The 72,089-nt window shown below is 44.6% G+C and overlaps 1 protein-coding gene across 3 annotated transcripts; it reads left to right on the plus strand.

Moving 5' to 3' along the window:
* The first annotated feature begins 11,125 nt into the window (after nucleotides 1-11,125).
* On the plus strand, nucleotides 11,126-45,672 carry HS3ST1 (heparan sulfate-glucosamine 3-sulfotransferase 1). Of its 3 annotated transcripts, none has more exons than XM_061145507.1 (2): nucleotides 11,126-11,266; nucleotides 43,363-45,672. In XM_061145507.1, the coding sequence occupies exon 2, from the start codon at nucleotides 43,475-43,477 to the stop codon at nucleotides 44,411-44,413; it is 939 nt and encodes a 312-aa protein (XP_061001490.1). In that variant the 5' UTR covers nucleotides 11,126-11,266; nucleotides 43,363-43,474; the 3' UTR covers nucleotides 44,414-45,672. The 3 variants fall into 3 exon arrangements, with proteins under 3 accessions (XP_061001490.1, XP_061001492.1, XP_061001491.1); XM_061145509.1 differs by lacking the exon at nucleotides 11,126-11,266 and adding an exon at nucleotides 11,817-11,835; XM_061145508.1 differs by lacking the exon at nucleotides 11,126-11,266 and adding an exon at nucleotides 14,325-14,344.
* Nucleotides 45,673-72,089: the final 26,417 nt, after the last annotated feature.

The raw sequence follows: 72,089 nt of genomic DNA on the forward strand, positions 1-72,089 counted from the left end.
GCAGGAAAGCAGAATCACAGTAACTTGCCCCAAACATATAAAGATTTTCTACAAATCAGTAAACACAAGACAATAGAAAAATGGGCAAAAGACACGAATAGGTATTTTATAAAAGAGGAACAAATTAGGGGTATGGGATTAACAGATACAACCTACTACATATAAAATAAGCAACAGGGTTATGTTGCACAACACAGGAAATCATAGCAACCATCATATCATAGCCTATAATCAAGTGTAACTGCAAAAATATTGAATCACTACGCAGAAACCCCACTCCTAAGTTTACAACAAACATAAACGTTTACATTTCCACACCGAAAAGACACACGCAGGAATGTTCACAGACGCATGATTTGGGAAAGTCCTAAACTGGAAACATCCCGAACATCATCAACAGCAGACTAAGAATCTTCCAATACTCATACAATATTCAGCAGTAACAAAGAATTCCATCTCCAAGCAATGGCATGGATGAATTGTATAAACAAGGTAGAAAAAAAGGTCTGGGACTTAGAACTGTGATGCCTGCTGGTATTTAAATCACATTCCAGTTTGCAAATTTAACATCTAATTTTAAAATTCAGGAGAGGGGGTGACTTTGGGGAAGGATAGGAGGGAGGATGTTTGACGAGGAAGAGGCCTGAAAGTGTCGTGGAGGTAAAGACCTACTCCTCCATCTAAACCCATTCCTGGCTCAAGAACTGGGTGAGAGTGAGTTGCTTGACGAGTTGCCTTTCTTCACACTTCCATGCATCACCAGACAAGAATGTATTTGTTCATTTTCTCTATAAAGTAAATATTGAAGTATGACTAAAACGGATTTTTTAAAAATCAGAGACCAGGCCCTGGTTTGCACCCTTTCCTAAGAAATCAGAAATCCAAATACACAACAATGTTATGTTTAGTAAAGTTAAACATAAACAACTTTAAATGCTATAGACTTAGAAATACTCAAGTACAACAAACTGGTGATTTCAATTTCGTTTTTCATTCCAGTTATTATCCACCCAGTCTTAATCCAGGAATTGCCTTCAGGTAGTGATATTATTGTTTTCTCTTTTTCTCTATCTAATTTTCTGTGATTTTTTTTCCAAATTAGCTATAATGAACAAGCATTACTTTATAACAAAACAAATGCCAAAGTAAACTTTAAAATTTTGCTTAACCCTTAATACTGGGATGTGGAAGTTTGAAAACACTATGTGGTCCTTGCTTGTGCATCGCTGGTGGCCTGTATGCCTTTCTCTCCTCTGACCTGTTCAGTAAACTCTGTAGAGAATTTTGCTATTTGAAACTTCTACTGAAACCAAGCATTATGTGACATGGATGTGGCCCAGATCCCACCTCATTGTGAAGGATTCTGTTCCCTGATCAGCTGATCTTTTTCCCTGAATCCATCAAACACTTTGAGGGTAGGGCTTTCCTGGTGGCTCAGTTGGTAAAGAATCTGTCTGTAATGCAGGACACATGGGTTTGATCCCTGGGTGGGGAAGATCCCCTGGAGAAAGGAATGGCAACCCACTCCAGTATTCTTGCCTGGAAAATCCTATGGACAGAAGAGTTTGGCTGGCTACAGTCTATGGGATCGCAAAAGGTCGGACACAACTGAGTGACTAACACACTTTCACACGCATAAGGGTTTCCCAGGTGGTGCAGTGGTAAAGAAACCACCTGCCAATACAGGAGACTCCAGTCTCGGGTTCCATCCCTGGGTCAGTAAGATTCTGTGGAGGAGGAAATGGCAGTTCACTCCAGTATTCTTGCCTGGGAAATCTCATGGACAGGGGAACCTGGTGGGTTATAGCCCATGGGGTCGCAAGAAGTTGGACATGACTGATCATGCATGAAGCAGCTGTCACATGCCTAGAACTTAGTGGTATCCATCTCTTGACTGATTAAATGATTTACTAATGAAGTACCTCAAAATTTGATTCCACAGTTTTGGCTTTCTTTATCCTCTATTATAACATATAACTACAAAGGTAATGTGGAAATTACAAGAAAAAAATTTATAATACATCATGTAGGGGTGCCATTTCAAAGGTTCTAAGGAATAGCATTGCATTTCACTGACTTTAGGATTGTTTTTTACATTTTAATATTTATGAAACTGAGATAATACCACAGTTGATAGCATCTCACCATTGTGGTCGACCAAGAAGTTGTCGTGAGGCTGATGTCGCTGCCTGTTCGTGGACGGACATGCCTGTTGCCACATTCAGTGTGTGCTCTGTACCAGGCGCTGTCCGTGTAATAAGAAGAGAAGGGGGCCATTTTCAGAATTTTAGACAAGAAGAAGCTAAGGCTAAATAACTCAGGTGACATCACAGAGCTCATTCTGCAGATCTAGGATCGGAACCCTGGCAACCTGGATCTGGAATCTGCCCTCTTGAATGTTTATTTTGGAAGAATTCACTTCATGTTCTCTTTCCAAGAATGAGTAGGGTCTAAAAGGCATAAACTGTGAATCCAACAGACTTACATTAACCCCAGGAAATGACCTTGGCCATGGTAACAATTAGAGCACAGGATGGTAAATAATGAGTGCTAATTATGGGCAGTTCTGGAGTTCAGCTCAATGAAACTATGAAGCATGCCATGTAGGGCCACCCAAGACGTACGGGCCATGGTGGAGAGTTCTAACAAAACATGGTCTACTGGAGAAGGGAATGGCAAACCACTTCAGTATTCTTGCCTTGAGAACCCCATGAACAGTAAGTTAACTAGGACAAGGGAAAAAAGAGTTCATCAGGTGGGAGATTTTAAATCAACTTCTGTAAGTGGCACCCCTATTCCGTGCCCATGCCATAAAGACGAAGATGGATATCAGCTAAATAAGTCCCTTATTACTAAGGGAAATGAGGTTGCAGAAACTTCCCATGTGAGAGCTAAGAGGGATGCAGAGCTGAACCCCAGAACTGGGCAATAACCCAGGGAAGAAGAGACAGCCCCGGGCCAGAAGAGACCTCTCTCCCACAGAGGAGGACCCCAAAGAGGCAGCTGAGCAGTCGAGCAGGTCGGACACTTCCCACAGGCATCTTGCTTCCAAGAGGAAGAAAGCCAGAGCTAACGGATGATCTGAAGACATACTTCCCAGTCCGCTCACAAGTAAGTTCATTCACTGGGCTTCCCAGGTGGCTCAGTGGTAAAGAATCTGCCTGCCAATGCAGGAGATGTGGGTTCAGTTCCTGGGTTGGAAAGATCCCTTGGAGGAGGAAATGGCAACCTGCTCCAGTACTCTTGCCTGGAAAATCCCATGGACAGAGAAGCCTGGTGGGCTACAGTCCATGGGGTTGCAGAGAGTCAGACATGACTGAGTAACTGAACACACACATACACCGACACACAAGTCCATCCACCTCCCTACGCAGGCAGAGTGTCTCTACCAATCAGAACAGCTTCTAGGTAGAGTGAACCCAGAAAGGCAGGCTGACTCCAGATAAGGAACAAGAGCTGGGAAGGGCATTCAACCCTCCAAAGGATGTTTGGATGCCTTCCTGATTTTCAGCTCTAAAGACGACATGGAGTGCTATCTCCACTCCACTCCTGTATCTCCAGGGCCCACCCTTGTGCCTGGCACAGACTAAGAACTAAAAACTGCATGGTGCTGGAATAAATGAAGGAATGACCACAGACATCAGAGCTGAGATCTGAAGCCCTGCATGAAATCAAGGGCGACAGTGTGAGATAAAATTTGCCAGCAATACATCTGTATCATAAATGTATGCAGGGCGAGAAAAACAATTACACTGAGAACTGAGCTTTTAAGCCTAGAGTTAGTTTACTAAATGCAATTATAACAGTACCATGAATATGGGATTTAAATACCTTATGGATAATTCCTAGAATGTAAGTATGTTTTCAAGGCCTGAAAAGAACCCCTGATCTCTTCTTCCTTTGGAAGAGATAGACCATAAACCCCACTGGATTCTTCTTTCTTTGATGAAGTGAATACATGAAATTAAGTAAAGAAACAGAGATTATATCATGAGACAGGGGGAAAAAAACACAGAAGGACTTGATGTTCACCTGATCCTAAATCCAGCATTGCTGGTTGTATGCCCTTTAGGAACTTCCTTAACTGTTCTATGCCTGGGTGCAAAATGAGGATAAGAGATATTCAGATCTTCTAGCACAAAGCTTATCAATAAACGCCATGATTTTTACTTACCTTTTCACACCTCCACCTTATTTCCCATGCTGTCTAATACATTTTCCCAACTTTGTACAAGTTAGCCATTTTTAACATGGAATTCAAGCATGGTTTCATCTAGTCAAAGTTACTCAGTCGTATCCGACTCTTTGTGACCCCATGGACTATATAGTCCATGGAATTCTCCAGGCCAGAATACTGGAGTGGGTAGCGTTTCCCTTACTCAGGGGATCTTCCCAACCCAGGGATCGAACTCCGGTCTCCCGCATTGCAGGTGAATCCTTCACCAGGTTTCATTGAGTCTCTATCCTAATCCATCTTTGGTCCACTTGTTTTGACATCTTCTGTGTCCCGGATGTCAGACCTGTTTCCACGCTGAGGTCTCTCATGGTCACAGGATAGACACAAAAAGGAATTGAGGTATCATATTTGCAAGCTAGCCATTTTAACATTTTATAATAAATATTGTTACCAATATATTGAGATATGTCAACTTGATCATTTTAAATATCAAATGCCTTTGTTTTTTCCTTTTAGAGCTAAGTTGTCTGAGCTTCAAAGTGTTCTATAAAATACACGTTACTACCATAAAGGAGAAAAAAAATGTATATATATATATAGATATAGCTAGCTCTTTCTGAGTGTCATTACAAACTCTTTTATAAGAAAAGTATTATAAAAGTCAGAAAGAGAACTCGTGAGCACCTTTCAAGACTTTTCTCATAGTTTTGATTCTATTTTAAATCTGGAATCAAAACAAGGCTCAGAAGTGAGAAGGCATCCCTGCCGGTTTTCAGGGACAATAAGGCCACACTCTGGAGGACTTCAGCAGGGACTCCGAGAGGAGAGAGCTGCTAGAAATAGCAAGTGATGCTTGAAGCTGCGAGTTCAGGGTAGAATGTAAGGGCGTGAGAATCACATCCCAAATGTTCCATCGACCTTCCTAGTACACAGGGAACCTGAGCACATGAGAATCATCAGGCTGAATTGTAATTTCTTCTGTTCTGCACATCTGTGAGCCCCTTTGGGTTAGGGCTTATACTTTATTCCTCTCTATACGTCTCCACCCAGGTACTTACCACTGAGCTGCTATCTAGGACGTACCCAGTGTTTCCACTGAACTGACAGGGCTAGAGAGAGAAGTAAAGATCCATTTTTTTTTTTCCTGAAGAGTTTGAACCTCTCAGGATCCTTGAATAAGGCCTAAAAGAGAGAATCAGCAAGACCTGCTTGTCAAAGCATCATCAGCTTTGGTCCCTGCAAACCTGAAATCAAAGAGAGTGCCACAATTTCCCATGGCCTGGAAGGTTTTCTGGCACTCAGCAGGGTCTAACAATTTGAACACGGGGGCCACTTCAGGACTGCAATATTGCAATTTTTGCAGCACTGATGTGTGTAATTTGGGGCAAAGCTTGACACAGGACCAGAAATAAAAGCAGCATGTTTTCTATAGTTGTTTATCCAACATAACAAATGGACCTTAAAGTATGAGCCTGGAATTGTGGTTATCACACACACTCTGTGTGATCAGTCTCTCTGTCGTGTCTGACTCTTGGCAACCCCATGGACTGTAGCCCTCCAGGCTCCTCTGTCCATGGCATTTTCCAGGCAAGAATACTGGAGTGGGTTGCCATTTCCAGGGATTCTTCCTGACTCAGGGATCGAACCCATGTCTCCACCTCCTGCATTGGCAGGCAGATTCTTTACCACTGCACCTCCTGATCAGAATCAATTAAGCGTTCATCCCCAAAAATATCACCACCAACACAGGGCCAACCACTCCATTAGAAGTCTTGAGAGCCCAAGGTACTTTCAGGGCCTTTCAAAAATATTTTAATTTCTTTTAAACTCCCAAGAAATACTGATTTGGGGGCCTCAGAAAGTATTTAAATAAATAAAAAGTAATATCAATATATTCTTTACTGGAGAAGGAAATGACAAGCCCTTCTAGTGTTCTTGCCTGGAGGATTCCATGGACAAGGGAGCTCAGAGGACTATACAGTCCATGGGGTCATGGGGAGTCAGATCATGACTGATCAACTGAACATTCACACACATGCTTCTTTATGCCGACGTAGACATGCCATATAATTTTAATATTTAATTAACTACATAAGCAATATGGGAGAAGGATAGGTCCTACAAAGGCAAAAGTTAGAACTGAAACTTGTAACCACATGTGTCGTGAGTGTGTCCAGTGTTACGAAGGGGATGAAAGTCCTGTTTTCAGAAAAACATCCAACAGTCTATTAATTGCAGAGGCGTGAGTCATTTTCAAGGACACATAGATAAGGCTGGGCGTTGGACAGGCTGGTGGGGAAGGCAGGTGACAGGTGTGCTGACTGGGAGGAATCACAGTCCTACATATTTTCGGGATGTGACCATCATTTTTCTATTCTCACAAGCCTTCTGCTCCAGCTAATTAGCAAGTCAAAAGAAATGGAAACAATTCTAGACCTCAGCACAATCAAATTAGAGGAGTTATTTGAGGATACCGTTTTCACACAGTGTAATCACACTCTCTTTGTTTTGGTCAAATGAGCGAAAACTATCTTTCAAACCAAACGCCCTCTCCTCTGCCAACCAGCTCCGTGCACAGTGGCATTTCATATCTGCTCTCATCCATTATACACGTGATCTTTTCTATGACGACAGAGATGCACAGTCTACAATTAAACGACACCCATCCAGCTTTCTCTACAACAAGGACCTTTTAAAAATACACTGACTTTTAAGGTGATTCAGCACCAAAAGCCATTAGTGCATCATCTAAATCAAGACTTGGAAAGTTTACTAAAATTGGATTTTTAACCTGATCCCAATTTCCTCTGCTTATAAAGAATCCCATTGGACTCCTTAATATTCATGCTATTAACCTGCAAGTTTCAAACAGCCATTAAGGGAGGAAAGGCTGAGGCTGTACAGGGGAGCCTTACAGATAAAATCAGATTGAGCTCAAGAAGGTAGAGTGACTCTGCGCCCTCGACGTCTTCCGAGGAAGCAAGCCCTCACTTTCTCCCTGTCTCTAATTCTCCTTCTCCTGACCTCTCTCTTCCATCATACATTTGAGGAAAAGTAGAAAACCAGAGGTAACAAAAGCAAACATAAACTATTCCAGTACAGAAGGCACTGGGCTAGGAATCTTTTTCATGGCAAATAGATGGGAAAAAAATGGAAACTGGCAGATCTAATTTTCTTGGGCTCCAAAATCACTGTCGATGGTGACTGCAGCCATGAAATTAAAAGATGCTTGCCCCTTGGAAGAAAAGCTATGACAATCCTCAATAACTTATTAAAAAAAAAACAGAGATATCACTTTGCCAACAAAGATCCATATAGTCAAAGTTATGATTTTTCAAGTAGACATGTATGGATGTGAGAGTTGGACCACAAAGAAGGCTAAACACCAAAGAACTGATGCTTTGGAACTATGGTGCTGGAGAAGACTCTTGAGAGTGCCTTAGACTGCAAGGAGATCAAGCTAGTCAATCCAAAAGGAAGTGTTAATCGCTCAGTCACGTCCAATTCTTTGTGACCCCATGGACTGTAGCCCACCAGGTTCCTCTGTCCGTGGAATTCTGCAGGCAAGGATACTGAAGCAGGTAGACATTCCCTTCTCCAGGGGATCATCCTAACCCAGGGATCAAACCTGGATCTCCCACATTGCAGGCAGATTCCTTACCATCTGAGCCATCAAGGAAGTCAGGAAGTCAACCCTGAATATTCATTGGATGGGCTGATGCCAAAGCTGAAACTCCAATCCTTTGGCCACTTGATGCGAACAGCCAGCTGATTGGAAAAGACTCCGATGCTGGGAAAGGCTGAGGGCAAGAGGAGAAGGGGGCGAAAGAGGATAAGATGGTTGGATGACATCACCAACTCAATGGACATGAGTTTGAGCAAACTCTGGGAGATAGTGAAGGACAGGGAAGCCTAGCATGCTGCAGTCCATGGGGTTGCAAAGAGTCAGACACGACTTAGTGAGTGAACAACAATTACAGCAACAAAGATGCTAAATAAGAACAAAATAACCAGTGAATACTTTCTTATTTACCTAAGCATAAGAATATTGATCACTGATCAATGAATGCTGGCCAAAATAAAAAAAGAGAGAGAAGCTAAAACACCCATCCTTGCCAGTGGCCATATCTGTCTGGAGTCATTTTGGGCAAGTGAAGCTTGTAACAGTCTCAGGGCTGCAGGCCTGAGGTTCTAGTTCCCTTTTAGGGCTTGCAGCGGGGAACTAAGTAGATCAGTTAACCCGACTTTGGCTCCCAGGGTGCAAATGGAATCACTGCCAGTCTCACTTTGCATCTCACAAATGAGTTGTGAAATCCAGACTGTGGGCCCAAAAGCACTTTGAACTCTTAAGGAAAAGCAATCATACCAACTTAGGACATCAAAGTGGCTCCCTATTTTGAAGAACTTGTGATCTGTGCTGGGCTTAGCTGCTGGTAGGAGCTTAAGGACTCCAGTACTTGGCAAGGGTATATCTGAAACTACCATTTGACCTGCGCAGCCTCATCATACATGATTTTATGAGGCTTCATCGAATGAGGCAGGAAAAGTACATTTTTTTTTAAAAGCTAATGCAAATTTGAATGTTAAGCCTTTTCAAAGAGGGGCTTTAAACTGACTTTGTTTTTTTCTGGGTTTACTGAGAAGTACTTGACATACATAACTTTAAGGCATACAGCCTGCTGGTTTGATTTACATCTATTGTGATATGATTATGACAATGAGTTCAGCTAACAAACACCTTCTCACGTAAACCCAATAAAATGGAAGAAAAGAAGAAAAGAAAAAAGTCTCTTTGTGATGAGAACTCTTGGGATTTACTCTATTAGCAACTTTCCTATATACCATACAACAGTGTCAGCTGTAGTCATTGTGTTGTACATTATACCTCTGATATTTCTGTGTCTTTTAACTGGAAGTTGTACTTTTGGACTACCTTCCTCCACACCCAGCCCCCAACCACAAGTTTGATTAAAGTGACTTTTTAAAATACATATGTGTGTGTGCACGTGTGCGCGTGTGTGTGTGTGTGTGCATGCGCATGCGTGTGTGGGTACGTGCTGCGTGTGTATGTGTGTGCATATGTGTGTGCGTGTGTGTGTGCATGTGTGTTCAGTGGCTCAGTCGTGTTTGACTCTCTGCAGTCCCATGGACTGCAGCCCACCAGGCTCTTCTGTCCATAGAATTTTCCAGGCAAGACTATTGGAGTGGGTTGCCATTTCCTTGGGCTTCCCAGGTGGCACTGGTGGTAAAGAACCCACCGACCAATGCAGGAGATGTAAGACAGGACTGCTGGATCCCTGATCCAGGAAGATTCCCTCCAGGAGGAAATGGCAACCCACTCCAGTATTCTTGCCTGGAGAATCCCCATGGACAGAGGAGCCTGGTGGGTTACAGTCCGTGGGGTCACAAAGAGTGGAACATGACAGAAGCAACTTAACACAAAGGTACTCCAAATGTATTCTAAAAGTTCAAAAATATTATGTCAATATTAGTTTGGCTCAAAGAAGCGATCAGGATCATTAAAACTCCTATAAACTTATTTTCCAAAATAAGGCTTGGCCTTGGCCTCCCAGATGCTCCTGGTTTTATTAGACAGCCAGAAAAGGCTGATCATCGTTTTGCTTTCTAAAAGGGCAGTGGGTAACACTACGTGAGAAAGAGGTCAATTTCCTATAGGATTTATTACTTAGGTGAATGTGTATTTTTAATCTGAGCAAAGTTAATGAGCTTTTTTTATACTTGAAGGCCAAATTTGATTTCTTCCAAACATTTATTTTCCAATACTTAAGATATGGAAGAGCGGCTGAAATTTCATCTAGAATAAATTACTTTGGCACTCATCTGGCACGTTTTCTTTTTCTTTTATTTAATTTCTTAACGTACTGGCTGATCTGCCTTTTAGGACCACTGGTTTGGGCTCGGATAGACAGGCAGCCTAGCTTCTCCAAGGGGATTCCAACCCCGGGTCCCTGGAAACCTTACATCTGAAATTAGACTGAAGGCCGGTCTAGTTTGACACAAAACTTCCCAGGTATAGGAACCCGGAGAAAGCGGGCAGGCGGACCGGCTTAATTTCAGAGCTGACGTTTGCAATCCCGATGCACTAGCGAAGGCAGAGCTAAAAGCTCTGCGCTCGCCGGGTGAATCCGCATCCGCTCAGGGGACGCGAAACCGAAGAGGGAGGGAGCATTCAATGGCGACACCGAGCGCTGGGGAGCCGGCTCCTCGCGCGGATCCTCGCTCCGGCTGCCCGGCCGCCGGCGTCCGGGTCCGGCTGCGGTGAGCGTGGATGGCTCCCCTCGCTTCCTGGGCGGCGCAGGGAGCAACCGATGCCTAAGGTGGGCACCTGCCCGGACGGAGATCGGCCCCGCTGACGCACGTGGGAGGACCCGGCGAGGCCGGGGAGTGGGGGAAGACGTGGGCTCGAGGTTAGGACCTCGCCTTCCCTAACAAGAGTGACGGTGGAGCCAGGATGTCCCAGGTTCGCAGGGACGGCAGTCACCCAACCCACAACCGGCCCCACCCTCCCGGGAGGGAGTGCTGGTCCCCTCCCCAAGTCCCATCCCCACCCCCAGCTTCCCAGGGCTGAAACCCCGGGAACTGCCGCGCCAGGGAAGGGGCGGGACTGACTCCTGCGGTACCTGTCGGCGGGATTTCCCGAACCCTGCCCCGGCCGCCTCGGGAGCGGTGTGGCGAGCCGGACTCCGAGCCGACCCAACCCCGGGGCAGCACCGGAGCGGACCGGGCAGCAGTGGGCGCTCGCGATCCTCCTCGACCTGACACGCTATCCCTGCGGGCCCGGCCTCCTCTGTCCCCTCCTCCCGCTCCCGCTCCTCCCCCTGCTCCTCCCCTCGGCGGCGGTGATAACCTCGCCTCCCCGCCTGCAAAGTCCCCGGCGCGAGGGCAGCCGCGAACCGCCGTCACCGCCGGGTCTCCGCGGGCGCTTGCGCCCGTGTCTCGCCCGCCGGCCCGGGTCGTCCTGAAAAAACTCGCTCCGCCGGCCGCCGGGGCTCCACGGCGCTGCCCATGGCCAAGCCCGGGAGCCGACTTCGGGCGCCGGACCGGCTGGACTACCGCGACGAGGCTCAGGTGAGTGCGGCGCGCGCTCGTGGCGGCGGGGGTCGTTAGTGTGGGGAGCGGCAGGACCCGGGCCCGTCGAGGTGCCCCGACCTGGCATCCTGGAGTTCAGGGCCAGAGCAGAGCCCAAGGTGACTGGAGGCTGGTGCAAGTGGAGTGCACGTAGGTGGGGGAAAGGAGAGCTCAGAGCTTTCCCCATCCTGCTAGCCTCCTGACTTGGTCCCTCAGCTAGGCAAGTCTTCAGGGACTGGTTTTTTCCAAGCAGGTTTCTGACTTGGTGGATTTTCTTTTCGTTTCTTTTTTTCCCCTTACCCCCTAGAAGAGTCAGGAGGTTTGCTTCTGCCCGACGCGTCTCTCTAGGACCGACCGTGAGGGGCAGTAGGAGCGCAAAGCGCCGCGGAGCCTGGGTACCACTCTGGCTGGGAACTGGGGCGGGGATAACAGCAAAAAGTCCGTCCTGAGGGAGCATCCAGGGTGGGGAAACCTCAGTGCGGTTAGCTTTGGGAACGAAGTAGAGATGGGACATCTTCCGAGGGGCGGGGAAAGCTCAGGAGGAGAGAGATGGAAGCGGCAGACAGACGGTAAGTAGCCTCCCTCACCCCCCATGCCAAAGATACACGGTTCTGGTTTTTCGTGCTACTTTTGACTTTCTTTTTTTCCCCTGCGTCTGTTTCTATTTCGAGCACCTTGGGTGGTGACAGCAAATGAAGGTGAGGGGAGGAGGGGCGCCAACCCGCGGGGGAAGCGCGTAGACCCGGACTCAGAGCCCGGGCACACTCGCGGAGCCTGAAGTCTGCAGGTGCTCCCTCCCGGCCAGGCGGCCGATCGCGCGCGACTCGCGCTTCTGACCCCAGTTTGTCCCCGACGCCGACAAGAAAAGGAAAAAAAAAAAAAAAATGAGATGGAGAGGCGAGAGGGAGCGAGAGCTGGGATGCAGGGCGCGGGGCTGGGGGTGGGGGAGTGGGGTGCGGAGACTGTGAGGTGTGCTCTGCTCCGCGGCAGTTTGCGAGCTCCGCGAGTCTTCCATCTCCTCCCCTCGGCGAGGCGAGCATCCACGCTTCTTCGCGCACCCAGGCCCCTCTCTGTGGAGGGGATCGCACCCCTCTTCCTCCGCCCTCCACTTTGGAGGACCAGTCGGATCCTTGCTTAGACTTGCGTGAGTCTCGCTCCTCCCTCCCCCCCGGCGCGGTCCGCTGGCTATTTTTATCCACTACTTGTACAGAGATGCTTTCGGGGGGGGATTCTGGGGAGGCGACTCCAAATCTGGTGTCTAATCGCTGCGCTCCCAGAAGCGGTACCCTTCTAGCAGAGAGCAGCCGCGAGGAGCTGCCGAGGTATGAAGACGGAGCTCTGGTGAAACCCCGGTTTCACCTGCCCGGCTTCTCCGCCTGCCGCTAGGTGCGGGCGCGGATCCCCGAGGGTCCCATAGCGCCTGGGCGCCGGTGCTTGCTGGCTTTTGTGGCCGCAACCCGTTTACACTCAGGATCCTTTGGGTCCTACTTGGGCGTTATTGCTCTGCAGCCACATCTTAGCTTTTTGTTGAAATGCAATTGCCCACTACTCTTCAAGGGTTAATTTCAGGAATTTTATGTTAAAAAAAAAAGAAAGAAAGAAAGAAAGAAAGCACAGGGCGATAACCCAACTTCTGCCTCCTTGCATTTCTAAACCCCATCCTTTGGCGTTCAGAATTATTCTTCCTTTCTGCTTCCTCGGTACTGATTGGGTGCGACTCGAATAAGCCTGACCAAGTGAAATTCCAGGAGATGAACGCTTCAGCTGCAGATCCCTGCGTTACTCTTTGTATTTCTAGCGCTTAGATTTTTCCCCCTTTCCTCCCATAGGCTTGCAGAAATAACATATTGAAATGGCCCATTGTGTTACATAAGGTTTTCTCCAGCGCTCAGCAGAGCAAAATCAACTTCTTTTGGAGCGTTTCAGGGCTTCAGCGGGTCCCTCTAACTCAGCCGAGAGTTTGCCTGGGATCAACAACTTCGTGACTAAGCACTCTTAAGTCCAAACAGTTCATTACTATGACAGCATCCACTGAGGATCCTTTACTGAGGCGTCCTGAGCCTTGCTTTGGGGGCTTCTGATACAGGCTAAAGCTGCCCGCTGTACTGTGCCTTGTAGCTTTAAGATGGGAGATTCTTTGCTTGGGAAAGTGGTGAGAAGGTAATACCTTGAACTTTATGGGGGAGAACAGGAAAAGCCCATGGTTCTTAGCTGTGTTGTTGGTGTACCTTCTGTGAAATTTCAAGTCTTCCACGTTGTTGTTCAGAAACCCTTTACTTGTATTCTCCCATGTAATTGGGGATGTACTTTTGTTCTGAAAAGAAGACCGTTCTCTGACTGGAAATGTCCAGAGAGCTCCTTGAAGGGAAATGCAATGTGGAAGCTTTCTTTATCTTGAATTAAAATTTGATGATGGCTAGAAAGAGGCTGGGGAGAGGCTGATGTAACGTGCTTGATTGGTACACAGTGGCTTTTCCAGAACAGAGCCATCTACCCAGGGTGGTCCAAACCCACAGTGAGTCCTGAGTCACATTCTGGCTATAGAAGTCAGTTTGGAGAAAGGGATAGTAAAAGGTACTGACATCCTGGTGGAACTGAGTGTATTCAGGATCAGGGCTGAGAATTCAGGCTCCAGGGCCCGCTTCTATGCCAGGGTTCTTGTGTAAGATACAGTCTTGGAGGAGTAAAGGCAAGTAGCAACTTTGGTGAGTAGCAGCAGTCTTCTAGCTGCTCTGTGGGAAATGAAGTGACTTTCTGGCTGTTGCTGAAAGCTGTAACTTTCCAGCTGGTATTGGAAAAGATCTGTGTTTTTCCCCATCACTTTGATGTAAGTATCTTCCTTCAACCCCACTAATGGCCCAGTGCTTCCCAGTCAGACCAACCTTTCCCAGTGGGGAATGGCAAGACTGCTAGTGGGATTTGGAACCAGCTTCTTGCCTCAGGACCCTAAGCACATTCTTTTTCCTCTCTGAGCCTCAGATTCATCCCCTAAAAAATCGAGCTCGGAAGATTATTATGAGAAAGTGGGAAGATATATGTGGAGAGCATTTGGGCAGTTGTAAAGCACTGGTGACCAAGGTACTGGGTTACTTAATTTCCTTTTGCTGCAAATTTCATTTGGTCTATTTTAATGCTAATTTTCAATTTAGTTTGTGAATGTCTCTGTGAATTACATATTCTAAACATTCAGTGAGGGAGAGGATTTCATATAATGGGCCAATATCTTCTGATTATTCCACCTGAAATTCACCAGCATCAGGGCTCACTGCTTCTGAGAACCTTTAGTTTCTTATTTGTAGAATCAGAGTTAAAGTTTTTTGGTGCTTTTTTTTTTTTTTTAGCTTAATGCATTTTGTATATCAGAAGGAAATGTATGTTTCAGGAAGGGCCTTGGTATTGATTAACCAAAAGAGGAAGAATGTTGCAGATGAGTGTTAGCAGTTGGGGAAAAGGGATACGTGATCAGTTTTAGAAGATGACCTGGGTCTCCATTATCTACATCTGTCATCTAGCATAAAGCACTGTCTCTCTGTTGCATTTTTGGTGTTCAAAATTTGTCCCCAGGTGCTAGCTAAGTGGCTTAATAGATGCTCCAATAGTATTTTCAAAATAAGTGAATGAATGCTTGAACTGAATCTTCACAGCAAGCTCATGCAGTACACAGGCAGATGGCAACATTTCTATTTTAAAGATTTGGAATCTGCCAATTAGAAAAGTTAATTAATTTTCTAAAGCTACAAAGGATTCCAGATTGGAGTTGAGGTCTGCCTGTTCTCGTTCCATTCCGCTGTACAGCCTGTGTTGCCCTCTCTCCCATCACCACTTAAAATCCTCCTAATCCATAGTGGACTTTTGCATTCTGTAAGGTTTCCAGCAATCAAACACCCTTCTTCTTCAGGGAGGTACCAGCCTTCCCTCAGGTTGGCTTAGCAGTGAAGAATCCATCTGCCAATGCAGGTGACGTGGGTTCATTTCCTAGGTGGGGAAGATCTCCTGGAGAAGGAAATAACCCACTCCAGGATTCTTAGGAAAATCCCATGGATGGAGGAGCCTGGCATGCTCCTGGGGTCCCAGAGAGTTGGACAGGACTTAGCCACTAAACAACGGCAACAACAACCTCCCCTCGTGGAGGGACTTTTCCATGGGGCGGGGGGCTCTTTCTCTGTGTCCATATCTCTGAGCTCTGAACTGGGGCTCAGCCTGGTGAGCCCACCTGAGGCTTGGAATCTCAAAGGACTGACTGAAGGACAAAAGAACAATTGAGCATTTATTTATCAGTGTGAGTCATGAATCAAGAGGCGTCAGCTGCAGCCACAGTGTCTTAGAATGTCCCAGGGATGCTATTCCAGTGGCATAATCCTGATGCTCCCAGGTTCTCTTCATTCCTTCTCATTTCCAAGACTGGCTTTCCAGCTTCTCATGAATTCCTTGAGGTAACTCATAGTCTTCAAGTAAATTCCTTCTCTCTCGGATTCAGTTGTAACCAGCTGATGTCAGCCTCTTAGAATCCATCTTTAGGCCTGCCTCTGGCATGAAGCTTTCTCAGCTTCCTCTACCCTTAGGGAATTAAGTTTCATAGCTTTTTCAGGCCTTAGAGTAATATTTAGTGGGCCATAGTATGTCAACAGTTATGTGATACCACCAGAGTTCTAGAAAAATGAATACATTATTCTTCTGAGAAATAGCCTGAACATAACAAAAATAGGTCCCAGTGGGCATATTTTCTTTTCTTTTTTTTTTTCTCCATGTTGTGTGTTTTTTTGGTAACTTTCCAGCAGGGGTCGCTCATTCAAATGTCTTTAGCAACCAGGCAAGTAAATAAGCCTGAGTGAAACAGGCCTTGGGACAGGCTGGGTAAAGGGGATGTCTTGGTTCTGACCCAGCACACAAGCTGGGACCTCAGGCTCTGTCTTGCCGAGTATGATTTTATTTTCCAAGATAGGCTGTAAGTTTACAATTTTATGTAGAATCGACTGACTTTTTAAGTTGCTCACTGTGTCCAACCCTTTGTGACCCCATGGAGTGTAGCCCGCCAGGCTCCTTTATCCATGGGGTTTTTCAGGCAAAGAATACTGGAGTGGGTTACCATTTCTTTCTCCAGGGGATCATCCCGACCCAGGGATGGAACCCACATCTCCTGCATTGGCAGGTGGATTCTTTATCGCTGAGCCACCAGGAAAGCCCCTGACTTTTCATTGTGTCTGTGTGTGTGATTAGTCGTATCAGATTCTTTGTGACCTCGTGGACTGACGTCTGCCAGGATCCTCTGTCCGTGGAATTTTCCATGGACAGGAATGCTGGTGTGGACTGAAATTTCCTACTCCAGGGGATCTTCCTGACCCAGGGATCAAACTCCAGTCTCCTATCAGCAGCTAATTCCGTATTTTTAAAATGATATGATGTGGACCAAAGAAAGCACGTCTGTAGGCAGACCTCCTTCCTCATCTGTACCTGCATCCCACAGGCCTCCAGTTTATGGCCTCTGGGTTCCAGGCAGAGAAAAGAAATTGGTGGAACTAAAGAGGCTCAGTATAATCAGTTATTCATAAGCTTGAGGCAAGAATGCATCAGGAGTGTCGTGTAAACCGTGTTCCTGTGAGTTAAATTTTGCATTTACAGAATTTCTGTTTGCGGTGTTACTTTTTCCTTGTCCTGTAAGCTGCTACGCCAATCACATTTATGCCCCTAACACGTTTATTGAGTTCCAGTCGTGTCCCAAGTGGTGTTCTTCTCACTGGTGATGCAATAGGGGGTAAAACAGATGGAAATCTCTGCTCTTCTGCTTGTCCTCAGTGGGGGAGACAGGGAAAAGCAAGATGGGGACGGACAGTCCATCTTAGGTCAGACTCTTAGGTGCTAAGATTAAAGATAAATTAGGGGAAATGTCAGGATACTAGGGTAATGCCTTTGGCAAGGGGCCAGGAAACTCCAGGTTCAGTCTCTGATCTAACATAACAGAAGTCAGGTCTGCCATAAAGGAAAAAAGGGTTTGAGGATTTGGGAGTTTGGACCTAGTATTATATTCCGGGAGTTGCTATTGTGGGTAAACCCCTAAAAGCAGACTCTTCTCTTAGTTTTAATGAGGTCACCTCTTGAGCCCATTCATTGAGTGTCCAGCAGGTAGGTGCTAGAATCCATTAACAGACAAAATTTCCAGTCCTCCAGGAAATTGCAGGCCAGTGTGGAAGACATGAACAAATGGTCACAAAAGAGGAGGTTGCTAAAATGAGTGATGAGGGTGAGAAGGGAGTTGTAACCACTGAGTTTTGACACTCAGAATGCTGACATTCAGCATCTTTTTGACTTTTTTTTTAAAGATTTGTTTACTTTTTAACATGGACTGTTTTTAAAGTCTTTATTGAATTTCTTGCAATATTGCTTCTATTATATGTTTTGGCCTGTTGCCTGTAAGGCATGTGGGATCTTAACTCCCTGACCAGGGATTGAACCCCAGTCCCCAGCATTGGAAGGCAAAGTCTTAACCACTAGTCTGCCAGCCCCCCATAGCGTCTTTTTAATGGACCATCTGAGATGTACCAGGAACAGTTTAGATCTGTGCTTTTCAATCTATTTGAACCCCGGACCCCATCGTCAATAAAAATTTTTTGAAGCTTTTTTTTTTTAAAAACCTGGCGGTGACATTTTGTATTCTTAACCAAATTTCATTTTGTATCAAGAAAATGGAGTCTTTAAAAAATCTGTTCTAAGTGTGAAATGTACTTAGGCCCTTTGAGACTCCAGTACATCTCCCTCTCCAGTCGACTTCTGCCATTGATGGCGACTGTTGTTGCCAGGGTAGTTGCACAGAAGTGGGAAAAAAAAAAATATGTTTTTGTTCTTGAGGAACTTACAGTTTAGTATGGCAGTCAGATAAATGCCCAGTTTTTTTGCATATGAATCAAGAAATGCATCCTGTTTGGGCCTTTGCTTGTGGCATCAGGTAGGCCTGCCTTTGAGGACAGCTTCTTTCCAATAACTCTGTGTATTGCTTTCATGGCAATCCTCCTTCCCACAGCATAATTTTGCAGCCATAATGTTTATCTGGAGTCATCCTGTTACTTCATTGGTTCCCGTGCTCCCCACCGTTCACGCCTCCATCAGAATATACACCCGGTCTGAGCAGGCATCTGGAGCCTCAGGTTTGTTTCTGCCACCAGTTTGCAGAACAGTGTGTCTGGTTCCAAGTAGTTGCTCAGAAAAGAAACAAGAGGCAATATTTCTGCCGGGGGGAACTGGGAAAGGCTTCATGGGGGAAAGAAATATTTAAGGAAAGAGAGGCTTGCGGAGAAAAGCCAATGAATGGTGATGATGCAAGATAATCAAAATATGGCCCCAAGCCATCCCATTTGTCCATTTTAGAGATTCTCAATGTGGTCAGCCCAGGTGAATAGCTGGCATGTTAAACACAAACCCTTCCCTGAATAGATTCTGGCAGCACAAAAGCACTCTGGCATGAAAATGATTTAAAAAGAATGAAAAAATGGGGAAAAAAATAGGAGAAAAGAATGAAAATGATAACTCTTAACTTCCATCTAGAACTTTCATACCCACTGTCTCCTTTTTCTCTTGTACCTAGTCCTTCAAGGGAGACAGGGATCTCTTAGCATTTTTATTTTATATTTAAGGAAACCAAGATTCAGAAAAGTGATTTTTCTTAGATCCTCAAAATGATGGCAGCAGACCCCGGATCCAGGGCCACAATTCTCCACTTGCAGCGAGCAGATGGCTCAAGGTGGAAACTGGTTAAATCCGTGGGGGGCTGAGTAGCCCACATTTTCTGTAAGCAAAGGCATGTATTTAGGTTTCAAACATTCACATCTCCTTTGATTTGTTGAGAACTTCCACTTCAGCACTTTCTGAGATGCATTGTGTGTCTTGTTGAATTTCCCCTAGAATTCCTACAGATTAGGTACACGCTGCAGTAGGGTTGTTTTTGTGTAAATATCTTCACTCTTTAAGGAGAGTAAATCAGAGTCCTATATCAGCAGTTAACATACAGTGGGAGAAAGGTGATTGCAGATGCAGCTAAAATGAAAAGCCTTGCTCTTCTAGCTGTGCTCAGAGAAATACACACTTGAGTGGCATGGAGTGAAAGCAGGCCGGCATGGTGCCACCTCCGAAAAACTCAATTGAGCTTGATATAAATTCCATCTTCAGCCAGATATTTCCCAGTGTCCCTGAGAGGAAGGCCGGAGAAGGTGTCAATTACAAGTTTCTGGAATTAGATGTAGGAGTTGTTCTCGAAGAGTGTGGCTTTTGAAATCGTGTCTGTTTGAATTTCTGATCTGCTCCTTACTGATGGTATCACCCCGAGAAATAGACAGCTTTTCGGGGTCTCAGATTTTTCAGTATTCTAATGAGGATTAAAGGAGATTGCCCTTGTCAAATGCCTAGCCTAATGCTCAAGAAAATGCATATTCTTCTTATGCAGGGTTGCCTGATTTCACAAGTGAAAATACAGGATGATCAGTGAAATTTGAACTTTGAATAAAGAACATATACTCTTTTAGTATAGGTATATCCCAGATACTTCATATTAAGACATGATTGATTGTTTTTCTGGAATTTTAATTTAACTGGAAGTCCTATTATTAAGCATCTCTAATCTTGCAGTGACAGTTGTAGGTGATGCCTTTGATGATACTTCTAGAGCTGTAGGCAGTGAGAGAGGGAAGAAAACAGTCATTTGGAGGTGAAATAATTTAGCCACCGTATGATCCAAGGAGAGAAGGAAGGGCTCTTTTCTCTGATGAGCTTAGCAACAGATCAAACCGAGGCAAACTTACTTGTTGTCGAAAAGAAACAGAAGAATTATGGACAAGTCAGATCTCTGCCATCTATGCAGCAGATTATTCCCAGCACTCTTTGGGAAGAAGGCATTTCAACCCTTGAGGCCACCAGGGGAGCAGCCAGTCCACCAACGCAGCACATTATTCAACACAAACATTGCTCTGAGCTCATTACTGCAGGACGGGAGTTGGAGCCATGAGATGCGCACAAGGGCTCCACTGAGTACACTGAAGGGGAGCTTTGTGCTTTGAAAACTCACGCTTGCAATTGCTCCCTCCTCGGATGAATCCAAAGCTAATAAAACAGTGAGAGGACCTTTCAGACTGGCTCCTCCCAAGCAGATGACCTCAGGTTATGAACCGAGTCCGAGATCTCCCCAGGACTGCTGGACTATGTTGTTCTGAGGATGGTCATGGAAATGTGTTTCCATTTCAGGTAATAACCTGGTGGGAACTCAATGAGCAATACTTTGATTGCCAGTGAACTTTTCCCAAGCAGAGTTTAATGCTTTCTTCTATAGTAAGATATTTCTTATGCCAAAATGATGTTTCTGTTGCATATGAAATCACTAACTCTTCGTTTAACTTGAGCTGCTTACTAGCAGTATGTTTATATGCAATATGGACTAGAAATAAAGCAAAGTGGCTTGGCGGGTTGCATGTAGACTGAGTCAGCCAGAGACATCTGGTTAGATCCACTTTGCTACTCCTTGGCCGTGCAACAGGAGATGAGTTATCTCCCATCTCTAAGCCTCAGTCTCCACATCTTCAAAATGGGCATAATTAAAATTATAGCAGATAATTGTTCAGTGCACATTAAACTAAATAAGTAATGTCAAACATTTACACAATGCCTGACTCAATCAGCATTAAAAAAAAAAAAAAAAAGATGCTGTTAATAAGATAACAAAAGAAAGCAGTGTAGACTTCTAGAGTGCAAACTCAGTGTTATTTCACAGAGAGCCTGGATCTCATAACTCAACGTTCTTGGGAGACTGTCTGAGTCTTTTGCCTTTTGTTTCTTTAGTCTTAATTTATATAGTGTGAGCAAATATTATTTCATTTTCTGGGCCAAAAGCTTAGAAGCAGCAATGCAGAAAGGGTACAGCAGGAAGGGAAGGAGGAAGAACCCAGGAAAGAAGGAGGGAAGAGAAGGGAGGAGAAGCCAGGACAGAAGAGGATTATGAGCAGACAGGATTCGGAGCCCAGGGAAATGCAGTGTGGCCTCTTGCAGCAGGAAGTCCCTGGTTAAATCCTATCCAGATACAGTCATTTAAGTAAATATCACTCCCTCTCCCTGTCCCAAGGCTTCTCAGGTTCTGGGCTTAATACCTATGACCTTGAGGGAAGGACGTACAAATGGTACTGGTGGAACTGGAAAGAATGTGGAATGTGATGGAACTAGAGAAGCTGAGGCCTCTCTCCCTGCTCCGAGTCAGCACGAAGTCCCCGATGACAACTGAACGCAAGGGAATCCAGTGCCATCTGGTGGAGACATCGGCCACCATGCCCCTCGTGGTCCTCCGAATGATGCCAGGGGTGGGTCTGTTACTTTGGGCTTGATTTTATTTCCATTCATTACACAGGAGCTCTTTTTACTTTAACTATTTTTTCTTGAGGTATAGCCCATTAACTGGAGAAGGCAATGGCACCCCACTCCAGTACTCTTGCCTGGAGAATCCCAGGGACGGAGGAGCCTGGTGGGCTACAGTCCGTGGGGTCACAAAGAGTCAGACACGACTGAGCAACAGCAACAACCTGGACCTTTTGCTGCTGGAAACATTGGATAATCTATGTAAAATACCCATTGGAGAGTCTGGTACTGAGTACGTGTGTTAAGGCAGCACTTAGCAGTGATTATGAGCTTTTCTTGCTGGTAAGCCTGATCTTGTGTGAAAAGCAGATTAAGAATGTTACTGAGGCTCTAGCAGTGTATCCCTACCCAGACCACCTTGTCCTACACTCATCTGTCCAGGTGGGGAGAAACCCAGGACGACCCCGACAGCTGCCCTTACCCTCTGCCCTCACGTAGGAAGGGAGCAAGGTTGAGGGACTCTTAATCAGGGAAGGAAATCTTTCTCAAAAGCCTGCAGATTTCCCTGTGAAACAGAGAAATTTGAAAGTTAGTCACTCAGTCGTGTCCAACTCTTTGTGACCCCAGGAACTATACCCACCAGGCTCCTCTGTCCATGGGATTCTCCAGGCAAGGATACTGGATTGATCCCAGGTCTCCATATTGCAGGCATACTCTTTACCAACTGAGCCACCAGGAAAGCCAGATTTCCCTTTGGTCCCCTTATCCAAAAGTTTGGTCACATGCACACAGGCCAGAACTACAGAAGGAGAAACTAAGGCACAGCCATTTGAATCTGTGGAGGAGCCAATTAATCAAATAATAAGCCAATTAATCTTGGCCATCCAAAATTGATCCCTCTTGCCTTTGAGCAACTATAGGAGAGGTAATAGAGACACAGGTTCAATCCCTGGGTCGGGAAGATCCCCTGGAGGAGGGCATGGCAACCCACTCCAGTATTCTTGCCTGGAGAATCCCCACGGACTGAGGAATTTGGCAGACCACAGTCCATAGAGTCGCAAGGAGTTGGACATGACTGAAGTGACTTAGCATGCACACGCCTTTGGGCAGAACAATTACGTTTATGTTTGGATCCTGCAATTGGTGATGGAGCTGCTCCGCTCTATAACATCTTTGATTGCTGTCTTCAGCTGAAATGTAAATCTTGTATTTTTCTGGTTTTGCTTTTCTTTCTCCCCTCAGCTTCATAACTTTTACAGCTGTTTGCAATCTACAGTATTTCTCTGTGTTAATTTCTCTAGCTCTGACCCACTGTGAAGAACACAGATATAATCTGGTCCCGGCCCTGTCCGCTGGTGCACAATGTCCCATGGAGTCCATGGTATACGGCATTGGTGTTTGAGTACAGGACACTTAAACGCAGATGAGCTCTGGGCCCAACTATATTGGAACATCACAGTATCCCTTTGGGCAAGGTTATCATTTCTGCAAACCTCACATACTCTTCATGATTTTTTCATACACTTATTTAATGTTTAATCTGTTCCAGTAGATTAAATCACAGGAGGATGGAGGCTTTGTCTGGACCCCTCAACCCCTAGGTCAATCCTGAACCAGGATGTGGTAGGCAGTTGTCACCCAAGAAATAACTATTGACCAAAAAAACTAAGGACCCCAACATACTCTGTTTTATTGATTTGTCAGGATTAAAGGCAGTGGTGTATAGAGAACATTTAATGTTCATGATGTTATTTAGTAGCTAAGTCACATCTGATTCTTTTGCAACCCCATTGGGACTCTAGTGCTCCAGGCTCCTCTGTCCATGGGATTCTCCAGGCAAGCCTACTGAAGCAGGCTGCCATTTCCTTTGCCAGGGGATCTTCTCAACCCAGGGATCGAATCCTCATCTCCCTTGTCTCCTGCATTGGCGGGTGGATTCTTTACCACTGAACCACCAGGGAAGCCTTAATGCCCGTCGTGGGTGCTCCACACCTAGCTATTAATAATGCAAGCGATGATGCAATTCCAAGTACCGCAGCCTGGCGTTCCCAGGCTACTCTTCCAAGCCTTGTCCCTCACCGTCCTCTGTTCTGACACCCACCTTGTGGTCTGCCCACAGGACTGCCCGCTGTTTCCCCAGACGAATCAGGGACATGGACATCCCCACCCTTTGTCAGCCCCCTCCCCTTTCTTCTTAGCTCCAACTCTCTGTCTTTCCCTCAGATCTGTCTTGGATGCTCTCCGCCTCCCATCCCCAATAAATAATAATGCCTGTGGCAGCATCCTGCTATCTTTAGGCTCAGGGTAGGGTTGCACAACCCCCCCCCCCCCCATCTGAAGGTCAGATGGCTTTGGGACTTGCTGCGGGCAGTGAAAGTGACAGGAAGCGCTATGTCACTTCCTAGAGCTAGAAGGGCCAGCTGAGGTTCTATGCACATTCTTCCCACTCTGGCCCCAGATGGCTGGCGCTGTCTTTCTAGGTCTCTGCGACCGTCGAGTGGGCAGAGGCCTGCCACCAACCCGAGTGGGACAAGAAGCTGAGGGTTGGAGGTGCTGAGATGCAAGGTCTATTCTCCGTGCTCCTGGCTTCTCTGGCGCCGTGACGGTGCTGTAATTGACCTGGGCTTGGCTGCTTCCCGCAGGAAACGGCTGCCACGGGAGAGCAGGATAAACCTCTGTTCTCAGCTCTGCACCCGCTCATGCCTGGTCCCAGATCTCAGTGCAGGATTGCGCAACAGAAGGTGGATCTATGTGGGGAGAAGGCAGGAAAAAAAAGCCTCCCGTCGCAGCTGCTGGAAGTGAAAGTACTGTTACCATAAACAGAAACAGGAGTCTTTGAGAGAAGCCTGAGGTTTTCGTCCAGATTTGTGAGCTCAGATGGGCAGCTGTCGGCAGTGGTCCCTCAGGGAATGAAAGTGACCTGAGTAAATGGTCTCTGGGTAACATCAGTTCCAGCTGGCGCTCTGTTCTCTCCTGAGCTCTCTGGCTGCAGGAAGCCCTCTGTGCACCAGCCTTCCCCCAGCCTGGCAGCCTCTGTTCCAGGGACAGCTTTGCATTATTTAGTCTTGAAAGTGGGCTTCCCCGGTAGTTCAGCTGGTAAAGAATCCATCTGCCAGTGTAGGAGACACAAGAGATGTGGTTTCGATCCCTGGGTCAGGAAGATCCCCTAGAGGAGGAAATAGCAACACACTCCAGTCTTCTTGCCTGGGAAATCCCTCGGACAGAGGAATCTGGAGGGCTACAGTCCGTAATGTGACAAAGAGTTGGACATAACTGGGCACACATGCACACACACACAATCTTGAAAGTCAAGCCTGCCTTGACCTCGCTCTTCTCCCAGCCACGCTTCCTGGCTGCACAGATTCCAGCAGAAGCTGCAGAAGAGCTCAGGGTTGGCCTGGAGCCACTTGGAGGATTCCAGTTACACAAGCCACCGGACCCTGCTGATTGAAACAATCTCACGTTCAGAATTGCCTTCACCTGCTGCCTTTTCTTACTTGAAGAGTTCTTTATGGTCCTCTGCAAAGATGGTGCCAAGGCTAATTATCTCATAATCGTTGTCCTTTAAAAACATTAGATTAAGAGCCACTTTGTGCTTTTCGTTCTGCTATTTTCCTTTGTCGTCTCTCTCTCCATGAATGGCTCTCAATGCTCAAAATTTTCTGCTTTCCCTAAAGAATCCTTTTCCTTACATGTCAGTTTTGGAATGTTGTGATTCCTTTCTTTACTTAGGACCATTATTTAAGCAGACTAGGTGTTATAAAAATCTGAATTTTAATTGCTATTATTGTCCTTTTCCTTCTCTTTTCAAGATGATGTCATCATGCTACTGTTACTCTTTTATTTTTTTATTTTTATTTTTTTTCACATGATTATTTATTAAGAAAAAAGAGATGAGCAAAAATATTAAAATTAACAAGAGATTTTCATAAGATAATTCAATAAAAGATTAAAAACTTTACTGTGTTTCTCTAGCATTAGGAACCTATTTATACATGAATGTAGAAAATATTTATAAAAATGATAAAAATTGAACTCCTTTGTCTTGAGGGTGTATCAGGTGAGCCAAAGTGTTCTCCTCAATGTATCATTTAAATCGTACAGTCACTCAACATTGTAGGAACCACCCCCTTTTTTGCATATGTGGGTGCTTAGTCGTGTCCAACTCTTTGCAACCCCAGGGACTGCAACCTGCCAGGCTCCTCTATCCATGGGATTTTCCAGGCAAGAATACTGGAGTGAGTTGCCAGTTCCTTCCCCAGAGGATCTTCAGGATCCAGGGATCGAACCCACATCTCCTGTGTTGGCAGGTGGGTTCTTTACCACTGAGCCACACCGGGGGAGCCCCCACTTTCTTTAGATGGGAAAAATAAGACCCAGAGAGATGTGTGACTTTTTCATGATCAAACAACTAAGCCAGGATTTAAACCCCAGCAGATATCAACTCACTTGCTTTGATCTTCCCACACCATTCTATTTATTTCTCTGTTTATGTGCTTTACCCTGGATGTCATTTAAAAGCATATTGAACTTGGTTTTTGTCCTCACCAGACTTCTGAGTGTTCCCTAGGTGTTTTTTCCATGAAGTATGTTCCAAACTTCCTCTTCCTGGCTTTCTTTAATTTGCTAAAATAGTGTTCATCCCAGATCTTCCTCCAACTAATTGGGCCAGAAGTGTCTATTTCCACATCCATCTTCCTCCTTCCACAAAGGTCCTCTGGGGGCTGTGGAGGGACCAGTCTCCTTCTTGTATCCCTGACCAGTGTCCAGAAGGGACCTGTGCTCTGGAGACCTGGTGTCCATGTCCTGAGCAAACGATGTAGTCTCCTGGGTGGTATCTGAGAAAAGAAGGAGGGTAATGTGTGTAAGAAGAAATCTTGAAATTTGCTTTAGTGATTCACATTATTAAATGTCTTTCTTCCTGTGACTCTAAGTACCTGAAAGACACTTATGGACAGCCAAACCAGAAATGTCAGCATAATCGCCAATACCTCATTTAATTGGAACCATTGAGCTTTGGCTGAGCCCTTCACTTGCCCCAACATATGAGACATCAAATGCTGAAGAGCTGGTGCTTTCGAATTGGTGTTGGAGAAGACTCTTGAGAGTCCTTTGGACTGCAAGGAGATCCAACCAGTCCATCCTAAAGGAAATCAGCCCTGAATATTCATTGGAAGAACTGATGCTAAAGCTGAAGCTCCAATACTGTGGCCACCTGATGCAAAGAGCTGACTCATTGGAAAACACCTTGATGCTGGGAAAGATTGAAGGCAGGAGGAGAAGGGGACGACAGAGGATGAGATGGCTGGATGGCATCCCCGACTTGATGGACTTGAGTTTAAGTGAGCTCCAGGAGATGGTGAAGGACAGGGAAGCCTGGAATGCTGCAGTCCATGGGGTGGCAAAGAGTCAGACACAACTGAGCGACTGAACAGCGAATGCTGGTTTGAGTCTGATCTGAAGCACAAAGCCACACCAGCACAAGTTCACACCAGCTGATGGGGAAATGAAGGTGGTTGTCAACGTGGGATATCTGTGTGGCTCAGTGACCAAGGAGACTGTAGTGATTTATTCTTTGACATCTTTGAAAACGTCCCTTGGAAAGGCATCGTCATAGAAACATCACACAGGCAAGACCTCAAGGCGTGTGTCAGCTTCCTTAGTGCCTTGATTGCCTTGAGAGGATGTGAAAGTTGCAGAAAGTCTTAAAAACTTGGTCTATCATCAGAGCTCTAACACACAAACACACATGCATACACATACATACAGATTTTATGTAGCAAATTCCTTTCTGAAGGAACTGGAATAGGGAATCCCATGGATAAGCCTTCATGTCGTGTGTGCGTACTCATTTTTCCAGGCAGGAATTCTGAGGCTGGTTGTCATTTTCTACTCCAGGGGATATTCCCAACCAGGGATCAAACCCATATCTCTTGTATCTCCTGCATTGGCAGGTGATTTTTTTTTTTTTTTTTTTAACCACCGACACCACCTAGGAAGCCTGAACCCTATTGAAGTCCCGTCAAATCGAGTTGACACCATCAAAGAAGGAGCAATGGAGAAACTCACACACAGACTCCTGTCTCATCTCTCCCTCTCCCAACACCTTTGCTTTTTCCTTCTTGTTCACTAAGACTTGGAGGAAGAAATTCTGCCTATTATTGGGACGTGATAACTCATTCCCACTCCATTCTCCCACCTTTGATTTTGACAAATAGAACAAACTATTTCTAAATGCAACTTTGTTACAATTCTTCTTGTCTCTTGACACATTAATATGACCAAAATAATGTGATGTGTGATGTATGTATACCCATCATTCCGTTGTCTGTGAATCTTTATGCTAGTAAGCAGTGTATTCATGGCCATCTCTCATCCCTAACCATAGTGCAGTTATCACGTATGTTGCCTCCTCTCTCTCATCCACACCCCCAACACACCCTGTACCCCTGCATGTACCTGAGTTATTGGAGGGAAGGAACAAGGATGCAAGCTGTGTCTCTTAATTCCCCAGTGCCTGAGACACGGCAAGTCCGTTTAGGTCTTGGCTGGATTCTGGGTATGTTGGGCTGGCTGATAATTGGGTTTTGCACTTCCTACTATTCTTTAAAGGTTGCATCTTCATTGGTTTAGGAAGAGACTGAATGTTACGTGTGGTCAGGACCAAGAAGCAGGACCCGTCTGGCAGCCCTCAGTCCTTTTCTGTCGTCTTAAGGAATTCTGCTCACTCCCAAACTTCCATCCCAAAGGTACCCAAGCAAAAGTCCTGAACTCAACTGCCTCCATCCAGCCCAGAACGTGCTGAGGCTCACCCTTTGGAGTTGACTGTGGGGAAGGCTTATCCCATCACACACAACCCCTCAGCCCCCACCCCAGCCGGAAGGGCTTGTTTTACTTTGCATAGATTGCTTTCATTGAGCTTTTATATAATGCTATTTTCCTTCATCTTTTTTTCCCCCCTGGGGTGATGAAGCCTCCTTCAGAGAGGGTTCCCCTATCTTGCATATTCACCTCTTAATCAGGTCCTGGGTTTGATTAATATTTGTTGATTGAATGCTGAATATGATCTGAATAGAACCAGAGCAGCAGGTAGTTTGGGAGACCCTACACTTGTCTAAACAGGAGACATAAGAGACATGGGTTCAATCCCTGGGTTGGGAATATCCTCTGGAGTAGGAAATGGCAACCCACTGCAATATTCTTGCCTGGGAAATTCCATGGACAGAGGAGCCTGGCAGGTTACAGAGTCGCAAAGAGTAGGACATGACTGAAGTGACTTAACACACACACACCCTCAACGGGACAGTCTTTCCTGCTAGAAGCTATATTATTTTCCTGACTATCAAAAAGACCTCAGAAATGCAGAAATTTAATGTATTTTTCTACCTTTAGCCCATGAAATGGAAGGCTGATACCAAGTGACAAAACGTCATTAAGATTTATTTTTAACAGTGATTGTTTTGTTTAGAATCTTGGATAATAGTGTCTTGCTTTGACAGATAAGAATGTTTCTTAATTCTGTAAAGCCTTCATATTGTAGATGGATATAAGAGGGCAGATGTTCTGAGAATTTATGGTCCAATTGTTTTCTTTTGTAAAAGAGGCTTAAGAGTATTTCTGGGTCTTGGCCAAGGTCACACAGAAGTCAGGACAGAACTTGGGACTAGACCCCAGCTCAACACCCTGCTCACTCTTGTGTGTGGGTCCTTTCAAGCCAAGATGACTTTGTGGCGATGCATTTTATGTGCCTGAAATGATCGGTGTTAGAGAAATTGATTGCCTAGATTAAACATGGAAAACAGAGTTCCGCCAAGGGCTGATGATCACGTTTGGTGAGGGTTTTCTACATGCCAGGGCCTCTTCTTAGCACTTCATGTATGTGGTAATATCTCCTTTAAGCCTCACAACAATCCTACAGTATTAATACTGCCATCATCCATGCGTGTTATGTACAAGAACAGAGCCCACGGAGGTCACGTGACCTTGGTCACAGTGGGAGTGAGGGATGGAGCTGGGGTTCAAACCCACACTCCTAACCACCAGCTGGCGCCTCTGAGCTCGCCATTCCTGAAGACTCCTGAATGTCTCAGATGCCAGATTATTTCAGATACATTATTTAAGGAATAATAAACTGAAAATATTTTTAAACTATAAACCACTTTGCAACAGCATTCAGAAAGAATACATGATCAGGCTGATGATGGTTGAACTTACTGTATAGTACTGTAGTTAATCTGAAGACACTGAAATTATTACAAGCGATAACAAGAGATCACAGAGAAGGTTGTGTCGAGTGCAAGATCTAGGTGTAGTTCTTCTGGGCAGATTAAACAGCATTTAAAGATTCCAGGATGACTGAGATAATAAGGCAGATGCTTTCTGTTTAAATTTATTATGGATAAGTTCAAGCTCGACTTGGAGGCAAATGAGACACTAACTCATTTTGTAAAACCTGAAGCTTTAAGAGTAAGGAAATATTTAATTTGAATAGTATTTAATTTTTTTTTTTTTTAAGTAAAGGATGAACAGAAATCACAGTTCTGTGTGTATGTGTGGGGGGAGGGAGAAACCAGCCGTTACTTTATTCAGTGCTGTTACAGTAACAGCAACAACTCAATTCAGAAGAGGAAAAAAAAAAAAATATATATATATATATAGACAATGTAAAACTGAAACTAGCTATGGTACCTTGCTTTAATTCTGCCCATGCCTGTTTCCCCCTCAGCAACTTGCAGTGAGGGGTATTTCAGTCCTTGCTCCACCCTGGTGTCTTTCAAGGTCAGTATTGAGCTCACACGCAAACGTCTGTTTTTAAATGATCACGTTAAACCAAGAACACGCGTATCCAAGAGGAAAGACAAAAACAAGCTCTTGGACCAAAAGTGAGCAGTAGTTTCCAAGATTTTCCATTAACGTGTCCCAACTTGGAGTCTGTGAGTGGTGTTTCTGGGACTTAGGCTTGGGACGTTTTCCTTTGTTCCATTGCCAGGACTCTTTTCCTTCCCTGTGCTTCTGAATCTCAACCTGTGGCCCCCAAAGGCTCCTGCAGTCTGGTATCATCTGCCACTCTCCCCCAAAGACCTAACCTCCACCGCCAACCCCAGCACGGACTGAGTCCCTGCCCCCTGCCCAGCCCTGATTCCGCTACAAACTCTTTCTGGGCTGATTGTCCCTGGGGACTTGCTGCTAAGCAGACCCCAAGCCTCCTCCTGGATTATTTCTGGCCTTGCTGTTGATTCCTTTTAGTGGAATGACGCCAGGCCCTCCTTGTCTTCTTCTTGTGTGGCTTCTCTCCCCGGCACTCTGATACAGCGGTGCCTGATCCCTGCTCACCCTGGACACAGTAATAGGTTTCCTTCCATGGGTATCTTCTACACTACAGGGTGCTCTGAAGTCAGTGACTGGGTCATTTCTGTGTCCCCAGGAATTCCCTCCTCCAGGGGATCCCATTTTGTTGGAACTCTTCACTGTGACCCGTCTGTCTTGGGTGGCCCTGCATGGCATGGCTCATAGCTTCATTGAGTTACACAAGCCCCTTCACCATGCCAAGGCTGTGCTCCTTGAAGGGGATGGAAACATCATAGGTGCCTTGTAAAAGTGTGGAGTGATTGCCTGTTGGCAAGTATAGACCTGAGGCATCAGTCTTTGCAGACTTGCCTTCTAATCTTTCTTTTTTTTTTTTTTTAATTTCATCTTCACTTCTTTGGGCATCCATAAAAATCAGGAGTTTTCATACAAGTATTCACAGTAGAGTCTCAAAAAATCCAAAGATCAGACGACACTGGTCCCTCTTCCCCAACAACATCGGCCAGAATTATGGCTTGTTCTTTACACAGCCCACGGACACACGGGGCTGCTTGCTGCTGTCCCCCGCCCCAGCCACCCAGCTTCCGAGGGTCATGTCACCTGCCTGGGTCCAGGAGACCATGGTGTGCCACCCCTGGGAAGACTCACCCAGTGGAAACAGTCCCAGGCAGACTCTTTCTTCTTTCTCCTAAGGGCTGTGTATCAGTCCTGGTGGCTCAGATGGTAAAGAATCCGCCTGCAATGCGGGAGACCTGGGTTCAGTCCCTGGGTTGGGAAGATCTCCTGGAGGAGGGCATGGCGACCCACTCCAGTATTTTTGTCTGGAGAATCCCATGGACAGAGGAGCCTGGTGGGCTATAGTCCATGGGGTCGCAAAGAGTCAGACACGACTGAGCGACTAAGCAAGCAAGCAAAAGCATGCTCAGGTGGCAGAGACAGAGCACGAATCTCTCTTCCTCTTTTCCCAGGGACACTCATCTCATTACGGGTCTTATCCTCAGGACTTTATCTAACTCTAATTACTTCCCCAAGGCCCCATCTCCAAATATCCACCACACCAGGGACAAGGGCTTCAACGTGTGAAATTTGAGAGGCAACCAAATTCAATCTATCCAGCCTGGCTCAAGAAATGAGAGAAATTCACCCTCCACCTTTGCCTACCCAAGGGAAGAATTTACTTTGACTTGTATATTTATTTCCAGTGGCAACTATTCTAGGGCTCTGTGACCCCGAATAAAAGAAGCACAGGTTCCCGTGTGTTTGGGGTTCGGGGCATGGGCAGCAGCAGACCTTGCTTTCTGATTCATTTCAGCCCCTGCACCCTTGGCCTTGGGGCTCCGGTTCTCTGCGACCTGTGTCCTCATCGACAGGGATGCAGACGGGACAGGGGTTTCTTTGGCCTCTGATGCTCTGTGTCTTTCCTGTCCGTTTCCAGGGAAATGAATTGCACGGGTGCTGGCCATGAGTGGGGTGATGAGGACTGTCCCGCCTCGTCCAGGGACGTTCTCAGAGTCAGATGGCATCTGTCAGGAGGTTGGCTCACACCTGGAGCAGGAGCTGAGCCGTGCGTATCCGAGCGCACCGAGGCGGTTGAGATCCTGTCTCCCGTCTGCTGGCATGGCCCCCTTTTCCACTCAGCTGTGCTGAGTAATAAGAGAGGCCCCGTCCGCCCTCCCATCACGGAGCTCAGCCTGTGCCAGTGTTTCTGCTGCTAATGAAGGATTTATTTAGGTCACCACTGCCTTCTGTGCACGGCACCGCAGATTAACCATGAGGGGGGAGGGGCTCCTCTTCATCCCCGTGCACACACCTGGCCGCCCTTCACTCAGGCAGGGGGCCCTTTCTGGAGGCCCCTCTGCGCCCCTCCCCAGACAGAGAGCCCGGATCGCCCCTGTGTGTCACTGTCCTTTCTCCTGCAAGCCTCTGTCTGGTTGAGTCACTGCAGTGCTTTGGATCATGAACAAATGCGTTTGACTAATTATCATCCTTGATTCCCATTTATATCACACAGCCTCCTTTTTTTTTTTTTTAGAGACAAAAATAGCTGCCACGATTGAAGGGCTTGCCATCGGCCAGGCAATATGGCAACATCGTAAGCACCCTCATAGGCTTCTGTTTAATCCCCACAATCAGTGTAGGTTGGCCAAGGCATTCGATCGAAGGTCTGGGTTTTCAGTGCTCTCTCGTGGATTTTAAATTAGAGAGCTGAGACTTGCGCCTGGGTTTTTGGCTCTAAATCCTCTGAATTCCAGCATCGGCCCTCCGCCCCCCTCCACAGATAACACCACCTCTGTGACCAGACCGATCCCTCTCTATTTTGTCTGCTGCAATTGTTTCCAACCCTGGATTTAAAAACAAACTACCCTAACAACCATAGGAAACCAAATCCAAAGGCAGCCTTCCCAGCCCAAGGCCAGGACCATCAGGCTCCCAATCTGAATGGATGCAGTTGTTCCAAGCTCAGGGAGTTCTTGAGTTCTTGCCATTCCAAAGGCTGTGGGTGGGCAGACCGGTTCTCCAGGCAACTGGTTAGAAACGCAGACTCCCAGGCCTCTGCCCAGAACTCTTGGATTAGAATCTGCATTTTGAACTACATCCCCAGGGAATCGATGTGCACTTGTAAGTCTGGAAAAAGCTTTATGCCTGGCGATAGTGATTGAGCAGCCAGAGCTCTTGGCGGGGGTGTGGGGAGCTTTAGTCGCCTCCCACTAGCAACCCCTTGTCCAGATCCTTCAACCTAATCTCTCACCTAATTTGGAAAAGTATGTCCTGTGGGTTGACTTCAGGCTACCTATGGGGCAGTTGGCATTGGATCAGGGAATTCTCAGAAGCTTGGATATAACACGGTGATTGAAATCCACTGGCCTCAAATCCTTACCCCACCATGCTGCCCTCCCTGGCTGACCCAGGCACCTCCTTCCTTCAATTCCGGGGAGTTGCATTCATTATCCAGGTAACCTTCTGTATATAAGGAACCTCCTGTGTCATGGAGGTCATGGAGCCTATAAAGTGGAGGAGGGAGTGTTGGAAGAGTCCTGGTCTTTTTCAAGAGGAAAATAGGGCTTGTCACCCCTCCTTTACCCAGGCAGTCAGTGTGGCCCAGAGGAACTTTTTTCTTTAAATTGGAATGTGGTTGCTTTACAATGCTGTGTTAATTTCTGCGGTACAGCAGAATGAATCAGCTATTCATATACATATCCCCCCCCTTTTGTGAATTTGCTTCCCAGTTAGGTCACCACAGAGCACTGAGTGGTATTCCGTATGCTATACTATAGGTTCTCCTTAGTTATCTATTTTATACATGGTACCAATGTGTATAAAATAGATATACATCAACGTACATATGTCTATTCCAATCTCCCGATTCATCCCAATCCCCCCTTGGTATCTATATGTTCTCTGCATCTGTGTCTTTATTTTTGCTTTGTAAATAAGATTGTCTATACCAATTTTTTTTCCAATTCTACATATATGCATTAATATTCTGTACTTGTTTTTCTCACTCTGACTTACTTCTCTCTGTAGTAACATTATGGGAACCGACCTTGGGTCTTTTGTACCCTGAATTCTTTTCTACCCCCAACTTACCTCACAGCAATTACCATGAGTAAATCCAAGCCAAAGTCAATGTCAGCAGCTGTTGACGAGTGTCATGTGTAGGCAGTTTCAAGAAAATAAATATTTATGGGAATACTGAGATCGTGCTGTCCTTCTGTAGACTGACAGGAAGGAGCTAAATCTGTTTCCTCTCTTGGTTTCCAAAATGACCTGCCAAGGATGGAAGGTTGACCCCACTGCCACAGGCTCTTAAGTTAGCCATGCAGAGGTAAAGGTCTCCTAAAGGCAAACAAAAAATCATATACCATTGATTGCTCATCAATGGTTGAATACAGAAAGGACAGTTCTGATCAAACCGTCTTTACTCGGGTATTAGTGTATTCCAGAAAGTTAAATCACTTAACACCCCAGCATGCATGGACAGAGGCAATTCTTGGAGAGTAACACAGGAGCTCTCATCCTTCCTGCTGTGTTATCGGGCTTGGAGCAAGCTCACCCCTCTGCCTGGAATGTGCTTGCCGCAGCCCAAGGAAGGCATCTCCACTCAGAGGCAAAGCAGCACACTTCTTGATCCCGTGACCTTTTTGTTCTAGTTCAGTTGCTCAGTTGTGTCCGACTCTTTGTGACCCCAGGGACTGCAGCATGCCAGGTTTCTCTGTCCTTCACTGTCTCCCGGAATTCACCCTAACTCATGTCCATTGAGTCGGTGATGCCATCCAACCATCTCATCCTCTGTCGTCCCCTTCTCCTGCCTTCAATCTTTCCCAGCATCAGGGGTTTTTTCCCAGTGAATCGGCTCTTCCCATCAGGTGGCCAAAGTATTGGAGCTTCAGCTTCAGCATCAGTTCTTCCAATGAATATTCAGGACTGATTTCCTTTAGGATTAACTGGTTTGATCTTCTTGTTGTCCAAGTGACTCTCAAGAAACTTCTCCTGCACCGCAGTATGAAAGCATCAGTTCTTCAGTGCTCAGCCTTCTTTATTTGACAAGGTCTTTTAACCCTGGTGGCTCAGAGGTTAAAGCATCTTCCTGCAATGCAGGAGACCTGGGTTCGATCCCTGGGTCAGGAAGATCCCCTGGAGAAAGAAATGGCAATCCACTCCAGTATTCTTGCCTGGAGAATCCCATGGACAGAGAAGCCTGGTGGGCTACAGTCCATGGGGTTGCAAAGAGTCGGACACGAACGAGAGACTTCACTTCACTTTAACCTTAATAGCATGTTTCTGTGTCTGCCTTGGGGAGAAAGCCAGGCCATTAGCATTCGTCGTATGCCCTGTAAATGCTAGACATTGCCCTGTCTCTTTGGCATGGGTAATCTTTTGGAATCATGATAGCATCCCTAGGAAGTAGATTTTAGCCCATTTTGCAGAATGGCACACTGAGGCCCAAAGAAATGAGAAACTAACCTGAGCTCAGTTGGGTCTCAGAATTCTAGCCTGGGTCTGTCCAGTTGCTTTTCTATTACCACTCACTGCCCTTTTATTGCAAAAAACATATAGAATAAAAGGAAAATAACCACCCCCTTGGTACTGTTACAAGTATTAGCGGGGATGATTTCTACACGAGGGCCTACCGCCTGACACACAGCCGGCACTCAGGGAGAGAGTAATCGTTTCCTTTCCAACCCTTCTGTCAAATCCCTTGGATGACTTTTGTCCCCCCAGATAACCATCCCTGTTATCCAAGAAGATTCTTACCTGTGCTGGCTGGTTCACCAACTTTTTTGAGGGGCTGGGAAGGTTTTCCGGCAGACAGAGGGACCACGAGCATCGCTGTGCTTGATGTGTACTGAATGTCCCTCCTGTGAAATATTCTAGTTCTTTAATTTTAATCCATGAATATGTTCTAGCGATGGGGCTGACAGTAAATATGTTGTAGTGGTTACATTTGAAATCTCGGTCATAATGTGAATTATGTAGTAAGACTTAAGAAGAAAATTAAATATTTTTGAAGGGTTATCTCACTACTTCCCATCCTTCTTTAATGAAAATGCATTCTAGGCTCTCAGGCGATTTTGTCTGTCCTCTATGAGAAATTTTGAGCCCCCTTCTCAACATCTGGTTTCTATTTGATCCTCTAGGGAGGAAAGCTTACTACTTTTTGCCACTGTCTTTTTCATAAATGGCAAATGGTTAAGTTTCTCTTTCTGCTGAATGAAAAGCCTCTGTCAGTGCCTTCCATCATTTGCCTGACTTTCCACTACATTCGGTGTGTTCATTCAGCAAACAGCTTCTCTAGCACCCGCTGGGTACCAGCAATCACGCCAGCCCCCAAGGATGCAGTGGAGGGAGGTAGGATGCTGATAAGGAAGCTCTGAATTGACTTTTTTTGGGTGGAGAGGCAGGCAGTAAACAAGCAAACATAATTTTGGATAGTATATCGGGAATATAAAACATGATGATGGGAAAGAAAGTGATTAAAGGCGAGAGGGTGGGCTCACGTTGCCGAGAAAAACCAGCATTTGAAATAAAATCCGTGACAGGGGACAGCCAGCCTCAGGAAGCCTGGTGGGGGGTGGGGGGTGGGTGCAGCATCCTGGAAGGATGGAGCAGAGAAGGCCAAGGCTCAGAGCTGGTGTACGTTCAAATGAACCGGAAGGCCTGAGCTTGGCTTAAAGGAGCAGTGAGGTGGGAGGGGCAGACAGATCCTATCCTAGGTTCATTCCTGACCCAAAAAAGATCTGGATTTAACACTGTTATTTTTTCACCTCAAAGCATGTGGCTTCCCATTTCCCTGACCCCATGCCTCCTTCAGTGGAAGCTAGGAGTCTTAACCACTGGACCGCCAGGGAAGTTCCCTTGGATTTAATTGTGAATGCAGGGGAATCTCCACCTGGAAAGTTCTGTGTCCTCTCCTATGTCAGCATCTACATGTGGGGCCCAAAGAAGCCTAGTGCTGCTGACGGGAAAGACTCTTGGCTTTGGAATTCTTGAAACTCAGGGCTTGGTTTATCACCGCAGGATGAAGCAAGCAGCCTCCCTGGTAAAAGGGCGTGAACAGAGTGAGCTAGATCTCTTTCAGGGATATTTTAAGCCATCTACACAGGGAAGGATGGGACTTCCCAGGTGTTGTCAGTGGTAAAAGAGCCTGCCTTCCAATGCAGGTAAACAGAAGAGACGTGAGTTCGATCTCTGGGTTGGGAAGATCCCCTCGAGTAGGAAATGGCAACCCACTCCAGTATTCTTGCCTGGAGAATCCCATGGACAGAGGAGCCTGGTGGGCTGCAGTCCTTAGGGATGCAAAGAGACGGACATGACTGAAGAAACCACTCCATTTCTCCGAGCCTCACTTTCTTGAGACAATATCAGTTCTGTCCAGCATGCAGTGCGCGTCACACGGGTCCTACGTGCACAGTGGCTAGCCTAGTGTCTGCTCAGTAGCAAGTGCTCCGGATGACTGCTGCCAACATTGCTTTTGGGAGGAATGTGGACTGGCCTCCAGGTGCTGTTGAACAGTCTTTGCGCTGGTGCCAGCTCAGGCTCCAGACTTCCAGAAGATTCCCTTTGATAGTACCTAGTTACTTCTGAAGAGAGAATAAGCTGTTTATTTTTGTGCTGCTTACAATTTCAAACTTGCCTTCCTGGTTCTTTTCCTGTTTGAGACGCTCTTGATTTGTGAGTGGGGTCAAGGATCTTACTTTTGAAGAAAGCACGTTGCACAATTAAAAGAGTTTCCAGAGTAAGAATTGCAACAGTCTCTGGGCTGTCTACTCCAGTTGTCAGAAACCACAAGTGGCCTTGGGCCCCAGAATCACCCCAGAGGGTGATTTCAGCCACGAAATTAAAAGATTCTTGTGCCTTGGAAGAAGAGCTATGACAAACCTAGACAGCATATTAAAAAGCAAGCCTGGCTTTGCAAAGGGGTTGCAAAGACTCAGACACGACTTAGTGACAGAACAACAGCAACAAGAAATGGCCTTGAGATGTCCTGCAAATATATACACACTGGCTTTTGAAGACTTAAGACAAAAAACTGCTTCATTATCTCCTTCATTTTATCTAGTGATTATGTGTTGAAGTAATAACACTTTGGATAGGGTTACAGAAAAGATTGGTTTTTAAATCGGGTCTCCTGGAAAATGTACAAGTGCATATGTGGGTCATTTTAACATCTATAATAAAAGTAACAATGAGACATGATCCATCTTAGAACAAGCTATGACAAACTGTCAGAGACATAAATGAACACTGATTACTGTCAGAATTGAGAGGGGTTGCTCTTACCTTCCTGAGCGGCTCTTAATGACTTGTGGAGATTTGAGTTTTTCTAAATATCTTGTAAAACAATGTGTTACACTTTTATTTACATAACTCTTTTGGGGAAGGCAGTGTGGTTGGAAAAGTGGAGGGGAGAAGGTATTGGTGAAGGTAGGGAATACCGGGATCACCTTACCTGCTTCCTGAGAAACCTGTATTCTGGTCAAGAATCAACAGTTAGAACCAGACATGGAACAACAGATTGGTTCCAAATTGGGAAAGGAATAGATCAAGGCTGTATATTGTCACCCTGCTTATTTAGCTTATATGCAGAGTACATCATGTGAAATACCAGGCCAGATGAAGCACAAGCTGGAATCAAGATTGCCGGGAGAAATATCAATAACCTCAGATATGCAGATGATACTGCCCTTATGGCAGAAAGCGAAGAGGAACTAAAGAACCTCTTGATGAAGGTTAAAGAGGAGAGTGAAAAAGCTGGCTTAAAACTCAACATTCAGAAAACTAAGATCATGACATCTACCCATCACTTCATGGCAAATAGATGGGGAAACAATGGAAACAGTGACAGACTTTATTTCTTGGGCTCCAAAATCACTGCAGATGGTAACTGCAGGCATGAAATTGAAAGATGCCTGCTCCTTAGAAGAAAAGCTATGACCAAACCAGACAGCATATTAAAAAGCAGAGACATCATTTTGCCAACAAAAGTCCATCTAGTCAAAGCTCTGGTTTTTCCAGTAGTCATGTATGGATGTGAGAGTTGGACTATAAAGAAAGCTGAGCACAGAAGAATTGATGCTTTTGAACTATGGTGTTGGAGAAGACTCTTGAGAGTCCCTTGGACTGCAAGGAGATCCAACCAGTCCATCCTAAAGGAAATCAGTCCTGAATATTCCTTGAAAGGACTGATGCTGAAGCTGAAGTTCAATTATTTTGGCCACCTGATGCAAAGAGCCAACTCATTAGAAAAGACTCTGATACTGGGAAACATTGAAAGCAGGAGGAGAAGGGGATATCAAAGGATGAGATGGTTGGATGGCATCAGAGACCCAATGGACATGAGTTTGAGCAAGCGTTGGGAGAGAGTGAAGGACAGGGAAGCCTGGCGTGCTGCAGTCCGTGGGCTTGCAAAGAGTCGGACACGACTGAGCGACTGAACAGCAGCAAGGAGTTTTTAAACTGTATACCAGTCTTTTGGTTGTTTTGGAGGGAAGATTGTTTTGGAGTGGTGGTGTTTTTGTTTTGTTTTTGTAAAGGACAAGCTGTATTTAGTTTCTTCTCCGGAATCCCCTGGTGGTTCAGTGGTTAGGACTTCAGGCTATCACTGCTGAGGGCCCAGATTTAATCCCCGGTGGGGGAACTAAGATCCCACAAGCCTCCTGGTTCAAGCAGAAAAAAAAAAAAAAAAATGTTTCTTCTTTTTGCTGTCTGCTGGTAACTCCCCTTTAGGAAAGTGATCTCAGATGCTCACTGTGCTAACTGGCATGCCTCATAATAACGTGAAAAGAGCATGGAGAGTCAACGCATGTGGCTTTCAGGGCTGGCGTCTGACTCTGTCCCTGCCGTGTTCCAGGACTGTGTTGTTTTCTGGGATGTGAGGCTGTGAGATGGGCAGTGCATAGCTATTCAATGTGGAAGAGTTGCTATCTCCCTCGCTTCACCCACGCCATGGCCTGCACACGCACACTTGTGTGCAGAAACATGTACACACAGACGTACAGATATGCATGTGCACATGCTCACATACCCCAAACATGTGAAAGGCAAGCACAACTGGTCCCTTTGGCTGACCCACACCGGCAGTGGAAAAGGAAATAGAATTTCACCGAGTCATGCTAAAACATGCATTTGACTAAAGCAAATGGCCCATTAAATTTAGCTCATCCAATCAATAAGACTAACCTTGAACCCCATCTTGTTTGACCATCTCTCCAAAACGTTTTTTTTTTCTTTTTTTTCCCCCTAAATAAGCATGTCAGGTGATTTTTCTGGTTCCTTTTCCAGTGTTCTGTGATTTTTCAACTTTTTAATTGTTTGATCTTGAAGATACATTTTTCAAAGTGGTTAATACAGTTGATATCTGAAGGATATCAAATCAGTTTGATCACAAACAGGGAAGCCCTGTATATTGTTCTTCATTGACACATTTAAGACAAGTTTTAGTACTTCTCTAGTGGATCCAGCTGGTAAAGAATCTGCCTGTAGGAAGTCTGGGTTCAATCCTTGGGTCAGGAGGATCCCCTGGAGAAGGGAATGGCAACCCACTCCAGAAGTCTTGCCTGGAAAATCCCGTATAGTTCATGGGGTCAAAAGAGTCGAACACAACTAGCAACTAAACTAACCACCCCAGACAAGTTTTAAACTAATAAAGTGAATTTTAGACCTGGCATAATGAAGATGATGGGCCTTCTTGATAGAAAATATGTTTTCTGGCTTTGTAAGTCCCACGGTCCCCAAACTGGGCCTGTCTCCAACTCTCCCTGAGCTGTGTTTAGACAGAGATTATTTAAAACAGAACTTCCAATCGCCTCTTTCCTGGAGAGGGTCAAACATGGATTGCTGCTTATCAGCCCTGTAAAAACATCAACCATGGCTCATGTGTCTTGGGGGCCCATGCGCTGCAGCTCAGCAGTGCCTGTGTTCCTTAGGGACTTTAATGCCCAAATGTGATAAATCTCAGAGAGTTAAAGAGGAGAAGGCATAAAGGAGGCAGTTCATGGGAAGAGCCCTGCGTTCAGAGCTTTAAATTTGGACCGTGAATTTTGAAATGGAATAAATTTTTGTGTCCTTGGGCAAGACCCTCATCTATAACTGTCCTATGTTTCTACCTTCCACTGTTGTGTTGGGGTGACATTCGACTGAAACTGCAAGACCTGCTCTTTATAAACAGTTAACCTTCGCTTCTGTGAAAGTTATTTGTTCCTTCCAGTAACCTCACCTGTATATCCCTCTAGGCCCACTGCACACGCTTGCTCTACTAGGAAGACATCCCTAATCGTTTCAGGCAAAATGAAGGAACACAGGTCCTCAAAGTACCTAAACTGTGATCATAACGGATACCACACTGATGCTTGCAGCCAGGCTGTGTCAGTTAACTTTTGCCAAATGTGTCCTGAAATACAAACCACCCCAAAACTCAACAGCTTAAAACCACAAGCACTCATTCTTACACATGAGGGAGATGGCTAGGCTGCACACAGGGGACAGATAGGGTGGCTCTGCGCCAAGTGTGTTTCATCTTCCTCCTAGGACCAGGGCACTTTTTTTTTTTTTTCATCACAATGGTGTAAGGGCTGAGGGCATGTGAAAACACACAGTCCTCTTAAGGCCTATGCTGGGCACTGACACTGTCGTTTCTGCCCACGTTGTTGTGCAGTCGCTAAGTCATGTCCAACTCTTTGCAGTGCCGTGGACTGTAGCACGCCAGGCTCCTTTCTTCTCCACTATCTCCCTGAGTTTGCTCACATTCATGTTCATTGAGTCAATGATGCTATCTAACCATCTCGTCCTCTGCAGCCCCCTTCTCCTTCAGCCCTCAATCTTTCCCAGCATCAGGGTCTTTTCCAATGAGTCAGCTCTTTGCATCCAGGGGCCAAAGTATTGGAGCTTCAGTTTCAGCATCAGTCCTTCCAATGCATATTCAGGGTTGATTTCCTTTAGGACTAACTGGTTTGGGCTGAGCGCCAAAGAATTGATGCCTTTTGATCGTAGTGCTGGAGAAGACTCTTGAGAGTTCTTTGCACTGCAAGGAGCTCAGACCAGTCAATCTGCCCACGTGCCACTGGCCAAATCTAAAATCACTAGGAAGTACACTCCCCCTGCACTGAGGCCACAGCAAGAACTAGATCCAGGGACAAGTGAACAGTTGGAGCTAACCATTCCATTTTTCAAACAGGTCCGTCGGCCCTATTAAATGAGAAGCCCCTGGTGGGTAGGGGAGCAGAAACCATGCCTGCTTCGCTGTCACTTGCCCTTCTGCCTGGGACTGGCAGCTGGTTGCTATTCACTGATGTTTACTGAGGTCCGACAGACCTTGCCCATCTTTTTCCTTTGTAGCAAAGGTTGGCAAAATAGGACTACAGGCCAAATCTGGCCTGGTTTTTGTGCCAGTAGAGCACTAAACATATAAATGTTTGGGGGAAAAAAGTAAACGAAGAATAATTTTTAATGACCCATGAAAATGATATGAAATTCAAATGTCAGTGCCCATAAATAAGGCTTTATTGGAAAACAACCACACCCAGGTCTCTGTGGATGTTTTAGAGCAAAACAACATAGTTGGAGGAGTTCCCATGGAGACTATATGTCCCCAAAAGCCTAACCATTTACTCTCTTGCCTGGTACAGAAACTGTTTGCCACCCCTGCTTGATAGGATAAGTGAAAGTGAAAGTCGCTCAGCCATGTCCCACTCTTTGCAACTCCTTGGACTCCTCTGCCAGGCTCCTCTGCCCATAGGATTTCCCAGGCAAGAATACTGGAGCGGGTTGCCATCTCCTTCTCCAGGGGATCTTCCCAATCCAGGGATCAAACCTGGGTCTCCACCATTGCAGGCAGATTTTTTTACCATCTGATTAAAAAACTGAGAAAACCCCGAGAAGGTGAATGTCTTGCCAAAGATGACAGAGTTGTCAGCTTGATTAAGCCCAGTATTTATGTGGGGTTAATACTTTACTCCTTTGTTTCCTAGTAATCAGAAGCCTGCGGATACCCATGTGTCACTGATCTGGAGACGCCCCCCTGCGGGCAGCGCTTCATGACCCAGCGGCGCCCAGCCCAGTGAAGCCACCGTGGTGTCCGGCATGGCCCCGCTGCTCCTGGGCACGGTGATGCTGGTGGCCCAGCTCCAGCTAGTGCCTTCCCGCCCCGCGGTGGTGCCAGGGGACAAGCCGGGCCAGCCGGAGCTGGTGCGGAAAGCGGCGAGCCTCCAGGACGAGATCCCGGGCGGCGTGGCCCCCAACGGCTCCGCCCAGCAGCTGCCGCAGACCATTATCATCGGGGTGCGCAAGGGCGGTACCCGCGCGCTCTTGGAGATGCTCAGCCTGCATCCAGATGTTGCGGCCGCCGAGAACGAGGTGCACTTCTTCGACTGGGAGGAGCACTACAGCCAAGGCCTGGGCTGGTACCTCAGCCAGATGCCCTTCTCCGCCCCGCACCAGCTCACGGTGGAAAAGACCCCCGCGTACTTCACGTCGCCCAAAGTGCCTGAGCGCGTCCACGGCATGAACCCGGCCATCCGGCTGCTGCTTATCCTGCGGGACCCGTCGGAGCGCGTGTTGTCCGACTACACCCAAGTGTTCTACAACCACGTGCAGAAGCGCAAGCCCTACCCGTCCATCGAGGAGTTCCTGGTGCGCGACGGCCGCCTCAACGTGGACTACAAGGCTCTCAACCGCAGCCTGTACCACCTGCACATGCAGAACTGGCTGCGTTTCTTCCCGCTGCGCCGCATCCACATCGTGGACGGCGACCGCCTCATCAGGGACCCCTTCCCCGAGATCCAGAGGGTGGAGCGGTTTCTGAGGCTGTCGCCGCAGATCAACGCCTCCAATTTCTACTTTAACAAGACCAAGGGCTTCTACTGCCTGCGGGACGGCGGCCGGGACCGCTGCTTACACGAGTCCAAAGGCCGGGCGCACCCCCAAGTGGACCCCAGACTCCTCAATAAACTGCACGAATATTTTCATGAGCCAAATAAGAAATTCTTTGAGCTTGTCGGCAGAACATTTGACTGGCACTGATTTTTTTTTTTTTTTTTGCGATAAGCTAGGCTCGGAACCTTTCCTATTGTAAGTTCTGGTGTACATCTGGGGTGGGGGAAAGAATTTTAAAAGGGCATTTAAGTATAATTTATTTGTAAGATCCATAAATTACTTCTGTACAGTATTAGATTCACAATTGCCATATATACTAGTTATATTTTTCTACTTGTTAAATCGAGGGCATTTTGTATTGTTTTTCATGGTTGTTAACATGTGTAATATGTCTCTATATGAAGGAACTAAAATATTTAACTGCAAAAAAAAAGAAAAAAAAGAAATTCTGGAGATGCAGTCTTTTTTGAATATAATTAACTTGCCCCCAACTCCAAATAGTTGTGTGTGTTCATTCATCGCATATATTTCTTTGTTACTCTTAAAAAAAAATGTTTTTCATAGTTATTACCTTCCTCTCCCCTTCTCTTCTTTGCTCATTGTCTTTTTAATGTCTCCCTGAGGTCATCAGATTTATTTTTTACTTACATTGTGAGATTTCTCTTCATTGAGATGCCCTGTTATTGTTGGAGGTGACATTTTCACCCATTTCCAGCTTTAGCAGGTACCTGAGTGTGGATTCTAACTCCATGTAAACTCCAAGAGGACAAAGCAATTAAGCTGGAGAAGTTAGCTGCTAACCAGCAAGAGGCTTGCCTCAAAGAGTGCTTACACTTCCTTCTGATTGCAGCAATAGATGAAACAACAATAAAGGAAATTAAACCTGGCTTTCAGAATGCTATTGGGGCTGTGTACTTTGCCCCAGGTGGCAATGGGTCTCCGGAAAGTCACTTAGAATAGAAAAGAGGAATTGCAGAATGTATGCATGTCCTCATCTGTGAAAAGCTGACTAAAGGGATAACCGGTTGCTTGGGCTGGGAGTGTATTAATCTATTTCCTGAAAGATCAATATGCACTTATAGACATATATTCCATATGCTTTGAGACCTGGGCATGTACATGTTTAAACATCAGCTCCAAATTTAGAGTTCTGAATGTGAAAGGAAATTTAAATTCCCAAGGGTTGAAATTGAAAAGAGAAAAGTTCAAAGCGGTGGCAGAAATAGGTTTGGAACCCCTTGCACCTGCCTCAGAGGCAAGGGGCCCAATTTCAGTTTCACTTCTGCCCTGAACAACTGGGTTGTTAGGAATGATCAAATAAACCCCTCTGAGCCTCAGTTTTCTCATGTGTTCTTCGTTCAGTCAGTCTCATTCAGAATTAAATAAATCAGACTTTTTTTTCCTTATTATGAATACAAATATGTTTGTTATGGTAAAACAAAAAAATACAAGGACACAAATGTGTCTCCTGACATAGTTCTTACTTAAGGCAGAGGAGTGAAATGGACATTTTGTAGAGGAACTCATTGAGATTTCCCTCAAGCAACCCCAGGAAGGAGGAATCACAATGGCAAGTTCAAAGTGGAAGAAACAGGCACAGTGAAGGTAAGGAAGTCGCCCAAGTTCACGTTGACTATAAAACAGAGCTCAGAGTTCACTTACAGTCAAAGCCCAAGGTTCTTTTTTTTTGGGGGGGGGGGGGTTCTACCCATTTTTTCTCTAAATGCAAATGGAAAGACCTAGAGACAGTTCTTCCTGACATATTCCTTTTCTGGTGCCAAATGTCTTCCATCCCAAGAGGTGAGCCTGAGCCAGATCGAAAGGACAAGAAGGAGCTTGAGGTTTTCTCAGCTGTGCTATCAGGGAAATGAGTCACCTTAGTTATGCTTCAGTAGCTGCAGCCTGGCTTGACCTTAGCATGGCCTGCGCCCCACCCTGCACAGACAGCAGAAAATGCCTTCTCTGCACCTTCATTAAGTGAAAGTGAAGTCGCTCAGTCGTGTCCGACTTTTTGTGACCCCATGCTGACCAGGCTTCTCCATCCTTGGGATTTTCCAGGCAAGAATACTGGAGTGGGTTGCCATTTCCTTCTTCAGGAGATCTTCCCAACCCAGGGATTGAACCCGGGTCTTCCATATTGTAGGAAAATCCTTTACCGTCTGAGCCACCAGGGAAGTCAAGGTTGTCATTAAAAAAACCAGCTCCCCAGAGGGTATGGCAGAAATAGAGCGGGCTTCCTGTTGATGTGGTACTTTGCCATCTGCAGAGTGTTTCCCTCTGTAGTGAATCACTGGATCTTACTTCTGTCATACCCACTGTGAAAGATGAAGGTTGAAAAATGAGAGACAAAGGTGAAATCGAGTTATCAAGGTTGCCCAGGAATTGAGTGACTGAGTGGAGACTCTGGTATGTGTTTTCTGAGTCCAAAGATGATGGTTTTTGCAAAATACTTAAGCATGCCAGCACCCTCGGGATGGTGTACTTGAAGCTTGCACTGTTGGGGCAAGAAGGTGGTGGGTCGGGATGAAGGAGGGAAGGACCAAACACTGGAGACATGATCTACCTTTTGTGGCTGACACTGCTGATGCTCGGGGATGCCCCAATTTATGACGATCAATGGGTATAAACTCAATAATTGTTGGTTTAAAGGCATGCTTGTGTGCTCAGTTACATCTGACTCTTTGCAACCTCATGGACTACAGCCCACCAGGCTCCTCTGTGCATAGGATTTTCCAGGCAAGAATACTGGAGCAGGTTGCCATTTTCTGCTCCAGAGGATCTTCCCAACCCAGGGATCGAACCCACATCTCTGGCATCTCCTGAATTGGCAGGTGGATTCTTCACCACTGAGCCACCTGGGAAGCCCGATGGGGGTGGTGTTGACTAAAAATGCTCTCATGGAGGTCTACCGCAGGCAGGGGGCAGGGGCCCTAGTAGCTATTTCTATTCATCTGTTTCTGGTACACCGTGAGCCAGCCATTTGGAAGGGATAGGCATCGTGAGGCCATTGCTCCAGACCTGTTCCAGGCCCTTAGCTCTCATCGGAGCACGGTCAGATTCAGAGGGGTCCTGCTGTAGACCAGTGTGGGCCTACTCAGAGGCCCAAATGCAGTGACTCAGGAGTCAGATGGACACCTGATCTGTCTCCAAACGCCTCATAGAAAGTCTATTAACAGAGAGAAGCCGAGGGAGTGAGGCTGCTGTCCGGACTAGTCTAGGCTTAGGGCCAGCCTTGGGTGATGACCTCCTGGCAAGGCGGCAGAGAGCAGCTGAACAAGGCCTCAGCTGTTGTGTTTGGGATATTTGGAATATTCACTTTGCTTGATGCTTCTGAGGCGTCAGAACAGCCCCCTCCCATCCTGCAGGAACCAGATAGTGCCGAAACCCTAGTAACACTATTTTGGTTATCAGCTCACAGCCTGGAAATTGGCTATTTTAGCAAAACTGCTGGTGTGGCTCTGAGCAGAGTGCCTTGCTCTTTCTATCTTGGGAGATGGTACGCAGCAGAAAGGAGATATGGGGCAAAAGAGGCCATCGTTCAGAATGCCTACTACCTGCAGAGGTGGAATCAGAGATCACTGCTGAGAGTTTAGGTATTCATTACAATTGTGTTTTTCTTTTGAGACCCTACTATGGGCTATGGCACTAAACTCTCAGGAGAATGAAAATGTTAATGCAGGAATAAATAGTCATTAACTGTTCTGTGTTTAAAATAAAAACAACAAAAACGTAGAAGCGCTAGGAAGGCTATTCTGTGTTTAAATTTAAAAAAGGAAAGGCAAGGAAAGCAGGCAGCTTAAACTGTGTACAGATTAGCCAGTGTAGTGTGCTTATGAATTCAAGAACATCCCTGAGAGAAGTCAGTTAGCCCTAGGATAGAGTGGACTAACTGAGGCATAAGACATGGAACTGCCCCCATTGTTTTAAAAGAAAATAAATAAAGGGAGCATCCCTGGTGGTGCAATGGCTAAGACTCTGCATTCCCAATGCAGGGGGCCCAAGCTGGTCCCTGGTCAAGTAACTGGATCCCACAAACCACAGTTAAGAGGTTGCATACTGCAATCAGGAATTTGCCTTCCTCAACCAGAGGTTCATGTGCTGTGACTGAGGATCCCACATGCCACAACTGGGACCTGGAGCAACCAGATAAATAAATATAAATATTTTTCAATGATGATAATAATAAAGAGAGGAATATTACTCCCGCTATGGGGATGGTGGTCCCAGAGATGGGGAATATTGGCATCGAGGATCATAGAAAGTGAGAGATGACAGAGGTATCATTTAACCACGCCATTGCTCAGGAGTAGGAAGAGATGGGAAGGGTGGCATGGCAAAGCTGTGACCCAGATCTCTTATCTTGTGGGCCAGCAGACCCTGTGGTTTCCATAGGAAGGCTTCTTGGAGGAATTGCCTTAGAGCCGGAGCGCAGAAGGCAATGGAGGTAACCAGAGCAGGGCGTTCTGGACAAGAGCAGGTTAAGGAATCAAGGGCGGGGGGCGGGGGGGGGGTGTGGAGGCAGAGGAAGTAGAGATGCAAGCAGGAGATGGTCTCCTGGGCATGGGAGTGGGTTCAACACACTGGAGCTCACTCTGTGGCCTTGACATCTGCTTCCCAAGTGGCGGAAGCTTGCTTAGCAGGCATCCAAGCGTCTCTCTCTCTCCTATGCAGGTGTATATCTGTCATATAAAAATAACTACCATTTTTGCATACCTGCTATGTGCTTGGTATTTTAAATATGTTGTTTTTAACCCATGTGGCAATTTTGAGAAGTAGGAAACAACGTAGTACTGATTTTACAGGGGAGGAAACTCAAACTCAGACGCTGAAGGGCTTGACCACAATGCCAGAGCCATTGATGGCTCTAACTGGAATTTAGGGTCTAGTGTCCATGCCCTGCTACTAAAAGTCTATGCAACTGTGAGTCAGCAGAGGAAGAAATAAAGCATATGCATCAGGCTTCTCTGTCCATAGGATTTCCCAGGCAAGAATACTGGAGTGGGTGGCCATTTCCTTCTCCAGGGGATCTTCTTGACCCAGGGATTGAACCAGGTCTCTTGCATTGACAGGCAGATTCTTTACCACTGAGCGACCAGAGAAGCTCCTAGAAGTATAAGAGGCATCCAGAATGTCAGGAGGCACTGTCTAGTTCTATTGGATCATCTTCAAGCCAAGAGTGGCTGGATCCTGATACAAAAGGAATGTGATAAAGCAGATTCCTTACCAGTAGATGTTCATTTAGAAAGTCTGAGCTTGAGCTAAAGACCAGAGAAGCCCAAAGGTGCTCTCCAAATGGCAAGCAAAGGATGAGGACCGAGATCCTGAGATTCTTGACTGAGATGCTTAACTGAAATATTTTGGTGGAAGAAATGACACTGACTCTTCCGTTCACCCTGAAATCAAGATCCTCACTCCACTTTCCTCAAATTCCAAGTCAGGTGACCTGAGAGAAAAAGCAAGGAGAGCTAGGAGACCTGTATGAATGTGAATCCCAATTCCACCAGCTATTAGGTTCAAATTCCCAGAAACTCAAAAAAAAACAACTTTTTTTTCTGAATATAAATGGATTGACATTTACTTAACTCTATTTTGGGGAGAATTCAGTGAGATAAAGTAAAAACTGTTAACTGTGGGTATGTGGTTTAGTGGTTAAGAGCATTGAGAACTTTGGGATGTAGACCAAGACTGGTTTTGAAACAGCAGGTGCCGAGGCCTTGGCTTCCCACCCATTTCCCAGCTTTGGGACCATGGCCTTTGCTGTTGGTGTCCCGTCTGGACTCCATTCACCAGAAAGTCTCCAATTCCCCATCGCCCATTCTCCACCTCCATCTGGCTACTAAAAGCTCACTCTGTGTACTGTGTTCTGGGGCTTTTCTCTTAATTGTCGGTTTCTGCCTTCCCTGGAGGTGCCTGGGAAATGATGCCCACCCTTCTTCTCTACTCTCCATGTGGTTGCCTGTGACTACGATTGACTGATGTGGCATGAGGCTTAGGATCACAGGGAAGCAGCCCAGCCTCCTGGTCTCTGAGCAGGACAACCTCTATGGTAAAACTCATGTTCCAGAATTCGTGGGATCAAGTGGAGGCTAGACTTCTGAGGGCTTCCCAGGTGGCGCTAGTGGTGAAGAACATACCTGCCAATGCAGGAGATGCAAGAGATGTGGGTTTGATCCCTGGGCCCGGAAGGTCCCCTGGAAGAGGGTGTGGCAACCCACTTCAGTATTCTTGCCTGGGGAACTGCATGGACAGAGGAGCCTGGCGAGCTACGGTCCATAGGGTTGCACGGAGTCGGATACGACGGAAACGACTTAGCAACATGCACGCACACAGACTTCTCCTGAAGCCACGCTTCTGCCTAGTTCTTCTCCTGTTTTATGTCCCTGGTTATCTATTTCTTCCACAATCCCATTCTTAGTAAATGACTTGCCCAAGAATACAGGCGGAGGAGGAAATGGCAACCCACTCCAGTGTTCTTGCCTGGAGAATCCCAGGGACGGAGGAGCCTGGTGGGCTGCTGTCTATGGGGTTGCACAGGGTCAGACATGACTGAAGCGACTTAGCAGCAGCAGCAGCAGCAGCAAGAATACAAGAATCCCCGTCTAGGGCTTCGCTTCTAGAGCATCTACTCTAAGATTGTAAACTTGCATACAGGTCTTAGTCTCTCTGTATTTCATATGAGTAATATGACCAGCCAGTAATACAACAGTTATTCTAACTTTTCCCATAAGGAATGAGGCCACTTTGTTCTCTGACACACAGAAGTGCTAAATACAGTGATAGACATAATCATTATCAAGGAGTAGTCTCTTTTTTGGCTTTCTCAGACTATCGACAGTGTCCATGCATTACCATCAACCTCCAGCATCATGAAAGCTTTCTGGTTCTCACCAACATGAGGGCATCACTCCATCTTACTTATGTGACAAGATACTTTATCTCTATTGTTTGGTTAGTATTTACTTTAGAGCTCCTGAATGAATGTCTTTTCCTCTTCATTACAACACCCTGGCGTTCAGCACTGTGCCTGGTACATGGTAGATAGCAAATACTTCTTTGTGGATTGAATTATAATTCTAGCCCAGATGTCAATCTGATGTGAAAACCCCCTGTACGGTATCCCAGCTTCCTGAGCTGACGTCCTGGGAACGCCTTCTCTGGGCCAGGCACTAATAGCAGTTCACAGTATACTGTTTTACTTAATCCTTACAAAACCCGGGGGAAATAATCAGTCCAAGCTCATTGTTTTTTTCTGACCATCATATCCCCAGCAAATGGAGCAATGTTTGGCCTAAGAGTTACAAACATTTATTAACTAAATGAATCATTCCAACTTCCAAGCTCTCTCCACTGTGCCATATGATACAACCTCTTCCCGAACATTGCGCTAGTAGAGAATCCAGCATTCCCTAAGGCAAGCCATTGCATCTCCAAATTGGCCACTAAAACTCATACTTCCTGTAACGACAACTCTATTCCCCTAGCTTCCTCCAGTGGCTGTGACTTCTGCTTGTTCTTCTTATGAAAAACAAATCTCATTCCCTTTTTCATGTTGGCACCCTGGAAAGAACACTGACCTTGGATTCTGAAGTCCTGAACTTAGAGAGCTAATCCTGAACCTAGCTTTTCACGGCAAAGTGACGTTGGGCAATTTCCATAGCTTCTCTCAACTTCTGGTACGTTTCTGCAAAGCAAGATAAATGATGCCTTCTTCACGTAGATTCTATGAGTCTGGCATGGCCAGTGGCCAATGTACACATATAAGAGATCATAATTCTACAAAAAGTCATCAACATTGAAAATTAGTTTAGCTCTCATGACTGGTGTCACCCCATTTAGAGGGTAATGGAATAATACTGACTAATAATGACAAGCTGGGTATGTATTATCTCATTTAATTTTCAGGTCAGCCTCTGAGGCAGGCATTACTATTAACCTCATTCTATGGATGGGGAATCCAAGGCACAGAGACATTAACTAATTTTCTCAAAGTCACATGATTAGTAAATAAAGCTAGATTTGCTCCCTTGACTGTCTTCTTGGCTAGCATAAGTATGTAGTACTAGCTAGTACCAGTAGGGTAGCTTAGTATCACCACGTTATCCCAGCTTTCAGTGCAGAAGAGAACCCGTTTCTCTAACATGCCTTCTCCTGAAAAGAGCTAGAGCATAAAGAAAGCAAACGTAGAGATTAGGAATTTAAGATAAATATCAGTAAGGATATGTAGTAGGTAGAATTCAAGAATGTCCTCCCAAGATTCCTAGTCCCTGGTATACATACTCTGTGTAATCTTTTCCTCTTGAATGTAAGCTGGACTTGCAAATAAGATGGGATATTTACCCTCTTGATTGGGTTACATTATCTGGTAAGGATAATGGCATGTGATGTTATCAGGTTTTCTGAGACTCCAACTTAGCATACTGGGGAGGGAGAAAGATTCTCCTGCTAGCTTTGAAGTCACCTGCCATGCAAGAGGCTTATCCAGGGACTGCACTGGCCAGCAATACTGGAAGAGTCCCTCAGCCAGCATCCAGCAAGGAAACAAAAGCCATGGCCCTACAGCTGCAAAGAACTCAGATTTCCCAACAAGATGTGAACTTGGAAGAGGGCCCCAAGCTCCAGATGAGAACACACCGGCTGAGACCTTGACTGCCACCCAGTGAAGGCCTGCTTGGACTCCTGTCTCATGGAAACTGAAACAGTAGTATGTTGGTTTAAGCTGCTAGATTTATAATTATTTGTTATATATTAATAATAGAAAATTTCCTGGTGGCTCAGATGGTAAAGAGTCTGCCTACAATGTATAAGACCCAGTTTGATCCCTGGGTGGGGAAGATCCCCTGGAGAAAGGAATGACTACTCACTCCAGTATTCTTGCCTGGAGGATTCCATGGACAGAGGAGCCTGGTGGGCTACAGTCCATGGGGCCACAAACAGTTAGGCATGACTGTGCAATTAACACACACACACACACACACACACACACACACACACTACAAAGTCTTAAATCTACTTTTTAGCCATTCTTCTCAGTTTATACTCACTTTTATATACTCTCTCTTGAAAACAAACAAAATACATGACTTTTTTGCTACCCAGGGTATACATGTTCATTGTATGAAAACTGAATCCTTCAAGTAAGATTATCTAGAAATAATCACTGCCAACGTTCTGTCTTGCTTCAGATTTTTCCAAGACATGAATGTATTAAAAATAAATTACATCTCTTTGATAACTCACTCAACAACCTGAGGGTAAACATCAGCTGATACCTATCCACTGATAAAGTTGAAAGAGAACTTAGAAATCGTTTAAGCTAACCTTGTTTTATGGAAGAAGGGTGTGAGTTCTAGAGGAGGCAAGCCACTGTTCATGCTGAATTTATAATAGATGAGAACTCAGAACTATTCCTTAGTACCTTCTACACTGTGTGTTTGATGTCATATCACTCGTGTAACTCCCCACCAGTGTTTGGTCCCCAGGTGACGTCCTGTTGCTTCCTACGAAACCATTGCCTCACAGTGTTTTGCTGGAAGCCAGTATCTAGGTGACAGCCGCTAAGTAAAGTTGAAGTCTTCATTTAGTAGTGGTTTTGATTAAATGGGAAAAACAACAAAAGCTATGTAGACTTGGTATTCTGGGCTTAACTGGTGGTGCACTGGTAAAGAAATCCACCTACCAATGCAGGAGAAGGAAGAGATGCAGTTTCAATCCCTGGGTTGGAAAGTTCCCTTGGAGTAGGCAATGGCAACCCAGTCCAGTATTCTTGCCTGGAAAATTCCATGGACTGAGCAGCCTGGCAGGCTGCAGTCCATTGGGCCACAAACAGCAGGATATGACTGAGCAACTGAGCGCACACACACACACACACACACACACACACACACACACACACAGACCTAGTATTATAATTGCCCATGGTGATGTTCCAAATTACTCTAAAACTTAGAGCCATGCAGCATTTATTATCTCTGGTAGTGCCGACGGTGGGCTGGGCAATTTCGGCCAGTTCTTCCTTGGATACTCACCCAGTTGTAGTCAGATGGTGGCTAGGATTGAAGCTGCCTGAAGGCTGGGCTGGGTTGCAGATCTAAGACAGCTTCATTAATTACATGTTTGATGCCTTTATACTTTTGGGCTCCAAAATCAGTGTAGATGGTGACTGCAGCCATGAAATTAAAAGACGCTTGCTCCTAGGAAGAAAAGTCATGACCAACCTAGACAGCATATTAAAAAGAAGAGACGACATCACTTTGCTAATAAAGGTCTGTCTGGTCAAAACTATGGTTTTTCCAGTAGTCATGGATGGATGTGAGAGTTGGGCTATAGAGAAAGCTGAGCACTGAAAAATTGATGCTTTTGAACTGTGGTGCTAGAGAAGACTCTTGAGAGTCCCTTGGACTGCAAGGAGATTCAACCGATCCATCCTAAAGGAAATCAGTCCTGAATATTCATAGGAAAGACTGATGTTGAAGCTGAAACTCCAACACTTTGGCCACCTGATGCAAAGAACTGACTCATTTGAAAAGAACCTGATGCTGGGAAAAATTGAAGGCGGGAGAAGGGGATGACAGAAGATGAGGTGGTTGGATGGCATCACTGACTCATTGGACTTGAATTTGAGCAAGCTCTGGGAGTTGGTAATGGACAGGGAAGCCTGGCATGCTGCAGTCCATGGGGTCACAAAGTGTCGGACACAACTGACCGACTGAACTGACTGAGTGACTGACTTGATGCCGCAGTTGGAATGACTGCTATGCCAGGGGCCTGGCTGGGTCTCCCTCCCTCCACCCTCCCTGTGACCTACTTGTGCTTCCTTACCGCATGGCAGACTTAAGGTCATTGGTGGAACTTTTTTATGGTATCTGACTTTCCCCAGAATGAGTGTTCTAAAAGAGCAAAGCAAAAGTTGCAAGTGTTACTAGAGAAACTACTGCTACACAGTATTGTTACTGTGGGGCCAGCCCAGATTCAGTAGGAAAGGACTTTATAAGGAGCTGAATAATAGGAGGCGTGGTTCACTGGGGGGACCTCTTTGGAGACTAGGTGCCATGCTTGGTGGTTCCTTGACAATAAAATGGACAGAACACCTACTTAATGGATTTTTGGTCATATTTAAAAGAGAGATTAATATAGGTATGAGCTTTCATGAATCTTAGAATCCATTATACAAATGCAAGGTATCATTATTAAAAGTCCTTGGGCCAACTATGTAATTTCAACTATTTTGACCTAAAGCATTTGCCTATTTTCAGCCCAATCTTTGATTGTGTGTGATGGTGATTAAGTGATTTTGCATGAATCATTTGTTCCATGTTACTTACACTGTGTTTTTATTATAGCCCAGCCAAATCTTATGAGGAGAAAAGATACACTTAGAACAAATTGAGGACTGGGTCAGCAGGGAAATTTTGTCCTCTGTGTAGGCAGAGCTACAGGACCTCTCAGATAATCTGTCAAACACAAAAGAAAGTTACTGAGACATTTAACACTGCATTTTAGAAGCTGTGTACAGCACTCTGAAAAGAATGCATGGCAGATTCCATTTCTACTTTCTTTAATTTGGAAGTTCTATCTTTAGTAGTGATTTACATTTTCCACACAATTAAAGACTCTACCTAGTTCTGATTTGCACTTGAAGTATCCAATTCAGCTGTGACTTACATTTTTTCCTCTATTTATCTGCTTCCCAGTTAAAAAAACAAAAAACAAAAAGCTAGGTCTTAAATCTTGACATTAATTGGGGGTCATACAGGACAAATGTGATCAACTATTTCAGAGGATCAATATGCTTATATGTTAAATAGGAATAGGATATTATTTAAGGAGTTCTTGTGCATATTAAAAGCCGCAAGCACAGACAGTCACATGGTAGCCATTCAACATGCGTGCATTCATTGTTCTTTAACACACTCTTTGTGAATCCCTTCAAAAGTTCTGTAATAAAGAACTGGCTATTGAAAAGAGAAGAGGCCCTTGGTATCACTGCCCATTTTAAATATCAAGGCCAACCCTTCAAAAAATCAGTGAAAACTTGTTGTGCCTTTAAATATAAGCATCCAGATAAATCCAGGCCATTGATGAGCAAACACAATTTTTGAGACAATTATCTGAATGATAAAGGTCTATTTGTTTTTCTGAAGTATTCAAGTATTGAAGTAGATAAGTCTGAATGTCCTCCTCCTTTCTTTTCTATACATGTCACATGCAAATTAAAGGTGTTTTAAAAAGAAAATCTCTTCCACTAAATAGTTTGGAAATTTACCTGTTTTGGTAGAGAAGGCTCCTAACTATTTGCTAAGGACATAAAATTACTGTTTTTCAATTAGCTGCTATTTCTCTCATCTGTGTGTGTGTGAGAGAGTGTGATCTGTACCATAATCATTCATTTAAGGTTCAGTTCTCCCATCTCCTAATGTATGAACTTTGAAAAGGTAACTTGAAAGAGTTTGAAATTTCAAGGGATATTTAACCCATGCTAGTCATCTATCTATTAAAATCCAAACTTTCACTTACATCACCCACTGGTAGAAACTGGAGAAGAAAATGGCAACCCACTCCAGTACTCCCGACTGGAAAATCCCATGGACGGAGGAGTGTGGTAGGCTACATTCCATGGGGTCGCAAAGAGTCGGACACAACTGAGCGACTTCACCTTCATTTTCACTGGTAGAAGCAACTCAAGTGTCCACACACAGGTGACCTGGTAAACCAATGTTTTCTCCCCATACAATAAAAAGCTATTCAGCTGTGGAAAGGAATGAATTCTTATATATGCTACAACATGGATGAACCTTGAAAGCTTTATGCTGACTGAACTAAACCAAACACAAAAGAACAAACACTGTATGATTCCAATTATAGGAAATAAATAATTGATCAAATTCATAAAGACAGAAAGACAATTAGAGATGATCAGGGGCTGGAGAGGAAGGAGAAATGAAGAGCTATTATCTAATGGGAGGAAAGTTTCTGCTACAGGGCTTCCCGGGTGGCTCAGTAGTAAAGAATCAGCCTGTCAACACAGGAGATGGGGGTTCGATCCTTGGGTCAGGAAGATCCTCTGGAGAAAGAAATGGCAACCTACTCCAGTATTCTTGCCTGGGAAATCTCATGGACAGAGGACCTGGTGGGCTACAGTCCATGGAGTTGCAAAAGAGTGCAACAGCTGAGTAACTAAACACCAACAACAGCAAAGTTTATGCTGGGATAATGACAAAGTTTTGGAAATAGACAATGGTGACCAATGTTCCTTTTTTTTTGTTTTGTAAATAGTGATGAATGATATAATTAAAGTGTATGCTTAAAAATGGTTAAAATTTATGTTATATTTCTTATCACTTTATATATATATATGTATATATATATAGACACAAATTCAACCTTGGGGTCTATATTAACTTATTACTTAATTGCAAGCAAGTCAATCTTGTTCTTAATTCATCTGCAATTTATGCAGGTGGACTTTCATAAAAGTATTAACTCCATGTATCACCAGTCACTGCACAACAATTCTAGTTTATAATCGCTGCATTGTATATCAATTTTAAGATGGAAAATAAACATGATACTTATTGTAAAGCAGGCCTAATTGGATCCACTTTTCATGTGCCTAACTGGTGACTTATCTTGAGACCAAATACATCATTTACAGTTATAATTTAAGCTACTATACACAGTTTTACACTGTGGTGTTGAAGAAGACTCTTGAGAGCCCCTAGAACTGCAAGGAGATCAAGCCAGTCCATCTTAAAAGAAATCAGTCCTGAATATTCTTTGGAAAGACTGATGCTGAGGCTGAAGCTCCAAAACTTTGGCCACCTGATGGGAAGAACTGACTCATTGGAAAAGACCCTGATGCTGGGGAAGATTGAAGGCAGGAAGGAAGGGGATGACAGAGGATGGGATGGTTGGATGGCATCACCGACTAGATGGACATGAGTTTGAGCAAGCTCCTGAAGTTGGTGATGGACAGGGAGGCCTGGCATGCTGCAGTCCATGGGGTCTCAAAGAGTTGGACACGACTGAGTGACTGAACTGAACACAGTTTTCAATCCCTCCCATGAGAAGTGCATTATTTCCTCTCTAAATGGTTCTCTTCCCAACCTTCCTGTGAAATGTTCAACATCCCAACCTTAGGCTGTCTGCATCATCCAGGATGAAAATTAACCCATGATGCTGTCAGTTCTGTTTGACAATAATTTCTCATCATGAGTTAGGACTAACTGATCAAACTGTTGGAAACAAAAGATAAAAAAAAAAAAAAAAAAGATTACCTCCTTATAAGGAAAAACAAATTATATACATAATTAGAGTGTCTGCCTTGTATAGGAATGGGTTGTTCACCAACATGTGGGTTGAGGTCAACCCAGAAGACCCATCAATGTGCGTGTATTTTCTTCCTAAGGATATTGCAACAAATTACATGCTCAGCCACTCAATCGTGTTTGGCTCTGGGACCCCATGGCCTGTAGCCCATCAGGCTCCTCTGTCCATGGGATTCCCCAGGCAAGAATAGTGGAGTGGGTTTCTATTTCCTTCTTCAGGGCATCTTCTCAAACCTGCCTTTCCTGCATTAGCAGGTGAACTCTTTACCATTGAGCCACCTGGGAAGCCCAGAAAGGAGTGTAGGTGTTTACAAAATGGAGGTGGTGGATGGGGTTTTTTATTTTAACAGTTCTGAGTTCTGGCCTGGAACTTGTTTCTGCCTCCCAGCCCTGGGCAGGTTGAGAAATGGGAACAGAGAAGGCAAACTTGTTTTCACTCAGTTTCTTTTCTCCCCAGACTATCCTGTCCTGTTGTCTGTTTTCATAGTGTGTGTCTCAGGGTCTACATGCTGAAATCCTAGTGTAGGTACCCATGGGCATTCTTTTCAATTCATGCAGTGCATTGCAAGAGGTCTCTAATGTTTGCAAAATGGGAAGACAGTGTCTGTCCTGGAGGAGCCTATGGCTCAGGAGAAGGGAGGTGACTGCATATCCTGCCAGGTGTGATAGAAAGGTGGCCAGGAAGAGGTGAGAAGGGACATGGCGGTCACCTGGGCGGGGGAGGCATCACAGGACAGGTGACATTTGCTCCAGGTCTTGAGGGCGGTCCTGAGTTTGTCTCCATCCACCGCTGACTGCAGTCCCCATTCTTCAGTGGATTCTTGGATAGATATGCAAGGTTTTCTTGAATTTCATTCCACCCCACCCCGACCAATGTTGTCAATCATCGCTAGATGTACATGTCACCAAGGTAGCTTTTTGAGAAGCATAACTCTACCATACTCCACTTCCAGCAGATCCTGATTCACAGCGAGGGGTGGGTAGGGTCCTCTGGATTCTGAGTTTTTGTTGGTTGGTTGGCTGGGTGGTTAGTTTTGAGGCATCACAGATTATGAAATAGGGAATGATTGAATTTTTGTTCTGTCAGTTGGATCTGGGGAAGGGGCGATTCCAAAGCTTGAGGATGTATCCCCACTTGATAGAATTGAGGCAGTTCTGCCCCCATAACAGTTGAAGGCGCAGCCCCAGAGTCAAGCTCTCAAATCTCAAGCTCTCCTTTTTCCAGCTGTATTACCCTGGGCAAGTTACTTGATTCCTGTTGGTTCATGTCATCGGCATTAATGTGGCCAATGTTAGATACCTCCTCACTGAACTACATGACAGCTGACTAATTTAACACATGGAAAGCTGTTAAGAACAGTGTTTACTTCACTACATGACTCATAAATGTTCACCATGATTATTACTTCACTTTAAATTAGATCTCTGCTCAGATATCACCTCCTGACTAAGGGCTTCCTCTATTCTGCAACCTTCTATAACTTTTTTCTTCCACTCTGTTTTATTTATCTTCATAGAACTGATTATTACTGGAAATGATATACATTTATTTTTAGATTATATACATATATAATCAAAATAAGAGAGACTGTTTATACATATATATATGTGTGTGTAATTTGGCATACCAAATTACATCTAGCATAAAAAATTGAAATAAGAGAGAAAAGTTATATATATATATATAATCTCATATATTATATATATACATATACATATATATATATTACTAGTCTGTCTTATTTCAATTTTTTGTACTAGATGTAATTTATTCAATCATTCCATGGATATTAACTGAGTAACTTGTGGGCCAGACACTGTTCACAGAATAAGGAATGCAACAGTGGATAAAAAGTAAAGCTTCTTCCATCACGAAGCTCTCCTTTGGTGTTGGCTTACTGCCCTTCCCTGCTAGAATTCCAACACCATGAGAGTAGGGGTTTTGCATCTTCCATTCCTTCCTGAACCCTCAGAGCCAGCAGAGTGTCTGAGCCCTACTGTTAATATTTAGTGAGTGAATGAACAAATGATCTTTCATCTGGCACATAGAAATTGACACCAGGGAGGAAAGAGTCTCTGACAGAGAAACTTGAGGATCTCTAACAGAGAACGGGAAATTGAATTCCTCTCCTACTTCACTCTCATGATTCCTTGGGGTCTGTGTTTGTCCCTATGTTCAGCTATGGACAGTGAGAATCAGAGACATGCAGTAACTTCCTCAAGGACACACAGCTAGACAGAAGCAGAGTCTATTTGACCCCCCAGCTCGATACTCTACATACTGCATCTATTCAGGGCAGCACAAGCTTACCGATTAGTGACTGAGAGAAACAGTGAGGATTGGTGAGGACCTCAGCGACACACGCAGTTTCTCTACACTCTCAGTACCACCACCACACTCCATGTACAGCAGATGTTGGGATGAACATCTAGGGTTTAGATCCCTGAAAGTATAAATCATCTCATAAAAGGAGAAAAAGAAGGAGGAGGGATTCCGGGAGAAAAGGAGAAGGAAGAAGAGAAAGAAGAGACTAACAGAGTCAGGACATTTCATTGACTGTTTGCTCACATCAGTATTTCATCCCAGCCTGCAATTCTGCACTTGATGGCATTTACCATCCTAGAGGGAGTTCTCACTGATTTCTTGGGCTGGATTCTTATGCACTCTTCAGCAGAGAGCCAAGATTCTCCTCCCAGCTGGGTGTCTCCCTCCCATTCACTTCAGTCCCTTGATGCCTCTCCAGAGCCCAGCTCCACTGGCTCGTGGCCAGGAGCTCAACCCAGTATAATAATGACATACATTTACACAACTGGGCGGCTAGACTCTGCAGTTCGAATCTGGATCAGAAAATCACTGCGCACGCCTTCCCCTATCTAATCTGTTTTTTATCTAGACAACAGGGGGCTATGGGAAGTGCTGCATAAAGTTTCAGTTCATCCTTTCACTGGCTCTGTGGTTTTAGACACACATTGTCTTTTCTCTGAAGCCTGAGATTTCCTTCTTTGAAAAAGGTTGTAGAACTAGATGATTTTTAAGTCCCTGGAAAGTTCTAGAATGTTGTAACTTCTCCAAGGTAAGAAAAAGAAGAAAGTTTTGTCTTCGCTCCCTCCCTTCCTTCTTTCCCCTTTCTTACTCCTTTTTCTTTCTTTTCTTCTTCTTTATGCCAAGATTTTAAGTCACAGGCTGCTCTGGTTGAAATTAGTACCTTAAATTTTTGAAACTGTTTTGGGTAGAAGCCAGAAAAAAATAATCTCTTAAAAGTTGTAACCATTTTGTTATGCTCTTAGAGGAGGGAACTGAAAGGCTCCTTTGTTGCCTGTGTCCTGAGAACCTCTATTTGCAAATTTTTGAAAAGTCACTCACCCCTCCATCCTGACAGGATATAGAGGCAGGATTTCAGCATGGGTTTGGAAGTGCAAACCCATTTTCATTTCACGTCTTGATCAGTCATTGGTGAAGTGTGAGTGGCTAAGTCAGGCTGTCTTGGTCTAGAGTTGGAGCCTTGAATGTTCTGCAAACTGTACCTCATCGCTATAGAAATGGAGGTGATGTTTTAATGTTTGGTTTTTGAGGCTTGCATACAGGAGAGGGGCCATAGAAGAGGGTAGCTGAAGGTGCTAATTTCATGGAAGATTTTGTGAAATTCTAGGTAGAGCAGGATTTCCTTAGGATCAGTGAAGAATTACCTCTCAATGGGAGGGGGTCCACTGTCCACATTCCATCCCTTTTCCTCCCCAGCTATACAGACGGTGGTTGTCAAATCTTTGAGATTCAGGGGTGTTGCTATTATATCATGCATTGTATGATACAGTCTAAAGCTTAACCAGACAAGTAACCCACAGAGCTATAACAATGAGTTGATAACTGTGAGCACGTCTCCTTTTGGGGATCCATGAAAGAATTGGAAGATGCTGATGAGAGGAGATAAGACCCTATGATTAAGCCAGGAGGGTTCAATGGCACCATGATTTTGGATTGCATGTAGATGACAACTTGCTTGGATTCAGCATTCATGTCTTTGGTATACTTTGTGTCCTTGAACCTTGAAAATGAATCCTTAGAGGAGAGGACCTTGGGGCTGGGGTCCGAGCCAGGACTGCCTCACCTTACAGTCAGCTCTCCCCACCACACAACACCGACAACATCTTCTCTTCTGCTCTGCTCTTGTCCCTGTCTAGCATGTGCATCTTTTTAATACATGCATAATCATATCACACTGTGTATTGTACTATCACTCTGCTAGAGACAATGGACCCTTCCTACTGAAGACCTTGACATATTCATAGTGTATAAAATAGCAACAACTAGTGTTTACAATACTTCAGGCTTGGTTCCTCTTCCTACGAAACATGCTTGGAGTTTGAAAACTTTAACTCTTGTTCCAGAACCATGGAGAGCGGATAGAATTGAGATTTCAAATGCAGAGGAATTTGTTGTTTCCTTGGGCAATCTCATCTCATAATTCAAATGACTTCACGTTTTTGAATGGTACACTTGTGATAAACTATGCGTGCTAAGTTGCTTCAGTCATGTCTGACTCTTTGCAACTCTATGGACCATAGCCCGCCAGGCTTCTCTGTCCATGGGTTTCTCCAGGCAAGAATACTGGAATGGGTTGCTATGCCCTCCTCCAGGGGATCTTCCTGACTCAGAGATCAAACCCACAGCTCCTGTGACTCCTGTGTTGGCACGTGGGTTGTTTATCACTAGCGCCACCTGGGAAGTCATTATGCTGCTGCTAAGTCACTTCAGTCGTGTCCGACTCTGTGCGACCCCATAGACGGCAGCCCATCAACCTCCCCCGTCCCTGGGATTCTCCAGGCAAGAACACTGGAGTGGGTTGCCGTTTCCTTCTCCAGTGCATGAAAGTGAAAAGTGAAAGTGAAGTCACTCAGTCGTGTCTGACTCCTAGCGACCCCGTGGACTGCAGCCTACCAGGCTCCTCCATCCATGGGATTTTCCAGGCAAGAGTACTGGAGTGGGGTGCCATTGCCTTCTCCAGGGAAGTCACTATAGACAGTCATTAATAAACATAAATGGGTTTTTGAAATTTAGATAAAAGTCAATAAATAAAGAGAAAGGAAACTCTATGCAGAAAGCAGGTGGATGGTGTTGGGGACTGCACTTTGGTAGCTGGTGGCATCTGCATGGAGTTCAGTTTATCTGTGTTGACTGTGACCCTTGGGGTCACAGTTAGTTATTCCCCACTTTCATATCTTGATAGCTGCCCATTGATGGAGGGTAAGTTTCCTTTGGGGTTCTTAAATGTGGCTTTCAAAGCCTTTTGCAAGACTGGTCCAAATTTACCTTCCTGATCCCTTTCTCTTCTCGTCTAACTACCTGACCACACCTGAGACACTAGCCAGTTTTCCCAAACAGGCCACATTTTTTCACGCCTCTGTGCCTTTCTCAAAGCAAGTCCCTCCCTTTGCTACCCACTGGTGGCCTCCGTGGCTTTCAAAGCCCTGTTGATACACTACCACTTGGATTTAACTTGCCCTGGTCCTCATGGGTAGAAGGACTTAGCACCTCCATGACACCCTCAGAGCATTTTCTAAGAATATCCTCAGTGGGGCAGGCCCAGCCATTCAGTGTCATTATCACTCCTGGGCCCAAGTCCCCAGGCAAGAAGAACTCCATGAGCATCTGTGTCACCTTGCGCCCTTGGACCTCACACAGCAAAGGCCTCATGGCTGGTACTCAAAAAAGGTTTGTTGAAAGAATATTTGAATAGTTAATAGATAGTTCATAGGTACTGGTATTCCTCCAGCTGCCTTCATTTAATACTTTCTTTCTCCACTTAAGAGGAGGACTTGCTTTTGAATCCAGGGGTATCCCAAGGGCAGAACAGAGAGAGATGTCTCCCCTGAGTGCTTGTACTGAAATGTACACTGTTTGTGTGTGTGTGTGCACTCAGGCACTCCGTCATGTCCAACTCTGCAACCCCATGGATTATAGCCTTGCTTTGTAAAACAATTATACTCCAATTTGAAAAAAAAATTAATAAAATTCTGGTTAAAAAAAAAAAGCCAAAATGTACGTGCCCAGTTTTCATAGACACTTCTGGAGATTCTTACTGACATATGTTAGTTTTTCTTTGAATATTTTGCAAGCATCAGGCCCCTCTATATAAAATATGGTACAGTGGGCTACACTTCAAAACTTGATACTCTGAGCCCTTGGGTCAGTAATCATTTGTGTAAGTGAATCAGCATTAGCCAGAGCATAGTGGCACCAGAGAGAGTGGAACTGGAATGTTAACAGGACAGGCATCTATAAACCACCATCTAGTGGCAGGCTGGGCATTCTCCTTCTGGGATTCCTGTGCTAATTGTTCTCTTCATTTTGAAAAGTAGGAAACTGAGACACTGTGTATGTAGCCAAATTTAAGAAATGTTTGTGTAGAGTAAGGAGACTGTCTATCAAGGTCCACCTTTAATTCCAGCATCAGGAGGAAAAAATGTATACTCCCGAAAGGTAAACTAGTTACTAAACAAAATATAGATAATTGCTCCAGGAATATTTTTAAATTACTTGTAATAAAAGTTCATGTCATTTATTCATTAAATATTTATTTTTTATTCATTAAATATTTATAAATATCTAGATATTCATAAATATCTATTTATTCATTAAATAATCAAATAATCAAATATTAAGTACCACTGAGTCACCTAGGAAGCCCCTTAAATAATTAAATATATGTATATACATACACAGTTTACATGTATGTTATCTTTAACACTGAGCTGAGTGCCAAAGAACTGATAACTTTTGAATTGTGGTGCTGGACAAGACTCTTGGACTGCAGTGAGATCAGATCGGTCGATTCTAAAGGAAATCAACCCTGAACATTCATTGGAAGGGCTGATGCTGAAGCTGAAGTTCCAATATTTTGGCCAATCAGTGGGAAGAGCCAAATCATGGGAAAAGACCCTGATGCTAGAAAGATTGAAAGCAAAAGGAGAAGCGGGTGGCAGAGGAGGAGATAGCTAGATAACATCACCAAGTCAATGGATATGAGTTTGGGTAAACTTTGGGAGATAGTGGAAGACAGAGGAGCCTGGCATGCTATAGTTCGTGTAGTCGCAAAGAGTCAGACGTGACTTAGTGACTGAACAACAAACAACAAATGCTTAACACTGATAAAGATCTATGGATAGATTAAGACATGCTCATAAAATCTCAAGTTCAAAGGGTAAAAACATTCTGAAAAGCAACTGAACAATATATGTCAAGGTTGTTAAAAATTTATAGAGTCCTCTGCTCACTAATTCTGTGGCAACAAATCTCTTCTGAGAAAATAACAATACCTAGGATAAAGAAGATATAGCACATAAATGCAATGGAATATTACTCAGCCATTAAAAGGAATGAATTTGAGTCAGTGGTAATGAGGTAGATAAAGCTAGAGCCTGTTATACAGAGTGAAGTAAGTCAGAAAGAGAAAAACAAATATCCTATATTAACTCATATCGATGGAATCTAGAAAAATTATACTGATGAACCTATTTTTGGGGAAGGAATAGAGATGCAGATGTAGAGAACAGACTTGTGGACACAGTGAGGGAAGGAGAGGGTGGGACAAATAGAGAAAGTAGCATTGAGATTTGTATACTATTGTGTGTAAAATGGATTACTACTGGTGGGAAGTTCTTACGTAACACAGAGAACGCAGCCTGGTGCTCTGTGCTGACCTAGAGTGATGGGGTGGGAGTGGGGAGGGAGGCGTCAGAGGAAGGGGTTATTATTATATCATTATGGCTGATTCTCATTGTTGTAGGGCAGAAACCAACACAACATTATAAAGCGGTTTTCCTCCAATTAAGCAATAAATTTTTTAAAAAGATGTATAGCTTGTCTTCAGGGGAAGTTTTTGCATAGTCAATTGAGGGAAAATTAAAGGCTATAATACTGTATTCAACACAGAGAGGGCATCTAGCATCACAAAGGAATGAGAGAAGGGAAGGCATTTTCCTGAAAGCTGGTGAAGACTGGTAATACAAGTAGACTATTAAGAGTGTTGGACCTTTTTTGAATGGAAGGTGTACAAAGGATTGTTGAGCTCAGTAGGATATTTAAGGGAAGTACTTAGCTTTAGAATTTTGTTTTTCATGAAATGCTTTCAAATTCTTTATCACAGAAGTCCCAAACCGAAAATGTTCAGATTTTTAGGTTTCTGTTAAGATCTGCCTTGTAGACTTGAAGGACTTCTATTTGAAAAGATGGATGGGACCCTTTCTGTTTTATTCCAAGGAATGGGACAAGGGTTTCCATCACCTCTATAAGGAAGACCTTTCTATCAGTTATCAACATCCGTGGTAGTCAGATACCAATGAGAAACAGATGGTAAAATCAAGTGGAGTTATTTGAGATGGGCTTCCCTGGTAGCTCAGAGGATAAGGCATCTGCCTACAATGCAGGAGACCCGGGTTCTATCCCTGGGTTGGGAAGATTCCCTTGCAGAAGGAAATAGCAACCCACTCCAGTATTCGTGCCTCAAAAATCCCATGGACTGAGGAACCCGGGGTTTACAGACTATGGGGTCGCAAAGAGTCGGACATGACTGAGCGACTTCACTACCAGTGGAACTAGCTACAAAGGCATAGGTGGTCTCTTGGAGAATCACAAAGGATAATATGATAACCTGGGCTAATAAAAACAAGATGAGATGGTTATCAGCACCCACTAGCTTGAGAAGAGCAGTGACTTCAATCAGGGATTTGCCTATCCTACATTATGCTTCGGATAGGACCCAGGGAAAGAAGGAGGCTGACTTCTGTCTCCCACCCACCAATATCTTACCAGATGTTGGTGAAATCTAGCTGGAAAGAAGAATACAGTTCATAGAGAAACTTCCTTGGCACTCCAGTGGTGAAGACTTCAATTTCACTGTAGGGGGTTGGGGTTCAATACCTGGTTGGGGAACGAGGATACCACATGCCTTGTGGCATGGATGAAGTGGAAAAAAAAAAAAAAGAATACAGTTGATAGAGATCCCCCCTCATGGAGAAAAGCAAAGGGTGGAGAGTGGGGAGCAGATCTAGAGTCAGATGGAAAATAACTTGAGCACATTCAAAAAGGAATAGCCAACTGTATAAGACAGTATGTGTTTCATCATTGCTGTTGGTGAAGAAAGGCTGAAGGATTATTTCATTGGAAAATCCAAGCAGAGCATGGAGTTTGGACCAGACAACTTAACATTTTCCATCAAATTCTGAGAGTTTGCAATTCTAAGGTACCTCCCCTGAGCTAGAAACATAAAAATAACCAGTGCTGCTGGCATTGTGTATTATGGTCACCAGCCTCAAGTCAGGGAAATTGAGCTCCTCATTCCCCTTAATGGACTGATGGACTGACTGAATCTTTTACAGAGCAATAACCTTTTGAGGATCCACACTGATTATCTGTGGAAGATTTTTACAAAGCAATAAAGCCAATGATATATTTAATTGAAGTGTAGGTGTTGGCGATCAACAAACATGACCTGGGATGAATATGTAATGAGCACTCTTTACATTTGTCGCACAAAGACAAGGGCGTATGAGATATACATTTTATACGAGCTGATGAATATTAAGTGGTCACCACGTGGCAGACTTTAAGCTGTGTGTGTGTGTGTTTGTGCTCAGTCACGTCTGACTCTTTGCAACCCCCATGGACTGTAGCCCACCAGGCTCCTCTGTCCAGGAAATTTTCCAGACAAGAATACTGGAGCAGGTTGCCATTTCCTTCTCCAGGGGATTTTCCTGACCCAAGGATTGAACCTGTATCTCTTGCATCTCCTGCATTGACAGGTGGACTCTTTACCACTGCTGCACCTGGGAAGCCTTTAAGCCATATACTTTATATTAACTCATTTCATCCTGCCAAGGATTGTTTGAACTATGCTCTGTTAGTATCTTCTAATCTTTGCCCAGAAGCAGCCAGGGAAATGTACCCCTCAGATCTCTTGCAATAGGAGCACACTTTGCTAATGGTCCTAGCAGTTGCCCCCTTGCCTTCCTTACCCCAAGTGCCACACTTCCCTCGGGCTGCTCCCAGCCCAGTGACAGGGCACTCCACTCCCATTCCAATGAGATGTAAGACTCCTCCAGAGAGTGGCTGTCTCAAGAACACCTACTAGAGCTTCCATATAATCCAGTTATCTCACTCCTGGGCATCTGTCTGGAGAAAACAGTAATTTAAAAAGATGCATGCATACCAGTGTTCATAGGGCTTCTCTGGTGGCTCAGTGGTAAAGAATCCGCCTGCAATGCAAGAGACCTGGGTTTGATCCCTGGGTCAGGAAGATCCCCTGGAGAAGGGAATGGCTACCCACTCCAGTATTCTTGTCCTGAAAATCCCAGGACAAAGGAGCCTGGCAGACAACAGTCTATGGGGTTGCAAAGAGTCAGATATGACTTAGGATATATATGACATATATTTATATATATATATATATATATATATATATATACACATACACCACACACACACATAATGGAATATTACTCCACCATGAAAAATAATGAAATAATTTGAAATGATGCCATTTTCAGCAACATGGATGGACCTAGAGATCATTGTACTAAGTGAACTAAGTCTGATAGAGAAATACAAATATCATATGATATCACTTATATGTGGAGTCTAAAAATAATACAAATGAACTTATTTACAAAACAGAAAGAGACTCACAGACATCCAGTACCAAAGGGGAACGTTGGGGGATGTGATAAATTAGGAGGTTGGGATTAACATATACACAATACTCTGTATAAAATAATCAACGAGGACCTTCTGTATAGCACAACGAACTCCACTCAGTACCCTGCAATGACCTGTATGGCAAAAGAATCTGACAAAGAACAGATACATGTACATATATAGCTGAATCATGTTGCTATATACCTGAAATTAACACAATACCGTAAATCAACTCTACTATGCTATAAAATAAATTTTTTTGAAAAAGATAAATACATGGGTTGATGAATGTATGAATTAATTTAACAGGGAGCACCTTCACAATGTCTATGTATTTCAAATCATCGTGCCATACACTTGGGGCATTTCACAGATTTTATTTGTCAATTTTAACTCAATAAAGCTGGAAAAGAAAAAGAAAAAAATGAAAGAACACCCATTAGCCTGGCCAGAACTTTCTCGAAAGTGTGTTTTAGTCAAAGACCTTTTGTACTCAAACCTTCTTCCTCTGTTTTCTTCTTCCACCCATATCAGAACCACTAGAGGCGGAAAGGCTCTTCCTGCTCTATCCTGCTCCCTGCATGCTACAGACTGTGTTTTAACCCCTCCTGCTCCCAAACTCTCTTTCTCTCTCCCATATGAGGAAACAGTGACCATCTGAAAGTCAGGAAGCAAGCCCTCACCAGAAACCCAGTTCCCAGTGCCTTAATCATAGACTCCCCAGCCTCCAAAATGGTGATAAAATATGTTTTTCTGTGGCTTAAACCACCTACTCCACGGTATTAATATTTTGCTCTGGCAGCCTGTGCTGCAACTAGTCCACACCCCCAGTAAATGCCTTACACATGCAATCCCATCTTGACATCTGGCTCTGGGTGGACCCAAGCTAACGCATGCACCATCGGGACTTTCCTGTGTTTGCCTAAGTTCCCAGGCCTAGGATGGAGCTCAGTCCCAGGCAGCTGGGTTCAAGAGTCTACCTGTTTCCCACACTGCCTCTTTAATTATGGCCTCGCTTAACTTGCCTAGGGACATCTTTTTGGAACCCCTTCTATCTTCATTTAACCAAAGCATTTCTGCTTTCTTTATCTATTTTGCCTGACTTGAAGTCAGACATCTGTTGTATCCTGTTTGAGACTTCAGCAGTTCAGGAAAACACCTCTGGTACTTTTTCATTCTCATGATGGAGCGGCATTCAGATGCCTCTTCTCTCTCACTCTCCCGAGGCAATTTAGACAGATGTGAATGTAACCGATTCCTGCATTTCCCAGCTGCGAAACTTCAGACACACTGACTGCCCCGAGGCTTTGTTTAATTATATGAGAAAAAAAAAAAAAAGATAATATCCATTCCTAACTCATGGGTTCCTTGGAGGACTCAGTGAGTGAACATATAAGGACCCAGGATGCCAGCTGATCCACAAAGCCATTTATAAATAATACAGTCTACTCCTATTTGTAGCCACTTTTTGATTTATTTAAATTGATTGCTCTTGAATATATTGCCTACAAGTGCATAAAATGGTAGTATTTGCAATACTCCTCCCCTCCTCAAATTTCTGAAGAATATACTCAGGGCATCTGACTCAGATTTTTGTTTTACCTAGATTTGACATTTCCCCTTATATTCCTGGGAATCAAGAGAAAACATTTTGATTTCCCAGCTTGACTGTCTCATTCCCAAAGTTTCTTTTGAACTTGATAGTCAAGTTCATATTAAATTCTGAGTAATTGTTCCAGTTTATGGCAGAAGCTGTTTTTTCCAAGGAAGAAAAGTGAGACAGGGAAGTCATTCTTTCTCACTAGGATTCCATCTTCAACAAAGATGACTCTACTTTCAAATATTGTTAATTATTCTTTACTTGAACGCATCTTAAAAAAAAAGTTCAAAAACAATTTTAAAGACATTTTGAAAATTGGAAATGAGAAGTGGTCTGTTATCCTGGAACTGGAATGGCCTTTAGAGTAACAAAGATGAGAATTCCACTCTACTGATATTGAGCTGTGTTACCTTATGCGGTTTCCTTAACTTCTCTGTATGTTTCCTGCAACTGGAGAAGGAGTATAGCATTCCCTTTCTTAAGATTACTTCTTTGGAGAATTAAATGAAACTATGAACAAAGTGTTTCCTTGCTGACAGGCAGAATCACCTAAATAAATGGTCATTTGTATTGTGCATGATATTCTCATTAATTTTGTATCCATACCATCTCTTCTGTTTCTAAATTGTTAAGTGTTCAAAACTCTTTAGGACCTTTGAGAACTTCTAATAAAGAAATTCCACTGTTTTTATTTTCAAGAAACTTTAGGATGACCTGTCAGAACTTGGAAGTTCCACTCACGATTAATATAACTAACGGACTCTGTTATAGGTTTTTGTTCCTTTGATTGTTTATTTTAAATAAGAAGAATTATTCATGATTTCCATTAAATATATAGGTTTTGTTGAGAAATTAAACCCTAGGTCCCACACAATAATTTGTCTGTATTTATTTCCTTGCTTACTGGTCTTGAAAAGGCTCCTTTGGAACATACTAGAACACCTGGAAAGTCCCACTGGAGGAACCCTTGGGTCATTACCTGCACTGTGAAATACACAGGGCAGAGCTGTTTTCTGTTCCTATAAGTTCTGGAAGAATTATACTATTCTCTGAAGAACAATGCACCTTTTTGTGTTATCTTCTTCAAAAGGATTTTGTTGCATATGCCATGATTTTAAAAATCTTAAAAAGCTAAAGCTTTTTGTTCTCTAGCTCGCTTCTTAATGTGTCTCTCTGCATGGCAAGCTCTGATATTGACAAACAAAAGCA

The sequence above is a fragment of the Dama dama genome, chromosome 6, assembly GCF_033118175.1.
Source record: "Dama dama isolate Ldn47 chromosome 6, ASM3311817v1, whole genome shotgun sequence".
NCBI classification, from domain to species: domain Eukaryota; kingdom Metazoa; phylum Chordata; class Mammalia; order Artiodactyla; family Cervidae; genus Dama; species Dama dama.

Coding starts and splice junctions, on each gene's coding strand:
- HS3ST1 (XM_061145507.1), top strand. CDS start 43,475: ATGGCCCCGCTGCTCCTGGGCACGGTGATGCTGGTGGCCCAGCTCCAG.